The sequence below is a fragment of the Pongo pygmaeus genome, chromosome 1, assembly GCF_028885625.2.
Source record: "Pongo pygmaeus isolate AG05252 chromosome 1, NHGRI_mPonPyg2-v2.0_pri, whole genome shotgun sequence".
Lineage (NCBI taxonomy): Eukaryota > Metazoa > Chordata > Mammalia > Primates > Hominidae > Pongo > Pongo pygmaeus.
In genome coordinates this window covers 166,991,110-167,063,198 of record NC_072373.2, presented here as the reverse complement: position 1 = coordinate 167,063,198, position 72,089 = coordinate 166,991,110, and the positions used below count along the sequence as shown (strand labels likewise).

Here is a 72,089-nt window from a genome sequence, read left to right as displayed (position 1 = left end):
CAATTTGAGCCCCACACATACATAAGCCTGAGATTTCAATTCTCTGGGCAGATGGCAATGCCCCCAGACAGATGGCAAACTTCTTTACCACATATCTGGGACAGAGGAAGAGGAAGAGTTTTTCTAACCTGTGAGTGTAAGAACCTCTAAGTTCTAGGCTGTATACAGGGGCAATAATTCCAGGTTCTGTACCTTGCATAGACTTATTAGCCAAATCTCTTATCTCTGTGTGGGCATTAAGAAACCAACATCCAGCTGGATGTGGTGACTCACACCTGTAATACCAGCACTTTGGGAGGCCAAGGCGGGTGGATCATCTGAAGTCAGGAGTTGAAGACCAGCCTGGCCAACATGGCGAAACCCCATCTCTACTAAAAATGCAAAAATTAGCCAGGCGTGGTCGTATGCACCTGTAATCGTAGCTACCGAGGAGGCTGAGGCAGAAGAATTGCTGGAACCTGGAAGGCAGAGGCTACAGTGAGCCGAGATTGTGCCACTGCACTCCAGCCTGGGCGACAGAGCAACACTCCGTCTCAAACAAAAAAAAAGAAAGAAAGAAAGAAAGAAAGAAAGAAATCAACATCCTTCTCCTAGGTCCTATAATTCTCCCCAAGTCAACTTTTCTCCATACAGGCAAGTGGTCCAGCAGTGCAGCTGGTGCACAGTTACTGAAACCTCATTCACTGCCTTTTCATCTACACAATCACCTATATGATTTTATTTGAAAGCTTCAGAGCAGGAACTTACCCCAAAACATCTTCCCCAATCAGGGGTCTTAAATCCTATCACAAAAGATTAATTTCTATGGGATAATCATTGCTTTCTTCTCTTTACATAGACAACATTCTAAACAGACTTGTCTTGGTGACAGTACCTCTGGGAACATTTTTCGGAATGATGTTGGCACACATCTACTCAAATATATTGTCCCCATCTGGACTTATTTGTTTGGAGAGATCAATAAATTCACATATCAGTGTAAATGACAAGGTGGGGAAAGTCAGCAGGAAGAAGAATGAAAATGAGGTGTTTTATAAATTATCAAGACATGATCACAGAAAAACATTTTTTAATTAAAATAAGCATTGTCTGGCCAGGTGCAGTGGCTCAAGCTTGTAGTCCTAGCACTTTGGGAGGCTGAGGCAGGGGAATCACATGAGGTCAGGTTAGTGTATAGAAATGCGACTGATTTTTATGTGTTGATTTTGTATCCTGCAACTTTGCCGAATTCATTTATCAGTTATACTTTTTTAAAGTTTTGTTGTCCAGACTAGCCTGGACAACATGGCAAAACCCCATCTCCACTAAAAATACAAAAATTAGTCAGGCATGGTGGTGCATGCCTGTAGTCCCAGCTACTCAGGAGGCTAAGGCAGGAGAATCGCTTTAACCTGGGAGGCGGAGTTTGCAGTGAGCCAAGATCGTGCCACTGCACTCCAGCCTGGGCACAGAGCAAGACTCTGTCTCAAAATTAAAAAAAAAAAAAAATCGAGTCATTGGACCAGGAGAGGCAGACCCACCCTCAGTCTGGGTGGGCACCATCTAATCAGCTGCCAGTGCAGCTAGAATAAAGCAGGCAGGATAAAATGGAGGAGCAGACTTGCTGAGTCTTCAGGCCTTTATCTTTCTCCTGTGCTGCATGCTTCCTGCCCTCAAACATCAGACTCTAAGTTCTTCAGCTTTTGGACTCTTGGACTTACACCAGTGGTTTGCCAGAGGCCTTTGAGCCTTTGGCCACAGACTGAAGGCTGCACTGGGCTTCCCTACTTTTGAGGTTTTGGGACTCAGACTGATCCATCACTGGCTTCCTTGCTCCTCAGCTTGCAAACGGCCTACTGTGGGGCTTTACTGTGTAATCGTGTGAGTCAGTTCTCCTTAATAAACTCTCTTTTGGCCGGGTGCAGTGGCTCACACCTGTAATCTCAGCACTTTGGGAGGCCGAGGCGAGTGGATCTCCTGAAGTCAGGAGTTCGAGACTAGCCTGGCCAACATGGGGAAACCCCGTCTCTACTAAAAATACAAAAATTAGTCAGGCATGGTGGCACAAGCCTGTAATCCCAGATACTAGGGAGGCTGATGCAGGAAAATTGCTTGAACCAGGGAGGCAGAGGTTGCAGTGAGCCGAGATTGTGCCATTGCACTCCAGCCTGGGCAACAAGAGTGAAACTCTGTCTCAAATAAATAAATAAATAAATAAATAAATAAATAAATAGAAAAAAAAACTCTCTTTCATATATGCATATATCCTATTAGTTCTAACCCTCTAGAGACCCCTGACTAATACACATTGAAACTAGGAGTAAAGGGTGGATGTGAACACAAATTAGCTTGCTAGGGGTCTGAGAAAGTTGCATTTGCCATAAATACTGTAGTGTATTGATTTATCAAACTGTCTTTCTGATCTCCACGAAGGCAAGGACTTTATAAATATGGTGTGTGGTCTTTCAAAAGGGAGAAGGCATCAGGGGGCCAGGGAGTGAGGGTCGCAGAAAGAATCCCAGAGTTGTGGACAATGAACTTTGTCAACTTCACAGTTTAGCTGGGGCCCACTCTCAATAAGAAGAAATCCAGGAAGGAAAGCCAGGCCAAGAAAACTTTAAAACTATTCAAACTGACAGACTGACACAGCACATGAGAATGAAGTTTGTCAAGTAAATGGACCCTTGGGATGCAATGGGGAGGGTGCCATAAACAAAGACAAGTCCTACCAACAGCCAGACAGCTGGTAACAAAGGCTGGGCTGTAAAAAGGTCTTTCTGGCTGCCCTTTTATACAGAAGTAGGAAAATCACACATTTCTTCTGGGTGTGAGAGTGATCTGGCTACAACATCTGTCACCCTATCGATTGCCAGGCCGGCTTCATTAGTTCTGGCTGGCTAGGCTGGGGTCTCCTTCATCCTTACCTTCCCATGTACATCTTTTCTTCAGCGGCATGCTGTCAAGAAGAATATAGTTCTTAGCAGGGAATGACCCCACTTGACTCAAGAACCCCCTAAATAATCTCTTAGTTCTGACATATTTGTTCGCCCTAAAGAATTATCTCTACTGTCAACGGCACCCAAAGTTGCTGAAGCCTCACAGGAAAAGAGGTTCTATCTCTGGAATTAAGGATTCAACAAGGGGAGTCCAAAGACTTTCAGACGTTCATTGAAGATTAAAAAGTCCAAAATATTAAGAGGAACATGGTCCAAACCCCTGCTATGAGGACGTTGTAGGGTGTCACGAATGTTTGTCCTTCCTTTTCTTGTTTGTTGAGGAGGCAGTGCGGCTTTGTGGGCTTTAAAATCATTACTGTCTGCCCCAGGGCCTCTTGTCTTCATATTTTTGTGACTTAGTTACCATCTATGCACTGCTGATTCCCTGTCCAGAACTCATTCTAGTACTCCTGACCCTCCTATCAATCTGCCTACAAGACTCTTCTACTTTAGTATTCCATAGACGAAAAATATTTATTTGACATCTACTATGTACCAAGTAGCATCCTAATCTGAACTTATGATCTTCATTCTCCACAAAAGAAAACTGGTTGAAATCTTGAGACTACACCAAGGTTTCCAATTGAACTCATGTTGGGAGTATGTATAAAGTGCCAGGTGCTGTCCCAGCCACTTCCACCTACAGATCTCATATAACCTTCACGCTGATCCAATGAAGTAAGAATCAATACCCTCCATTTAACCGGTGAGAAAACAGATATATAAAAGTAATAGGTGCTTCCAAGAGTTTAGGATTTCAAGGATATTTCAAAAGAGATTTGGGGACGTCACATGGGATTGCTGTTTATCTTAGCAAATAGAAACACTAAAAAATAGTATAATTTCATAAAAGATAGGCTGTATTAAAAACAAGAAGTAAAAAGGAGAAAAAATATAAACATTCATTTAAGTTTAATAAATTTTGGTTTATGGAAAATTTATATTGTCCTTAGTTTTTTCATTTTGCTGTCAACCTGTGAAAACCTAGCCACAGGTCTTAAATTTGGGGACTACTAACTTGAGTTACTTGTTTGGGGCTCCTAGATTGACTGACTGATAAGTAGCTAGCTATCAGGGTTTCCTGATATTTGCATAAAGAACCAGGTTACATCTCTCTTTTTCAGCCATATTTCTTGGCAAATTCTAGGCAAATTAAATTATGTTGCCTTGCCTTAAAAGATGTGAAACAGAGAACAGCTCGAGCTCTACCTTAAGGGAGCTGTAGCTCATTCAGTGGGGTTGCTTTATATTTAGAAAATAAAAGAATTATTATCTTTGGCCTTTCTGGAAAAAAAAACTTTGGGGACGTTACATTTTCTTCAGAGATAGAATAATAAATTTCTGGAGAAAACATCATTTTTGTCATAACTGTATTTTGCAAAGATTATAAGATTATTCCAGAGTATTATCAGAATAAATCAGAAATGAGTGTAACAGGGCTTGAAATTCTAGTTTTCAGGGTAAACACAGTAATAATTTCCAAATTATAAACTAATGAAGTCTTCCAAATTGTCAGAAACAATGAAAATCAGTTTTAGGTATACATTCTAATAGTGAAATAAATTGATTTTTTTAAACTGTAACTAAATTTGGAAATTAAATACTACCCACTATACCCTGATGCTTAAAACTCCTTAAAGAAGTCAAATAATACTGCTTGCTAGACCTAGCCTATTGGACTCTAGGCTCATTAACATTAAAAAATATATAATTTAGTATTTAGAGTGACAGGTATATTACTCAATTAATTTTTTGGTAATAAAATACCATTCGGTGAAGAAAGCAAGGCAAATATCAGTAATCAAGGTGAAATAGAAAGAAAGGTAGAAAGAAAACTATAAACAGTAATGTAATTAACATATTTGCAGTTGTGATTATTTTGGTAACTTTATCACATTTTCGGTCAAGTTAAAACACCTTAGCAAAAATTATTAGGTTGAATTGTCTACAATTTTTATTTTTCTGTAGGTCAAAAAAATGATCAAATGTCAGCTATTTCGAATAGTTCGAACTGCTGGCCACAGTGGCTCACATCTTTGGTCCTAGCTACTCAGGAAGCTAAAGTGGGAGGATCACTTGAGCACAGGCATATGAGGCTGCAGTAAGCTATGAAGGTGCCACTCCAACCTGGGTGACAGAGCAAGACCCTGTCTGTAAAAAATAATAATAATAAATAATAAATAAGCTTTCTTTCGGCCTTAGCACCATCCTCTTGGAAACCTCCGCTCCATGAGAGCCAAGTAGAGGAAGAAGCAAATGTGCAGGCTGAAGCTCAAAAGATGAGGCACAGGTGTCCAAGTAAACCGCTAGCTTGTGCACCCATAGAGGCCCCAGGAGCAGAAACATGGAGTGCCAGAGGCTGGGGATGTCGGTATAAGTTGTTGGACAACATGCTACTGTCTAGAATTTGTCTCTCAAAGGACCTAGAAGTTCCATCACCATCTGATCACCAAGACCACCTCTGAGAGACCCACCTTGCTCATACCAAAACAGTCCCTGTTGGTCATTTACCCTGGACCTGTAACATTCTGGGCTCATTTCTGTGTTCATTTGTGGCCAAGTGTAACAAGCATACAGTAAATCACCTCTTCTGCTGTCTTAGTTGAAGAATCAAAAAAATAAAAAAATAAAAAATAAAAATAAATTGTTAAGGAATAAATAGTTCAAACGAGTATCTTATAATCCTCAGTACATTTTAACTAGGTAAATTAAAACACTGTATTCATTTTTATACAGGAAAATGGGTAGATCCTGCGACTGCTTTATGCCAGATTATCATGGGAGAATCAACAACAGAACTAGAAGTATGGACCATTAGAATAACAGGATTATTAGTTACATTAATTCATCAAGTGCCTACCATGGGCCAGGAAAAATTGGAGTGAGGGAGCAGTGTCACATACTTTACAGAGAGTCGGACATTTAAAGTTTGCCGAGGAGAGTTTAACCTTGGAAAGGCACAAGGAAAAGAAATAAGGCTACCTTTATTTTATTTTTTTTTAATTTTTGCTTTTACTTCGATTGTCAAAGTGAAGTATTTGTTTTCTATTAAACAGAAACTGGTTTAATAAATATGTGTTGACTTAATAAGTTATATATGAATTCCCCAGCAAAGCCAGGCTTAGGCAGTAGTTTCATATGCTAATATGAACAACCAAAGCACTTTCTGTCAGGGACTTAAGACTGAGTGAAGTTTAATGAATTGACATTGCGGCAAACTATTCACTTTAATAACAAGTCTGATCATTCTTCTTCCTTGCCTGTCTTGTTCAACAGTACAACCCAGTCTTAGTCCATTCATGCTGCTATAACAAAATATCTTAGATTGGGTAATTAGTAAACAACAGAAATTTATTCCTCAAATTTCTGGAGGCTAGGAAATCGAAATCAAAGATCAAGGCCCCAGCAGATATGATGTCTGGTGAAGGCTTGTTCTCTGCCTCATAACAGAGCGTTGCTGCTGCGTCCTCACAGAGCAGAAAGCAGAGGGCACAAGAAATGAACACTGTGTCCTCACATGGCTGATGAGATGGAAGTGCCTAGCAGCCTGAAGCCTTTTTCATAAGGGCATTAATCCCCTTCACAAGGGAGGAGCCCTCGTGACTTAATCACTTCCCAAAGGCCTCACCTCTTAATACCATCATCTTGGGGTTTAAGTTCCAACATATGAATTTTGGAGGGACACATATATTCAAACCTTAGCCATCCCTATTCTGGCAAATAATAAGCCCTCAATAAATATTTGTTGTATGAACAAATTAGCTGGTGCTTGGTCCTCAAATATAGTATAATAATTTCTGCCAAAAAAATAAGTTCACAATGTTTATTACTACTTATAAACTTTTCAACAAACAGTAAAAATCACCATAAATTCATTAATTCTGACATCTTCCCCTGCCAAATAGTACCATTATCTCTCAATTGGATTTTTAAATTTAATTTTTTTATTTTTATTTTTTTATTTTTTTTTTCCTTAATTTATTAATTTTGAGACAGAGTCTCACTGTATTATCCAGGCTGGAGTCAGTGGTATGATCTCGGCTCACTGCAACCTCTGCCTCCCAGCTTCAAGCGATTCTCCTGCCTCAGCCTCCCAAGTAGCTGGGATTACAGGCATGCACCACCACACCTGGCTAATTTTTGTACTTTTAGTAGAGATGGGGTTTCACCATGTTGTCCACACTGGTCTTGAACTCCTGGCCTCAAGTGATCTACCTGCCTCAGTCTCCCAAAGTGCTGGGATTACAGGCATGAGCCACCATGCCCAGCCTTTTTTTCTTTTTTTAAAGATGGGGTTTCACCATGTTGCCCAGGCTAGTCAAGAACTCCTGGCCTCCCAAAGTGCTACCACGAGCCAAACAAAATCTATATAAAGTGTCAACTAACAAAATATTTTAAGCATTTAAATATTTTGTTGAAACATTTTAATTCTTATGTAATTTATATGTACACCTTTTATACTAGAAATGTAATCAGAACTGCATGTATATAAAAACTCTGTTTCCTTTTTTGCCTATAATATAGTACTGTATCGCTAGTTCAAAAAGTTGCTATAAGAATTAATGAATTATGAAAGAAAGAAATTTTAAGTATAAAAGAGCCTATTCTAAGTGAAAACATTATTATAACAATCCTAACTCCTTATCTAATTATAATGCAAAGAACCATTTTACAAGGCAACTTGTAAGCTTCAAAATAGTCTGATTAAAAAAATGTTTTAGACTATATATTAGGCAAAAGAGAAAATCTAATTTTAGTGTTATTAAATGATTGAAAATAAAAGCACTCTCAATACAAGTATTCCAACTGCCAGAGTTCTATAGGCCAGATAATAATTTTAAATAATAGTTACATTGTTAATTGTTGAAATAATATGTAATAGTCTTTTTTCTCCTCAATCATTAAAATCTTATATAATATTCTAATAATAATTTGTCACTAAGACAGGTATTTTTCTAAGTAATGTATCACCAAACCACATTTTGTTTCTAGTGTCATCTGCTGAAATCAATCCATGTTATAAAATGACACATTGGCTAAAAACTTGATAAACTTTGGAATGAAGTTCACTGACATGCTACTAAAAATAGACCCATCTTAATTTTTTCAACAAATTTAATAGGAACATGGTGATAGAAGTACATTAGGATAATAGAAATTCACCCTACATTAGTTTTTAATGAATCTTAGATATCACAATTCTTTCATATTCCAAAATTTAATTAGTCTTCAAAAATAATAACTACCATTTCTTGAGCTCTTACAACATGCAAGATACTGTGCTAATAACTTTACATACTTCACAGAGTCTTCCAAACAACCTTATGCAATGCTGTACATAATAATTAGTGTCCCCATTGTACAGAAATGGAAACTGAGACTCAGAAGGTTAAGAAATTTGTTGTAAATATTAGATAAATAATAGAAGAGCTGGGATTTGAATACATCAGGTGTATCTGATTCCAAAACCTGTGCTGTTAACCAATATGACGTATTACCCATGTAATTTTAAGAAAACAAAGTCCCGGTCTGGTGCAGTGGCTCATGCCTGTAATTCCAGCACTTTGGAAGGCCTAGGTGGGAGAATTACTTGAGGTCAGGAGTTTGAAACCAGCCTGGACAACATGGGGAAACCCCGTCTCTACTGAAAATACAAAAAAAATTAGCCAGGCGTGCTGGTGCGCACCTGTAGTCCCAGCTAGTAGGGAGGCTAAGGCAGGAAGATCACTTGAACCCGGGAGGCAGAGGTTGCAGTGAGCCGAGATCGTGCCACTACATGCCAGCCTGAGCGATAGTGTGAGACACTGTTTCAAAAAAATAACAGACAAAAGATAGGAAAAAGAAAACAAAGTCCTAAATATAGGGGAATGGAAAGTCAACAAAGTAGAAATATAAAATTAGGTAAGATACGGAAAAAAAAGAAAAAGATGTTGTTAATTGTTAAAGAGAGAAGGAAATATAAACCATGGTAAGATTCTCAAAAGTATATTTACAAAATAAGATAAATGAATTTTCATTTTTAATAAATCATTTTCTTTTGGCAATATTTGAAGATGATTGCAGAGAATGATTCTTTTCAGAGTTTGTTGATTAACACATTTTTCATTCTAGATTAAAAATTCAAGGTTTTTTAATCATCTTGTTTATTTACACCTGTGTAGTGGTTTCACTAAATAATGTACATACTTTTTAATAAGCATTTGATAACAAGAATCAAATATTTGTGAGGAAATGAAGTATACTTATTTAAGCTTCACATCATCATTTCTCCTCCATGGGAAATTAAGTTATTTTCACATGACCGAAAAAAATTCATGACACACAATCAAAAAACAACAAACAAGAGTCACATTTTATAAGGCAGCAATTATGTTCATGTGGTATCAGTATAATTGAAAGACAGAAGACATTTCATTCGTTAGTAACACAGAATTTCTTCTAGTGGGTTTCCTGGAGCTCATTAGATATTCCCTGGCTGATTCTCCTAAGTAATTAGATTTTAACAGGATTTTCAACAGATCAGAGCAATCTCTGTGGGTGCCAATAGAAGAGTCCCCCTCTGGCCTTACCAGCAGGGCAGAGCAGATAATATCCAGACTGGGAGTTAACAGGACAATTACTGGCCTCTTTTAAATGAGTTACATTAATGCACTTAAGCTAAATGGCTCTGCATATGATTAAATAGTAACATTTGCAAAATATGAAATCACAATATGCAATCAAGTTTTGTTGTTTTAATTTCCTCAAAGAAGGATTTCAATTGTTTACATAAATACCTTTAAATATTGTATATTAAACATTTTTAGGATATACTAATAGAAAGTTGGAAACCATTCCTCTCACTTAGGAGCCCTAAAATATACTGACCTTCAGGATGCCATTTCTGGCTGAGATGGAGTAACTAAAAAAATCAGATAAATATATGAAATAATATTTTTCAGACATTAGATAACAGCCCATACAGGATAATGATCTCTGAGAGGAAAGGAAAGAAATGAGATGGTTTTCCTGAGTTGAGAGAAAAAGTGGAGAAGTTAGGCAAGCCAAGGTGGCTGGAATTCACCAGACAAATAGGAGACAGTATCAAAGCACCAAAGGAAAAGAACCGGAAGATCTGTGGAGGGTCCCCCTTAAGTCTTAAGCTTGGTGTTGATCAGCACATGCATGTGAGGCAACCACTCAAAGGTGGAAAAAGAACCACTTTTCCAGGAGCAGGTCAAATAATTTTCAGAGCTCACAGAGGCCTGGGAATAGTTCACATTCTCAACAGCCAGAGTTAAAAATGAACACCTCAGAATATATAAGGCAATAGGCAGATATTGTCTCAGTAGTTGGGGCAAATTAGTCCTAAACTAAAAGTTGCTCTGGTCCTACCTAACAAAACCTAAGACAAACGTCAAAAGTATGAACCTATTTTTAAATTATTTGAATACTCTAACATAAAGCTCAAAAATATTTAGGAATACAAAAGAATCCACCACCAAACAATGTAAATTTCACAATGTCTAGCCCCAAATTCACAAAATCATGAAAGTAGCCAGAAAATATGACTTAAAATCATTAGAAAAAAATCAATCAATAGAAGCAGACCAAGAAATTGCCAAGATTAGAAATTAGGAAAAAGGAACATTAAAACAATGATTATAAATATATTTCATATTATAAAAAAGAGAGGAAAGCATAAGCATGGTAAAAAGAGACATGGTAGATATAAAAATAACCTAAGTCAAACTTCTGAAGATGAAAAATATAATGTCTTAGGTAAAGAAAAAAAAACCATGTAGAATTAAAAATAGTTTAATACTGCAGACAAAAAAAAAATGTACAGAACATCATTGAGCTGTGTGACAATTTTAAGCAGCCTAATATATGAGTAATTGAAGTCCCAAAAGGAGAAGAGAGAGTGGAAGGGAAGAGAAAAGCAGTTTGAAGAAACAATGACCCCAAAATTTTTAATTTTGATTAAAACAACACAACCATGAAACATGAAAAAAGCTGTACAAAGGCATATCAGTAATTAAATAGCCTAAAATACACTGAATTTAAGTGAATTTTGAAAATATTTTAAATGTCTCCAGCAAAAAACAAAATACAGTTGGTCCTCAAACAATGTGAGTTTGAACTGAGTGGATCCACTTATCACAATAATTTTTGCAATAAGTATAGTCAGCCCTCCATACCAGCCAGTTCCAAATTCACAACCAAACACAGATTGAAAATACAGTATTGGAGGGATGCAAATCCCACATGTAAAGAGGGCCAACTTTGCATATCCACGAGTTCTGCAGGACCGATGGCTGGACTGGAGTATGAGCAGATTTTGGTATCCACAAGTGGTCCTGGAACCAATTCCCCACAGATACTACGGAACGACTAAACGGCCTAGACCTGATCCAAAGTCAGTTTTGTGCTTTGTTCCTATGACGTTGTCCCATAATATTTTCTTTTCTTTTCTTTTCTTTTTTTTTTTTTTTTGGAGACAGTTTCACTCTTGTTGCCAAGGCTGAAGTGCAATGGCACCAACTCAGCTCACCGCAACCTCCGCCTCCTGGGTTCAAGCGATTCTCCTGCCTCAGCCTTCCGAGTAGCTGGGATTACAGGCATGCACCACCATGTCCAGCTAATTTTTTGTATTTTCAGTAGATGTGGGGCTTCTCCATGGTGGTCAGGCTGGTCTTGAACTCCTGACCTCAGGTGATCCACCTGCCTCGGCCTCCCAAAGGCATAAGCCACCATGCCCGGCCAGCCCATAATATTTTCTAGTAAGAATTTTCAACCTAATACACTTAATTTTGCCACTGAGTATAAGAGATTTCAGAAATTTTTAATGAATTATACCCTTTATTTATAGACCTTATAAAATGATGTTTCCTGTTCTTCTTATAATAGTAGTACTTAGCCTCAGACGTCAAAACATTACTATAAAATATCAAATTAGGCCCCTGTCTGTGCAGAGGCAGAAGCCTGAACCGGACAAATAAGTACTGTGAGCATTACCTCTATGCCTTAATTGGCTCTTATTCACTTGGACATAGGGAATAAGATGAGTAACAGAATCTTCCTACTTATTAGGCCCTCATAAAATCATTATAACTAGTTCAGGTATTCATGATCCAGAAAGAAATGGAATCTGTGCATATAGGGTCTTACAAAGAGGTGGTAACCAGCTGCAACTTTTCTTTCATGAGACTCAAACTAGAGGCTTAGATTCAGTCATAAGAAAAAGCTTCCTGACATTGGAATGGATTAAAGACAAAAATAGTGGAATTTTCTGAAAATTTCAAATTCTGTTTCTGGTTGGTTGGTTTGTGAGACAGGGTCTCACTCTGTCACCCAGACTGAAATGCAGTGGCACAATACAGGGCTCATGCAGCCTCGACCTCCTGGGCTCAAGTGATCCTCCCGCCTCAGTCTCCTGTGTTGCTGTGACTACAGGTGCCTGCCACATGGCTGGTTAATTTTTTTTTTTAAATTTTTTATAGAGATAAGGTCTCTCTATAAAAGAGACCTTTTATGTGTTGCCTAGGTGGGTCTCAAACTGCTGGGCTCATGTAGTTCTCCTACCTCGGCCTCCCAAAGTGCTGGGTTCACAGGTGTAAGTCACCACGCCCAGCCCAGTTTCTGTTTTGACTTGATGGTTTGGATATAATCCTAGTAAAATCGGATGTACACCCAACCTGCCTTTTCTACAAGTGTGAACATTTGATTGGTTGAAATGATACCTAAATGTCTTAGGTTGAGCCACAACAAGCTCCACTAATTTTCAACAGTAAAGCTTAGGCATGTCTGTAGCCCAAAAAAATGTGAGAATATTCAGATCACCTTTCTGTGTTGAATTTCATCTCCTCATTTCTATTTGTTCGTCTACAAGTTTATTTCTGTAATTCTATTTTTCCTTATGGAGATTTCAAATGTCTATATCTTGCTTTATTTAATTGAAGTATTCCAGACACCTTAGGTTGGAACAGAACTTTTTCTATCTAATTATACTTCAGGGGCATTTAGGGAACTTGTTATTTAAAAGAAATCATTTTCTGATTTTTTTTTTTTTTGGAAACAGGGTTTTACTTCTGTTTCCCAGGCTGGAGTACAGTGGGACGGGTCTGCATGCCACAGTTCACTGTGGCCTTAACTTTCAGGACTCAGGTGATTCTCCCATCTCAGCCTCCTGAATAGCTGTGACTACAGGCGTATGCCACCAAGCCTCACTAATTTTTTGTATTTCTTTGTAGAGGTGTTGCCCAGGCTGGTCTCGAACTCCTGGGCTCAAGCAACCTACCCACTTTGGCCTCCCAAAGGGCTGAAATGACAGGCGTGAGCCACCCTGCCTGGCCTATTTTCTGAATTTTTTGGTCTAAATCTGATTTTTAGATATCAAATTTGCTTAATACAAGGTACACGACCAGGCACGGTGGCTCACGCCTGTAATCCCAGCACTTTAAGAGGCCAATGCAGGCAAATCACTTGAGGTCAGCAGTTTGAGACCAGCCTGGCTAACATGGTAAAACCCCATTTCTACTAAAAATACAAAAATTAGCCGGGCGTGGTGGCACACCCTTGTAATCCCAGCTACTTGGGAGGCTGAGGTGCAAGGATCACTTGAACCCCGGGAGGTAGAAGTTGCAGTGAGCCAAGATCGTGCCACTGCACTCCAGCCTGGGCAACGGAGTGAAACTCCATCTCAAAACAAAACAAAACAAAAAAAACAAGGTACACAAAACCAAATTGTTAAAGTATATTTGCAGACCTGGATGAAAGATGATACTTTTGTATAATTTGCTAAGTACTACCCATGGACAATGGAAATTGTAGTATCACAAAATACATAGAGATAACGAAGCAAACAATGAGTTTTAGAAAATGAGTTGAGATAACCTGGCCAAGTAGATTATATAAATCACACTGAGACCCACATGAAATCAGCATTTGCAAAGCACCTCAAGGATGTCAAACAACTGGCCTGAATTAGACTCTAATTCCCCTTTCATTGTCCCTCTTTGAGAGTTTTCAGGCCTGTTTTACACAATGAACTTGAAAGACATTGGTAACAGGCATATTTATAGATTTGATTGGTCCAGTGGGCATTTGAGTATGTCCTTCTAAAACATAAAGCATTGAAAGAAAGGAAAGACAAGAGTAATACACACGAAAGAGGGTAAAGGATAATATACTCCCATGGTTAATTGTGTGCTTTTTGAATTACCAGAAAGTAGAATTAAAACCTAAGAGTTGTAGCCACAGGAGGACAAAGTTAGGCCCAATATAAGACTAAACTTTCTAATAGTCTAAGCCAAACAAAAATCAAAGGCCAAGTTTCTCATCACTCTAAGTGTGTAAACATAGACTGACCATTTGGCAGGGATTTTGTAGATTAGATTCAAATGTTGTATTGGTGATTGAATTAGAAAACATTTAAAAACCTAATCTTGGCCGGGCACGGTGGCTCATGCCTGTAATCCCAGCGCTTTGGGAGGCCGAGGCAGGCAGATCACTTGAGCTCAGGAGTTCAAGACCAGCCTGGCCAAGATGGTGAAACCCATCTCTACTAAAAATACAAAAATTAGCTGGGCATGGTGGTGCGTGACAGTAGTCCAAGCTACTCGGGAGGCTGAGGAAGGAGAATTGCTTAAACCCAGGAGGTGGAAGTTGCAGTGAGCCGAGATGTGCCACTGCACTCCAGTCTGGGAGACAGGACAAGACTCCATCTCAAAAAAACAAAAACAAAAACATAATCTTAAAGCAGGCACAGTGGTGCATTCCTGTAGTCCCAGTTGCTCAGGAGGTTGAGGAAGAAAGATTGCTTGGGCCAGGAGTTTGAGGTTGCAGTACACTATAATCGAACCTGTGAATAGCCACCACACTCCAGCCTGGGCAACATAATGAGACCTCATCTCTGAAAAAAACAAAACAAAAACCTTAATCTTTAAGTCTTTCTAAATGTTCAGATAATCCAACTCTATGATCCTAAATGCCCTGGTGGTCAGAGAAGGGGCTTCCTTTGCCTCAACTTTCTCCATAGGAAAAATATCTACCCCCTTCTTGCATATAGAAAATATTGGACTGTAAGGAGGAAACCTAGGGTAGTTCTGGCTCCATCACTAATTTGTTGGGTGACTTTGAACAAGTCACTTAATATTTCTTGGTTTTGTTACCTGCAAGTGTGGCCTGGGGACTCTAAAGACATGTCACAAGAGTTATGCTATTTTATAGACTTTGCTTCTTCAAGACTCCAACTCTTAGCTGTATGTCCGCCCAACACCTTGCTAGAACAACCAACCAAGATTCTGTTTGTGACATTCAGAAAAATGCAAACTCTCTAGCATTATAATTTCATGTTGCTGATGTGGGAAATCTTATGGTCATAACTGACTTCTATCTGTTAGCTCCACCCATATTTATTCATGGTGGCCAATCACAGAGAAAGGTCCTGAACACTACTCTGTTTATCAATGACCTTCACAGACCAGCTCAAACATTTCATTTTCAGATTGTTTTACCAAACAGTTTCACATTCCTGATAAGAGTCATATTGCCCCTGTTCTGAAGAAAAGCTTCATGCTATAATCATTTAAAAAGAGCAAGCAAATAGATAAGCTCCAAGTTCTTCAAGTTTTTAGAACTTACTTGCTATTACAATATTCTAAAATATTAGTTGTATCATTTACTGCTGCTTCCAAAATAAATATAGAGAGAATATTACCGAGAGACATGTTAACTGAATCACTCTGAAGAAAATGCTAAATATGGCACAGAAAAATGAGTAAAACTAATTCTTTTCTTGCAGCAACTCATCAAAATTGACTGTCCAGTCATTTGCCTATACCTAACCCTAAGTTGCTAAGTTCAGAAGCAATCTCACTAAAATGAGAAAACACTTCCACTGGCTTAATTTTCTCTGTCCAATGTTCACATTATGATATTCCTTTGCAGTACAATTGGAGATGGACTATTGCAGATTTCTTCTCTTAAACTTTCATGCATTTGATTTAAAAAAAAAAAAAATTGGCCAGGCATGGTGGCTTACACCTGTAATCCCAGCACTTTGGGAGAACAAGGCAGGAGGAACCCTTGAGCCCAGGAGTTCAAGACCAGCCTGGGCAACATAGTGAGACCTTGGTCTCTATAAAAAAATTTTAAAATTTGTAAAATTAGCTGGGAGTGGTGTTGTGTGCCTGTAGTCTCAGCTACTTGGGAGGCTGAGGTGGAAGGATTGCCTGAGCCCAGGAGGTTGAGGATGCAATGAGCTGAGATCATGTCACTGCACTCCAGCCTGGGTGACAGAGTTAGACCCTGTCTCAAAAAAAAAAAACAAAAACAAAAAACTCTACTACAAAAAAAAATCATCAAAATAAACTAAACTCTAATTTCTTACCAGAGGATCGGTCTGTTGCGAAATCTAGTAGCTAAATGTTTTAAGTCATTTTGGGAAAATCAGCATTCCTTGTTGTGCAATGTCTACTTCATGCTGTCCTCTGCCTCCAGAAAATTTTTCTTAAGGGAGTGAGACCATAATCAAGCATTACCCAACTTCCTATCTGCCACTGAGAAATGCTCAGGTAAGAGAAAAAGAACTAAGAGTGGCTAAATAGTAAGAAAAGCCTGCCCTCAGTAACTATTAGATTCAAAAGTGAATAAAAATAATGCCATAGGTATGGCACTTTAAACATTTCAATGTGTTAATGTCCATGATTTCACTCGATATACTAGTAACCTTATCAGGTGGCATAAAGTATGGGCCCTCATTTATAGAAAGGGCAAATGAGACAAAGCACTTGCCTTGTCACACAATGAGCTTGCCATGGGCTGAATTTTGTTCCCCAACTCCATACCCAAATTCATATTTTGAAGCCTTAACCTCCAATGTGACTGTATTTGGAGATAGGGCCTCCAAGGAGGTAATTCAGGTTAAATGAGGTCATAAAGCTGGGGTCCTGATACCATACAATTAGTGTCCTTATCAGAAGAGATGCCCTCTCTGTCTCTCTGCATCACACACACAGAAGAGGCCATGTGAGCATACAGTGAGATGGTGGCCACCTAGAAGGCAGAAAGGGAGGCCTCGCGAGAAACTCACCGTGCTGGCACCTTGATCTTGGACTTCCAGCCACCAGATCTTTGAGGAAATAAATGTCTGTTGTTTAAAGCTACCCAGGCTATGGTATTTTGTTATAGCAACCTAAGTTGAGTGAAACAGAGCTAATGATCATAAAATTTCTAAAACCCAAGCCTCTTGACTCTTTGTCTTCATTTACATCAGTGTAATGTAATGGCCAGCACTGAACTCCTGAGAATGATCACATAAACTTCATGTAATTTTTTCTGAACCTATCATTGTGGCTGCCCCAAAAGCTGTTGTTTTTTCATCTTCCATCAAGTAACAGAAGGACTGCTGTCATAAAGATACCCTTCCAAGGGGAGAAATGGAAGCATCATCATAAATGTGTAACATATCTGGTGTATTTCTCTGTAGTGATGAACTTTTGAATGAATTCATTTCTTAAAATATTCCACTTGTTATTGGGAAATGATTTTTTAACTTGTGTCTAATATTTTCTTCATATGAGGAGATAGGTCTCTCTCTACCCACTTTACTCATTCAAACCTAACTAGTAACTTTTGTAAAGAATAACTGAGAATGCTCCACTTGGCTCAACTGTTCTTTCTCCTGAGATGAGCTTGTCCACAGAAAACATAAATTCTTTGCTTTTCCATGTTATAAATCCTACTGGGCTGGCCTTCCACGTATGCAAGTTGGGACCTTGTAGGTTAGTGTATCTAACGCCAGGTTTCTGTTAGAAAGCCCATTTGGCTCCCACACAAAGCCAACTCAGCCTGTATCCATAACAAAGGTGGTATTTTGGCCTCAGTATTTACTTTTTTTTAAAAAAATTTCTTGAATTATTCAGAAAGAAGAAAAGCAGGGAATTATTTAATGCAGATCCCTTTAGAGACCACCAGTGTAACTGCAGGACAAACCTCTCTATTCTATTATCTCTACCATTTGAGAGGCCAGGAGAAAACATGAACCTTAATGGAGATGGAATTATCCTTGCAATGACTGCAGTAAATGTTTGTTGAAGGGGGAAAAAATGGAAAGAGAAGATATACCATATATACCTAGTTTTAATGGAAAGCCTATTTCTGCCATATACATTAGAGAAATTGTTTAAGAACAGTTCATCCATGTGAAAATATTAGCACTGTAATTCTGTCAAGGTCAGTAAGACCTAGTGATTTGCTGAGATATCACCTTCATTTCACCAGGTAAATAAAGGCTCCTTTTTTCAATGTGTCCTATCCAAGAAGGCACTCCACAGCAACAGTTAAATTATGAATACAGCACATATGTTCCATACCATATCATTTACAGCACAATTTAGCATAGACATAATGCTTTGTAACAAACTACAATACCATTCACAAAATGCATTTAAATAGCATAATTTAGTTCATTAAATTCAGTCATTTACAGTAAATCAAAATCATCATCGGAATTGAAGAGAGTACACAGTTGTTTGTTTGAATAGTTAAGCTAGGTAAGTCAATTTCTTTTTGAAGGTCAAGGACAGAGTTGTTTCCATTTTCTGTTATAAAAAAGATACAGCTGGTGTCAAAAGATAATTTACTGTCATTTCAAAACGATCAACCCTCTTTTTTTCCCTCCCCAGTCTCTCTCTCCTGGTTGCATATCAGATCACTGTCACTCCTAAAATAGATTCAACTCCCTGAAAATATCTTATATGCCACCTAACTAGAATGTATGTACAAATTTTACAAAATCTCAACTGTACAATTTCTTTACATTTTTAATCAAGATGTGTACATTTGGTCCCAGGAAAGCTTCAAATGTTAGATCACAGTGTCTGTAATCAACTGCATATCTGTCTATTTTTCATACCATATGGGAAGCCCCTTGTGGGTAGGAGCCTTGTCAACCATATTTAGATCCCTACAACCCAGCACAGTGTCTGTTGACTGAATTCCTTGAAAGCAAGGAATGGTTCTTTTTTCAGTAATTTTTATTCCTCATGGCCCCAACCACACGCCTCACACATACTCAGTAAATATTTGTTGATTTAAAAATCTTGTTGGAGGGGCTTACCTTGGGATATATTTCATAAGCACACAAAAAGAATGTGTGTTTTGAATTGTCTTAGTAAACCAGTGCCTGCAATAACATAGCAAAGTAAGAAAAGAGAAAACAGACTTTGGTATTGAGCGCAAAGCATTCAACCTGATCTCATAGTTTCACAGTCCAGTGTACTCTGCGCAGAACCATACTCCATGTGGACTAAACTACATTTTACACAGTTCTTTCTCTTAGCCTTTTCCTGGAGTGCTTTCACCACAAACCCAACAATAATCAACAGTACAAGGCTTTACGTGCTAGTTCAGCTGCTTTAAAGCCAACATAATCTAGGCAGCATTCTACACTCAGCCTTTATCCAGGCATTTGATAACCTGATGTGTGCCTGGTACTGGGCACTGAATAAACCACAGAGGAGATAGACTCTAGTAAGATCTGAAGTGTGTCCTCAAGCCGCTTAGAATCTAGAGTAACACACTGTCAATAATGCACTGTCGTGTGGTAAGCACAGCATCTGAGGAAAGAAAGCACAAGGTGCCCAAAGAGAGAGAACAGTATTTTGATCAAAAAAAGGTACCAGGCCAGATGCAGTGGCTCACACCTGTAATCCCAGCACTTTGGGAGGCCGAGGCGGGTGGATCACTTGAGGTCAGGAGTTCTAGACCAGCCTGGCCAACATGGTGAAACCCCATCTCTGCTAAAAATACAAAAATTAGCCTGGCGTGATGGCACATGCCTGTAGTCCTAGCTACTCAGGAGGCTGAGGCAGGAGAATTGCTTGAACCCAGGAGGTGTAGGTTGCTATGAGCTAAGATGCATCACTGCACTCCAGCCTGGGCAACAGAGTTAGATTTTGTCTCAAAAAAAAAAAAAAAAAAGGTACCACTTCTCTCTACTTGGCACAATCCCCTCCCCTGCATATGAAGAACTAGTTCCATTATCCGAACTTTTTTTTTTTTTTAGAGACAGGGTTTCACTCTGTCTTCCAACTAGAGTGCAGGGGTGCAATCACAGTTTACTGCAGCCTCAGACTCCTGGACAGCTCATTTTAGAGGGCCGTTGATACACTGGACGTGGTAAAGGAAAGCTGCCAGGAGAAAGGATTATCTTTTCCCTTCCTCAAAGAGAAGGGAAAATTGAGAAGAATGTAAGAATATTAGGGAAAATAAATTTTTTGAAAAGATTGAAAATAACTGTTCTTGAAAGTTTCTGAGTATTCCTGGGGTGGGTATTGATGGTTTAAAGAACCATGTCAAGTCTATTACCATGAACAGACTCTAATTGTGTTAAATCCCACATTGAGAGTGTCAATAACTCCACAGAGCCCAAGAAATAAAATACAAACTCTTTCTTAGGCTGTGTTAAAGACCTCTGTAATCTGGCTTCAGTCTTGTGTCTCTTTGTTACGGAGACTATATCCATTTCCCCTTCTTCTGTTAGTAATAAAAATTTTAGCTGGAAACATGGGTCTCCCAGAAAAAAGACTATGCTATCCAGTTCCCCTGAAGCTAGGTGAGGCGATATGACCATGCTGAGGCTAATGGGATGCAAGTGAAAAGGTCATGTGGCAGCTTCTGGGAACCTTGAGGTCATGGGTGCACACCTCAACCTGTTGATTGGGACAAGAATGTCATGACTGAAGTTCCATCCTGGACTATGATGACAAGGGCCACACCCTAGGGATGGCAAAGCAGAAAATGAGAAGGAACTGTGTCCCTGAGGACTTCATGGAACACAGCCACCATATCAGTCATGGATGGACTATCCCCAAATTTTGAACTGGAAGGCAAATTATTTTCTATCTTATTTCAGCCACTATATTTGGAGACTCTTTGCAAATTGAGACCACTCTCAAGCAATAGCCTCAGTATAACTACCTCCCTTTCCTCCAGATCCTCCCCTAGTGGCCTGCTATGACAGGCACTGTGCTAAACCCCTCAACAGCACATCTCATTTAATCCTCACAAATACCTGGTTAGGTAGCAAATATTATTAGCACCATTTCACAGATGAAGAAATTGCGACTTAGAAAGATGAATTTACTTGCTAACTAGAGGCAAAGCCAGTTTTTTTAGCCCCGGCAGTTTGTCCCCAGAGGCTATATCTGAATCTCTGTGCTCTGAATCTCTATGCTATATCATCTGCCTCACAGAGCTACTTTCCCCATTCCATGTCTTTACTCATGTTATTTCCTCGGCACCTAAAATGACTTTCTACCTTCCCCATGTCCTTTCCTTCCTAGATGCACCACCTTCTGCATAAAGGCCCTGATGCAGAATAGAAAGAAATCCCTCCTCAATGAGTCCATTGTACCTTAACTATGCCTCAGTTACGTCACTTTGCATATTCTGCCTTCCAATCTCGTTAGCTATCTTAATGTGTCAGTTTTCCTCAATATATTTTAAGTTCCTTGAGGGCAAGAAACATTTTATCTGTCCTTGTGTTTTCCATAGTGCCTAACAGTAAAATTCAATAAATCTTACTTGACTTGCTAAAAACTAAGTTCTTGGCCTGGTGTGGTGGCTCACACCTGTAATCCCAGCACTTTGGGAGGCTGAGGTGAGCAGATCTCTTGAGCCCAGGAGTTCAAGACCAGACTGGGCAACATGACAAAATCCTGTTTCTACAAAAAAATACAAAAATTAGCCGGGTGAGGTGGCGGCGCTCACCTGTAGTTCCAACTACTCAGGAGGCTGAGGTGGGAGGATCACTGAGCCCGGGTAGTTCGAGGCTGCAGTGAGCCGTGATTACACCACTGCACTCCATCCTGGGCAGCAGAATGAGACCCTGTCTCAAAAAAAGAAATAAAAGGTTCTGATTGGAAGATAGGAGTTTTTGACTATTTTATAAATGAAAGACAGGTAGTGAGTTGTAGTTCTAAATAACTGATGCACTATAATAGCACTGTCCAGTAGAACTTTCCACAGTGATGGAAACTTTCTGTACCCACACTGGCTAATACAGTAGCCACTAGTCACATGTGGCTACTGAGCATTTGAAGTAAGTCTAGTACAAAAAAGGAACTGAAATTTTAATTTAATTTAATTTTAATTAATTTACATTTAAATAGCCACATATAGATAATAGCTACCATATTGGATGTTACAACTCTAAAACTATGTTGAAGCTTTGGAAAACAGCACCAGCATGATTTGTATAGAGTAGATGGTCAGTAAATGTTTGCTATAGGACTTTGAATTGGATTGAAGGGAATCAGTAGACATCATCTATGTAGATTTAAAAGGAAAAACAACTAATTGAAAAAGATAGAAACTTCAAAAAATTCAGGAAAAACATAGAAAAAGATAAAGTTGAAGCAACAAAAACAATGACAAAAACACCAAGGATCATCATTTACAGCAGAAAAGAACCCTTAACAAACCCTTCCAACAAAGCCTGGAAGAGGTATGTCAAGACAGGCAATTATATGACATATAAGCCCAGTTTAATAAAGACTGGGCTGGCATCCATTTACAAAACCCTCCAGAGGACACTGAGGTTTCTCATGCTATATTTAAAGAAACTGTCTGTAAAAGGTTGGGATGGGTCTCACTAGGCTGGAAAGAATAAGTCCAGATCACTCTATTTAACAACTATTCATCATAAATTCAATATTTTATTCGGTAGGGGAATGACAGAAACTCACTCACTCCTACTTATGGTAATTCAAAGCAAAAAAACCTTCTAGTTATACTATCAGGCCAAAATCTAAATTTTAGTCCCCTTTGGAATTTTTCACTTCTGCTTATATGCCATTAAGGTGGCGCTTGAAGAAATGCAGTTAAGGACCTACACTGTTAAGTGAGCTCTTCCCAGCCTGGCCATTCTGGGGGTGACCTTTCCACCAGGTCCCTGGCATAAGACAGTGTGTCTCCTGGAGCAAAGCCAGAATGTAAGATGAAAAGCCACATGCAGAGGATGACGCAAGGGAAACAATCATGACTTTCATAATGAGAGCCAGAAAGAAATTTGAGGTCTTATGCTCACTAGTTCCTAAGCCTGGGTGTTGTAGTCAGCATAATAACTCCCTTAACGTTTTATTCTTCAGGATTTCTAGCCACAGAAGAGTGAGCTATACTAGCAATCAAACTTTGGGTGTATTTGTCCATGTTCCCCAGTCAGAGATCCATACAGCATGTTGTAATTTAAAGAGAAACTTTCACAATGTTTGGAGCCCTTGATGCCCTGAAGATGAAGGAGAATGTCCTCACATTCCTTCCAGCAGGAATCCACTTAGGTGGCACCGACCTTGACTTCCAAATGATACACTACAAAAGGAAAAGTGATGGCATCTACATGATAAATCTGAAGAGGACCTGCAAGAAGCTTTGGCTGGCAGCTTGTGCCATTGTTGCCATTTGGAAACTCAGCTGCTGTCAGTGTCACATCCTCCAGGAATGTCAGCCAGCAGGCTACGCTGAAGTTTGCTGCTGCCACTAGAGCCACTCTTATTTCTGGTTCCTTTACTAACCAGATCCAGGCAGCCTTGTGGGAGCCATGTCTTCTGATGGTTACTGATCACACGGCTGACCACCAACCTTTCACAGGGGTATTGTATGTTAAACTGACTACCATTGTTCTGTGTCACACTTATTCTCCTCTACACTATGTGATCATCACCATCTCATGCAATGACAAGGGGGCTCACTCAGTGGGTCCGATGTGGTGGATCTTGGCCTGGGAAGTTCTGCACATGCACGGCACCATCTCCTGTGAGCACCCATGGGAGGTCATGCCTGATGACTACTTCTGCAGACGAAGAACAGTAAAGAAAACAGGGTGGGCACAGTGGCTCAAGCCTGCAATCCCAGCAGTTTGGGAGACCAAGGCAGGAGGATCACTTGAGGCCAGGAGCTCGAGACCAGCCTGGCCAACATGGTGAAACCCTGACTCTACTAAAAATACAAAAATTAGCTGAGTATTGTGGCACATGCCTGTAGTCACAGCTACTTGGGAGGCTGAGGCATGAGAATCTCTTGAACCTGGGAGGTGGAGGTTGCAGTGAGCCGAGATGGCGCCACTGCACTCTAGACTCTATCCTGGGTGACAGAGTGAGACTCTGTCTCAAACAAAAACCAAAAAAAAAAAAAAAAAAAGAAAGAAAAGAAAAAGAAAAAGAAGTAATTACTCACAAACTGAAGTAATTACTACTAATAATAGCAATGATTTACTAGATGTCTACTACACTCAAGCATTTAGCATATTTTATCTATAATTTCCCAGTTACAATGTAAGGCAAATATTATTAATATGATTACCCCCACTTGAAAAATAAAGAAACTGAGGGTCAGGGAAATTAATTGAATTCACCAAAGCCATACAGCTACTAACATAACAGGTGCTCAATGAAACGGAATTCCTTTTTTTTTTCTTTTGAGACAGGGTCTCACTCTGTCACCCAGGCTGGAGTGCAGTGGCATGCTCACAGCTCACTGCAGACTTGATCTCCCAGGCTCAAGTAATCCTCCCACTTCCGCCTCCTGAGTAGCTGGGACCACAGGCACACACCACCATACTGGCTGATTTTTTTTTTTTTTTCATTTTTTGTAGAGATGGAGTCTCTCTATGTTGCTCAAACTGGTCTCAAACTCCTGGGCTCAAATGATCCTCCTGCCTTGGCCTCTCAAAGTGCTAGGATTATAGGAATGAGCCATCATGCCCGGCTAGACTGACTTTTTAAAGTAATGAAAGTAACAAGTACTCAGGTAAACAAATTAAAGCCCCACAGGATATAAAGTGAAAAGCAAATGTCTTCTTCTTGCCACTCCTAACTCCCTAGAATTTCTTCCCCAGCAATAAGCAGTGTTAAACACTTTTGGATATTCTTCCAGGTATTTTTTATTCATTTATACAAGCAGGGCCATATTTGCCTATTTTCTTGCAATTTGCTTTTTTTCTCTTAAATTATCATAGACTTCTTTCCATATTAGAACATATAGATCTACCTCATTAAAAATAATTGTGCAATATTCTCCTCTATAAATGTATCATAATTTAACAACTTCCATGTCAATGGACGGTGTTTTGCTGTTACAGTCAATGTTTCAGTGATCATCCTTTAAATAACATCTTTGTACACTGGTATGATTTATCTGTAGGATAAATTTCTTGATGTGAAATTGTGTAAGACAATGTGCACTTGAATTTTTGGTAGATATTCCCAAATAGCCCACTTGAAATAATATATAAGAATGTCTGTTTTCTTATCTGGCATTTTGATATTAGTTTGTTTAAAAAGAATTTTATTTTCCCTTCTAATAGATATTTGTCTGCTCCTTATTATTTCTGGGAGCTACTCAAATGTCCTTTGGAAAATCATCACTTTCCCATGTAGTTGCTAGGGCTTTACCAGGAAGAGACCATGTGCCTTAGTCCTTGCCAATCAGAGTATCAAATCCTCCTACTAACATTGTTGACTCAGGGGTTGACCTGTGACCTAAGTTGTTCCAATGCCCAAGACTCACATGGTAGTTGCCAAGAATCACTCTACTTTTTGCTGGGCTGAATCCTGGGAAGATACAGGCATGGGGTTGCTAAATGGCACGTTGCCTCCTTGTGGCATACCATTATGGAGGAGAGGTAAGCTGACAGATGGAGGCAGACATTGCCCCCTAGATCAAGTGTAAATGAAAGTCAGAAAAATTTACCTCTGAATTTTTCAGTTGTTTGAGCTAGTAGATTTCACCTTTTGCTCAATCTGGTTTGAGTTGGGTTTTTGGTTACTCACAACCTGAAGAGTCCTATTGGATATATACCTATTTTCCAGTGCTCCAATATACTACAAATTTTAAGTAATATTACTAATTCTTGACCAGATATGGTGGCTCATACCTGTAACTCCAACACTTTGGGAGGCCAAGGTGGGAGGATCTCCTGAGCCCAGGAATTCGAGACAAGCCTGGGCAACATAGCGAGACCCTGTCTCTACAAAAAAATTTTAAAAACATTGCCAGGTATGGTAGTGTGTGCCTATAGTACCAGCTGCTCAGGAAGCTGAGGCAGGAGGATTGCTTGAGTCCCAGAGGTCAAGACTTCAGTGAGCCATGATTGCACACTGCACTCCAGCCTGGGTGATAGAGTGAGACCCTGCCTCAAAAAAATAAAAAGCAATATAATGTTTTCTTGCTAATCTCACAAATTATCTGGGCTACTGAATCAACTTGGTTCATTTATTTACTTTGTTTATTGGTCAGACCAGCCCATCACAGGATTTTAACACTATAAATTGGCCCCTGGACTAACTCATGCAGGCGAGCAGCAACTCCATCAAACCCAATAATTAATTGGGCAGTCCTCCTCCGTATGTCACGGTGACTATTCATTAAAGCAATGCATATGGCTTGTACCTACCTGTGCTAGCTTTTTGCTCTTATTCATGGTTCAACAAATTTATTAACTTTAGATCCAGTGGAACAAAGAAAAATTAGTACAGAAGATATTATAATTAGGCTGATAGTTTAAAATTAGAAAAGAAAAACAAAAATTGAGAAGTGATATTGCCACTAACAATAGAATCTGTGACATAAATACATAGGAAACATCTCAAGTTACAGGCCTGGACTCTAGAAACATGAAGAGACACATATGATTATGTCCATGTCCAAAGTCTTACTTTTTGTTTGAGGAGATACCATATGTATTGAAAGAATAAGCAATGGCCTAAGGATATCACTTGTGAATGTCGCATATTTCTGATTATCAAGATTCCCATTCAAGAAGTACAAAGCATCTTAAGAGTCATGAGTGAGCCAGGCATGGTGGCTCACACCTGTGATCCCAACACTTTGGGAGGCCAAGGCAGGATGATCGCTTGAGCCCAGGAGCTTGAGACCAGCTGAGAAACACAGCAACACCCCAACTCTAAGAAAATTTTTTTTAAATTAGCCAGTTATGGTGGCACACACCTGTAGTCCCAGCCACTGAGGAGGCTGAAGTGGGAGGATCACTTTAGCTCAGGAGTTCGAGGCTGCAATGAGCTACAATTGCACTACTGCACTTTAGCCTGGGTGGCAGAACAAGACTCTGTCTTTAAAACAACAACAACAAAAAAGATTTATAAGGCCAGGTGCGGTGGCTCACGCCTATAATTCCAGCGCTTTGGGAAGCTGAGGCAGGCAGATCACTTAAGTCCAGGAGTTTAAGGCCAGGAGTTCAAGACCAGCCTGGCCAACATAGCGAAACCCTATCTTTACTAAAAATACAAAAAATTAGCTGGGCATGGTGGTGCACACCTGTGATCCCAGCTACTCGGGAGGCTGAGGCATGAGAATTGCTTGAACCCAAGAGGTAGAGGTTGCAATGAGCAGAGATCACGCCACTGTACTCCAGCCTGGGTGACAGAGTGAGACTCCATCTCAAAAAAAAAAATTCATGAGTGAGTGAAGTATATCATACTATATATATTATATATACTGTATAGGTGTTAACCATTTGCTAAAATAAGATTACCAAATTGAATTGACAATGCTTTAGTAACTTAGGTATGCAAAATGTAATTCCATATGATTTGTTGAACAATATACATAAGAAGCCAAAACACTGATTTAGAGGGGACTCTCAAATTGTCATGGTGAGTGACATAAGACATAATAATAGCAGCTAAGATTTATTCTAATATATCAAAAATATACATTTATATAATAAATGAATGCATATATTCATTTAATGCTCACAAATATTCTATGATGTTGTAACATTATTATTCCTACTTTACCGATGAGAAATCTGAGGCATGAGAGGTTAAGCAATTTCACTGGGCATAGTGGCTCACACCTGTAATCCCAGCACTTTGGGAGGCTGAGACAGGAGGATCACTTGAGCCCAGGAGTTCAAGACTAGTCTGGGCAATATAGCAAGACCTCATCTCTACAAATTAAAAAAAAAAAGAAATTAGCTGAGCATAGTAGGGTGCACCAGTATTCCCAGCTACTTGGGAGGCTGAGATGAGAGGATCTCTTGAGCCTGGGAGGCAGAGGTTGCAATGAGCAATGACTGCACCACTGCACTCCAGTTTGGGCGACAGAGCAAGACCCTGTCTCAAAAGAAGAAGAAGGAGGAGGAGGAGAAGGAGAAGGAGGAGGAGGAAGAGGAGGAGGAGGAAGAGGAGGAGGAGGAAGAGGAGGAGGAGGGGGAAGAGGAGGAGGAGGGGGAAGAGGAGGAGGAGAAGGAGAAGGAAAAGGAGAAGGAGGAGGAAGAGGAGGGGAAGGGGAAGAAGCAGAAGAAGGAGGAGGAGAAGAAGAAGGAGGAGGAGGTGGGAGTGGGAGCGGGGAGGGGGACAGGGAGAAGTAGTTAAGTGATTTGCCCAAGATAACTTCAGAGCCAGACTTCAAAACTAGATAGTCTGACTCCAGAGTCTATACCCAAAAAAACACTATTATGAGTGTATCATTCATATTCTGTAAATTATTGCTTTGTTCATATTTTTAAGGAGAAAATATGGGACAAAGAATAGTAAAGACACGACTTCTTCTATTCTGGAATTCTGTACTTTCTCTGTAGCCTCAAGCTGTGCCTTGCACATAATAGATGATCAATAAACTCCTGTTTTATGAATGTATCAAGGAATAATATTTGTGACCATATGCCCCATTTGTCTTTGCAACTCCTGACTACATTACTTTTTCCTAGAATTCTTGTAGAGAAGGTTGCTCTCTTACCAAAATTCCCTGCAAGAAGCAGAGAGTGTTTGAAGTAGAAAGTATATAACAGAGCAAAGCACTGGTCTGAGACTAAGCCCTGACACTGTTTAGTTATACACCCTTGAACAAGTCAGTTTACTCCTCTTGGAAATAAATGCTTATATATGTCAAATGAAAGAGTTGAAGTAGATAACTGATTTTCAGACTATGCTAATAATGATGGAGAAAGGAGGAAGCATTATGAACAGGTTCAAGCTCTTTGGCTTCAAGGAGAATAGCTCCCCTCAAATCTGTTTTACATATTAAGTATATAAGAGTTTGTAGGCCAGGCGCGGTGGCTCACGCCTGTAATCCTAGCACTTAGGGAGGCCGAGGTGGGCAGATCACTTGCGGTCGGGAGTTCGAGACCAGCTTCACCAACATGGAGAAAACTCATCTCTACTAAAAGTATAAAATTAGCCAGGCGTGGTGGTGCATGCCTGTAATCCCAGCTACTCGGGAGGCTGAGGCAGGAGAATCGCTCGAACCTGGGAGGCAGAGGTTGCGGTGAGCTAAGATTGTGCCATTGCACTCCAGCCTGGGCAACAAGAATGAAACTCTGTCTCAAAAAAAAAAAAAAAAAGTTTGTTTGCATAAAGTAACTCAAGGAGTTACAAAGTTTGAAGACAACTCAATTTGACCAAATTCTTAAGTACTGTCTCATTTCTAATATTCTATCCCTGGACTACCCAGCCACACTCCAATATGTCAGACCCTTTGCCTGTTTTGACCTGTTCAAGAGATATTTTAACGGAATCTTAGAATTCCTTCCATCATTACAATTCTAGATCTGTCCTTTCAAAAAAAAGAAATTGATTTTTTTCCTCCACTCACATTTATCAGTTCACTTTTTGGAGGCTCTCCTTGCCACATCCTTAAATAAGTAACTAGGATAACTGTGGTAAATTGCCTGACCTGCAAAGTGTACAGAACTTCAAGGTTAACGCTTCTGGCACAAGATTTTCGCTACAAACAGCAGAATTCCTCTAACCCTTTGCTGAGGCATTGGTTCAATAGTAAGAGAAAATCATGCCATGTATTGAATTACTCAAAAGAGAATTATCAGAGTTCCCTGATGGTCTACCTATGGCTAAACCGTATTCCAAAAAGAACTGTCTTAAATAACTCAGGAAAGACCCTCACCAGAGATACAGTAGAAGAGCCAAATATTTAACAAAACTAAAAACCAAAACCTATATATTCAAGAACTGGTATAGCCCTACCCCAAATATTGTGCTAATTCCTTATGTTTCATTTTATAATACTGAACTTCCTTTCACATGAATGAAAAGAACTGTTACTATTAAGCGTATCCATTCTCTGGAATTTCTTTAATCAGCTTTCATTAAGGACTGTCAAACACATACATCATTTAGGGACTTTTAAATCTAAATTTTATTGAAGATATATTACATATGGTTTAATATTTCAGCTCAGCAACGGCCATTAGCAATAAGCATTACTCCAAGAGTGGGATTAATTAAATATTCTAGCAAACACAGTGATCCAAATAGCAAAGAAAAATCCTGGGCACTGAGCCCAGATTTCCCATCCTCTCTTCTGGTGTGGCTCATCACTCTCTCTCAGATAAACTAGACACCAACAAATCTTTCATCATTACTAGTAAATGTGTAGATGGGCAATAAATGATCAAATCTCTCCATCAGGTCTCCTATTAGATTTTTTAAGCACAAAACATTGCACAAAATCAAATTGCCCCATAAAAGGGTATTTGTTAAACCAAAGAGAAATACAGTTTTCAGAAATAAAAGGTAATTCCCCACAGTTATCAGTAGTTCTACTCTAATTTGACTTTACCATTCCTCCAGTGACAAGTTGGGAGATGGTCCCATTCTACAACTATAATCCTGTCTTTGCTATGTTATGAAGTTTTAAATTATTTCAACTTTGTATATTATAGTGAATATAAATCTCAGCTCCACAGAAACCAAGAGATTCAGAGCAAACTCATGAACCTGGTCCTACCAAGATTCCTGGTTTTGCACTCATGAGTTAAGACTGATACTCCAACCTTAAATCTTAGCTTTAGATCTTGGCTTTTGTGATTTTAATCTAGACACTAATCTATTTTAATGGTGAGGGAATGGGAGGAGCTCCAAGCAGAATATTTACAAAGGGTCTTAATCATCAAACAGTCATAGTTCCTCTTCATTCCTTCTCTCAGCTAACAGCAGAGCTATTTGGTGACACAACAGATAAATCTAGCCGATTCAAAAATGACCTGGCAACAACCATTTCTTGTCATCGCCAAATCTGCCCTTCTGGGACACAATGTACCGTAAACCTTGTAGCAAAGCACCTTCTTCTTTCAATGGGAAGGCTGTTAATAAAGTAAAATCTTTGAAGCTGGATCATCTGACAAAAGGAACAAAAAGTGAAAGAGGAGCAGCAGCAGCACTACATTTATGTAGCCTAAACAGTTTTCAAAGCATGATCAAGTACATTACATAATTTTATCTTTCTAATAAATTTATAAGGTGGTTATAGCCTTAAGTAAGTAACTTATCTTCTGTGAACCTCAGAATCTTAACCTTTATTATTTTTATTTATTTATTTATTTATTTTTTTTTTTTTGGAGACAGTCTCACTGTCACCCAGGTTTGAGTGCAATGGCTGGATCTTGGCTCACTGCAACCTCTGCCTCCCAGGTTCAAGCGATTCTCCCGCCTCAGCCTCCCAAGTAGCTGGGACTATAGGCACCCGCCACCACACTCAGTTAATTTTTGTATATTTAGTAGAGCCGGGGTTTCACCATGTTGGCCAGGGTGATCTTGAACTCCGGGCCTCAGGTGATCCACCCACCTCACCTCCCAAAGTGTGGGGATTACAGGCATTAGCCACCACGCCCACCAACCAGAATCCTAGCCTTTATTTTATTTTATTTTTATTTATTTATTTATTTTTGAGATGGAGTCCCACTCTGTCACCCAGGCTGGAGTGCAGTGGTGCAATTTCAGCTCACTGCAACCTCCATCTGCTCGGTTCAAGCAGCAGTTGCTTGAACTCCTGCCTCAGTTTCCCGAGTAGCTGTGCCACAACGCCTGGCTAATTTTTGTATTTTTAGTAGAGATGGGGTTTCGCCATGTTGGCCAAGCTGGTCTCGAACCCCTGACCTTAGGTGATCCACCCGCCTTGGCCTCCCAAAGTGCTGGGATTACAGGCGTGAGCCACTGCGCTCAGCCAGAATCCTAACCTTTAAAATGAGAATAATATTTCACAGGATTGTTATTAGGCTGGGACAAAATAACATAGGTAAAGTACTTGGTGCAGCTTACTTCAATGGTAGCCAGGGTTTTGTTATTATTATTATTATTATTATTAGTCCTACAAATAGTGAAAACATTGCTCAGAGGAAGTAAGTAACCAGCCCAGGGGCATTCAATGTATACATTTTACTGAGTCCTGGCATAGGGCTATGGATATTAAAACGTATACGATCTGGCAGGGTGTGTTGGCTCACGCCTGTAATCCCAGCACTTTGGGAGGCCAAGGTAGGCAGATCACTTGAGCTCAGGAGTTTGAGACCAGCCTGGGCAACACAAAATATTAGCCGGGCGTGGTGGCACGCACCTATAGTCCCAGCTACTCGGGAGGCTGAGGCAGAAGAATCGCTTGAACGTAGGAGGCAGAGGTTGCAGTGAGCTGAGATCACGCCACTGCACTCCAGCCTGGGCAACAGAGCAAGACTCTATCTCAAAAAAAAAAAAAAATAGAAAAAAGAAAAAAAGTGTAAGATCTATCTAGGAACTCAGAGTCACCCTTAGTAAGAAAGAGAACAAGTTCTGGAACAAAATGTTCTTTTCACTCTATTCTGATTCAAATCTAGAAAGGAAAAGATAAATTATTTCTTAGATGAAAAACATTATTTCTATGCAGTAGATTTTGTTCACTGTGGTTAAGAGTACTCTAGCTCAATGTCTTTCCCCCAACCTCCCCAGCAACCTTGCCCCTGACCAATAAGGAAATCCTTAATAGTGGGATTTCATGCTTTGAATAGAGAATGCCTTGTTTTTGTGTAACACTGTACAGTTGACTAAGAACACTTTCAACTGCACTAAACTGATCTTCACCCACCTGCCTCTGAGCTTTGAATTAGAGAAGAGGAAATTGAGGCCCAGCTACCATTGTCATAATCCAGAGTAGAACTAGATCAGTAGCCTCATACTGATTAATAATTAATGCTAAATTAATAGTTTCATGTTGTCCAACAAACTACTGTGTACCTATATTAAAATATTTTTGCGGCCGGGCGCAGTGGCTCACGCCCGTAATCCCAGCACTTTGGGAGGCCGAGGTGGGTAGATCACGAGGTCAAGAGATTGAGACCATCCTGGCCAACATGGTGAAACCCCATCTCTACTAAAAATACAAAAATTAGCTGGGTGTGGTGGCGTGTGCCTGTAGTCCCAGCTACTCAGGAGGCTGAGGCAGGAGAATCACTTGAACCCGGGAGGCAGGGGGTGCAGTGAGCCAAGATCACGCCACTGTGCTCCAGCCTGACAACAGAGCGAGACACCATCTCAAAAAAAAAAAAAAAAAAAAAAAAACACAACATTTTTTGCACTCTCACCTAGATTTATTTTCTATTTTCTCTGAGTCTCTATGGCACACTCTAATTCTCCTAGGGGTTTAATACTGAACCTTGCATTTGAGGAATTCCCTCAGGCAATATGTTTATTCAATAACCCATGCAACATAATATAATATCAGTATTCCAAGTATGGCTATGACTCTTACATAGAGTAGATCCATAAAGAGAGATGGAGAATGATACTTTGCATTTGTTTAGCACTCTTTCTTTTTTTTTTTTTTTTTTTTAAGATTCTGAAAACCCTGTCACCTGCTTTATTTCTGGAGATGGGTAAAGGGAGAAGGAAAAATATTCACTTGAATTTGAGGGGCAGCTAAACTGGAAGCAACAATTGCAGGCCTCTAAGGTTTCTCTGATCCATAAGGGAATGCTGAAACTTCCTTGTTTGGAGATCCAAAGAGTTTAATTTTTCCCTACAGCAAGATCAACAATTTTCACTGGGTTAAAAGAATAAAGAACAAACTCAATAGCACCAAATGGGGTTTTAACACAGAAAACAGGGCCACTCCTTTTAAATGCAAATTTTTACATTAAAATATGTTTATAAATCATAGTAGATGTTTTCCCTCTTGATTCAACATTTCTCCCTCCCCTAACAGGAGCCCTAGAACCTGAAGAGCACTCTTTCAAAGTGCTTTCATATTATTCAGAGACGGAGAATGGAATTTGAATTTAAGAGTAGAAAGGATGTTAGAGATTCTCTAATTCAGCATTTCTTAACTTTCTTGGGATCACTTGCCTATTTGAGAATCTGACGAAAGCTATGGACCTCATACCCAGAAAGATGAACAGATGAATGTATATTAAAAAAAATGCATTGTTTCAAGGGGATTCATGAACTACTCTCACTTTAAGAACTGCTCTAATTTGAAAACTTTCACTTTACAAATGAGGAAGCTACTATTTATCATGATAGCATCCCCACGAAGAGGCAGAGCAAGGATTATGATCCACATTTTCCAGATCTGGAACTAAGGTTCAGAGAGGTTTCAAGATGCCCAAAGTCTTATAGCTAGTTAGGAGCAGTAGCAGAACCCAGGACTCTGGATAGTCTAGTTCATATTCTTCCAGATCACATCACCCACCCAACACACCATGCTAGAATTCTTTCACTGTAAGAATAACTCCTATAGGTGATAGTTTGTTTTGCCTTCTGTAACATACATAATTCTTACTCTCCAGTAAAGAAGTTCCAAATACGAAAATTGTCCTATTCACAATAGTAACTCATTTCTTACAGAGTTCCAGTAGGCTTCAATTATTGCTGACACATTAAATACTGAAATCCAGAAATTATCATTGTAAACAACTCCATAACTTCTAAATTGGTAGTTAAGTATCAAGCTGGCCAGTCTCTCTATCCTTCTCTCTCTCTCTCTCTTTTTTTCTTTGGTAGGGACAGATTCTGTCTATGTCCCCCAAGCTGGTCTCAAACTCCTGGGATCAAGCAATTCTCCTGCCTCAGTCTCCCAAAGTGCTAGGATTACAGGCTTGCACTGCTGGCCAATTTCTCCTTTTAGCAGCAAATGAATCCAAGCAAAGAAGGCAAAAATGCTAATGTTTCTCTTGAAAGGATGTGGAAAACTAGTTTTAGCACATTAGACTTATACCTAACACACAGAAGTGCTCAGTAAATATTTGCTAAATGAATACACAAATTTACCAATTAATACCAGTGAGTTTTTCATGTATTTTATTTCCACTTTCAGAAGTTAAACTAAGCAGCCTGGATGACATAGCAAGACCCTGTCTGTATTTTTAAAAAATTAGCCAGGCATGGTGGCACCTGCTTGTAGTCTTAGTTACTTAGGAGGCTGAGGTGAGAGGATCACCTAAGCCCAGGAGTTCCAGGCTGCAATGAGCTGTGATCACACCACTGCACTCCAACCTGGGCAGCAGAGTGAGACCTTGTGTCTTAAAAACAAAACAAAACAAAACAAACAACAACAAAAAACTACACACAAAAGCAAACAAACAAGAAGTTAAAGTAAGAATACTGTACTTTTCACTTAAGGTCTAAGTCAGACCAGCAACAGCATCATATTCAATACTAAAATATATATAATGACAAATAAGTTTTTTAATATGTTCACTCACACTTTCTCAAAACAGTCTAGGTCATTAAGATAGTGGTTCTGATGAATTTTATTACAATTTATACATTCTTCCCGTAGCAATAAATATATGTAAAATATTTATGGGAAGAAAATATCTTAGATATGTATAAAATATTTAGATATGCCAAGATTACTATAACGTTTATGATGAATGTTAGATTTTTCCAAGAAAATGGCTATTATTAACATTTAATTTAGCTTCACTTAATAACAGGCTATCTTACTATAGTGAAGATTTCCATACCTCACAAAGTCTTTATTTGTAAGCCAAAAGCTTCCAGAATATATTCCAGGGTGCTGAGCATTTTGGTATTTAGAAATAATCAAAGATGCTGTGTTTTAGCTTTGATTACTCCTGCTGGCTTTAGTAGACTTCAAGTCTGAATTTTAATGTTTCATTATCACAGTTTTTCTGTGATAGTCTGGATAGATTAAGAATATTCTACAAAACAAATGCTTAATAAGGCAATAAACCTGTTGAAGGAATAAATTAGCAGGCAGGTTATGCTTTTAGGATATCTACACTACAGAAAAGGTATTGTACCCACTCTACCTAGTGATTAGGTTTATATTGCAATGTGACTCATAAGACTCCCTGTACTGAATAAAATTTAGGCAATTAATGATCTTATTTCTTAGGAAGAACTGCTTGCTATTGGATATTAACACAGATCTTGCTCAATTAAAATTGCTCACAGTCAGCAAAAATAATTTCTGCACTGTAATGAAATAATGAAATAATTATATGCAAGGGAGGACTTGTGATCTTTTTAATTATTCTATTCTTCATTTTTAAAAGGGCTATTTGAAAACGTACTCTTATAATTGATTGCTATAAATCAGTCAAACTCATTCTAAGGATCATAAATATTCTAACTTTTAAAAGACAAAGAAATGCTAAATATTCAATGGGATACTTCAATATTCAGAAAATTTAATCTGGGGGGAAAGGATAGACTGCTCTTTGGAAAATAAAAAAGTAAATTTGTTGTCCCGTGAAAAATGAAATATCTTGAATGTCAGTAACAGAGATGGAATTAACAAGAGATCTTTTTATTGTTTTTTAAGGTCATTAGGCTGTGAATTCTGTAATTATGGAAATTGTCAGTCCAGTTCTGTAAGAATGTTTGCTCCCATCCATAAGGTAGTGGAATGTTCAATCAGTCTCTCTCGTGGGAAAGTTAGGTCATAACTGTAAGTGTACCAGCAAAATTGAATTAAGCAAAGAGATTTCATTAGTATTTATAGCCAGAAGGCATCTGTAAAAGTACAGGGCAAAGAAGTTATGTGGAAGTCAAAGGAGAAAAAAAAAATGGGTTTCTAGTGACAAAGGCGAATCTGAAAGAGATATAAGTGTATAATGAATAAGAGCTATTGAATGCTAGTGCAAAGAGGGAGTTGCAAAGATGTCAAATATTGATTTTCTTGTGTATGCCTTTGGACTACATATGTAATTGTTTAGATTTGCTGTCTTCATGGTACAACAATATTTGTTGTCGAAGTTTAAAAAGCATGATGTGAAATAAACTAAAACCGGAGAAACATGTTGGAGAATCATAATTCTCCACTCAGAATCTCATTAAGAGGTTTCTGTATTTTCTTGCAAAAGAACATTTTTAATGAAGAAAAATGGCATATATATATATATATTTCAAATAGAACACAAGATCCAAATACTAGTTAATTATGTTACTGAAAATTATTTGATTAACTTTCAGCATCATTTTAAATTAAACTAGTTTCTCTACTTTTTTACTTTATTGAATATTCTTAAACCATATATCTAATTTTGAAAGTACAGTTAAACTATACTTTATTTTTCCAGTATGATTACAAGGAATTCTATTAACACTAAACTGATAATAAAAATCTGATGTTACCCCTTTACAAGAAATATTTCCTGTGATATTTTCCTCTTCACTACTAAAACTCCAGAAGGAAAACTCCTGTGCTTTAAGGTCTATGTAAGCATATATGTTGAATAACAAACTGCAAACTCAAGTAATCAAATTAATAATCAATCTGGGACAGTAAGTAAACAAAATACTTTTTTCTAATGTTTTTAGGGGTTAGTTTCCCTTTAAATACTCAAGTCTTAACAGAATGTTAACTATCATAATGTTCTTTTTAAATAACAGACTCATTTGTTTCATTTATCTGACTTTTTTATTATTTATTATAAACTTGAATCATACCTATTAATATTACTGTATTCTCTTTCCCACCTCAGAACATTTAAAAATAACAGCCAAACCGTTAAATTCTCCAGGTGGAATTTACTACACTTAAAGCCATAATGACCACAAACGAAAAAAACAACGTTTAAAAAGAAGTATGAGCTGTTTTAAGTATCAGCAGGAGACAGGGGTACAAATAAGAAACAGCGTAATATATGGCAGAAGCAAATCATTTTACCAGTACAGAAAACACTAGATAGGAAAACTGCAGAGAAGACAATGTCTCCAGCACAAATAAGTTTCAAATTTTATTTTCAATGTCTCACTTTTAATGTTATTAAACATTTAATAGCAATGTAAAACAGAGTGACAACATTTTGAGTGTATGTGCAAACCAAGGCATTTCTTTCCCCGGGGTTTTGAAAGCATGTGGGACACGAAGGAGATAGTCCAGTAGAAACAGCAGCTTCTCTTCGAGGTAAATACTCGTCAAGAACAAAACATAATTCAATTGCACTCTTGTTTTCTGAAAAGGCTGCTTGTGGAATACCCATCATAAAGTCATTTCTATTTCTTAAGAGCTATTAGTGCCTGGCCCCTTGGCTTCATTAAGGCCCTTTTTTTCAATATGTTATTTTATTTTAGACTGCATCCCACTTCTCAGCTACACAGTGCACACTGCAATTTATTGGCTCCCGAAGGAGACGTCCACAATGCCCCTCAGTGACGGACATACAAGGACAACGTAGCAATGGAGAGAAAGGCGGATTTGTTGGCACTAAGTCGGAAACATTTTTTAAACCCTAGAAATTAAAAGAGAGTTTGGCCAAGCCTCTGAGACGGAGTGCCGTATCATTTAACTGACACTAACATCACCATGCTCCCCACTAGGAGGGGATCAGTCTCCCAGCCCGTTAATCGCACCCGATGTTCTGGTGGAGCTAAAGAAGCTAGAAGTTTTGAGAGTCCCTGCTGCCAGACTTCAGTGTTGCCTAAGCAAGCATTAAGAGACTATGGTAGTAATAGGTGTGCTTACACCAAATAAAAGGTTTCATTAATCAAGCCATATTGAGATAAACCTGTCACTGGACAGAGGGGACCAGAAATCAAATACTGTGAAAATTCTGACAGATTGTTAAATAGAAACCCTTTAAAATAGAATTTAATTTACTGTGATATTATAGATATTTATGCATCAATAGGCAAGTGCAGATTGAGTTCAGAGGTCGGCTCTGGTATTTGAAAAATAAAAGCACAGGATGAAACAAAAGGTGACGGTTACCTTTGTCTGAAATTAGGGTTCATTAGACTAAATGGGAAGGTTTTAACTGATTCATGTAGGGAACTGAAGCACAGCATGTGATGTGGTGTGCAATATTGGATAACAGGCAAATCCAATTAAGGGATCTTTATCCTGTTAAAGACTTGTCTACAAACTTAAAAAAAATCCAGGGGCCAGCCACAGAAGAGCCCAGCCAGTCATCGTCAGTGGTAGGTATCTCTCAGATCCTAATAGGTGAACATGTTTCCTCTGTGGCATTGTAGTGAGGAGTGCTAGATTTTGAAGGCAGACAGACCTGGGTTCAAAGTCCAGCTTTGCTACTTATTAGCTGTATGACTTTTGACAAATTACCTTCTTTTAGCTTCAATATCCTAATCAGTAAAACAAAAGTACTGCCACTACTACCTCATACGGCTGCTGTGAGGACTGAGATCAAGTTTGCAAAGTACTTAGCATGGTGGCTGGTGGTGCTCAACAAGCAATAGTTATTAGTGCTTCCTTTTTCTTCTCCTTTCCTTCTCTCCCTCTTTTCTTTTTCCAGTTCCCTCTTTTTGCCTTTTGTCTCCTCTTCCTTGTTTCTTTTTTCCCTCTGCCTACCACACAGGAGCAACCACTGGCACTGCAGCACCTCCAGGCATTTTGCAGCCTCTTTGAATTGAAGGGCCTGCTGACCTTTGATTTGTGGGCAGAGTTCAAAATGAAGTTATAAAAGGCCTCTTCATTCAGATTGCCTCATTCATGGAAGACTGTTGGAAGTTCCTTGGCTCTATAATGTCTGAAACTTGCTTGTTCAAACTGATAGGAGTAAGTTCTAGATTCTACCAAATTGATCCATGGGTATAATCTTTCCTTAAAGCCAAACCAGCACATTGCCACAAATTTCTTATTGACTAGTAGCTAGAAATATGTGATGAAGCTTTAAGAAGAATTGTTTAATACTTTTTTTTAAGAATCCCACACCCCAAATGTTTTATTCTTACAGTTTGGCCTTATGTATTTCAGCCTCCTGACTCGTTTCCAACACTTCTATACTTCCTGGGTTTTGTTTTGTATTTTAATGTTTCTGTTTCTTAGTCTTTCTGTCCCATTCTACTTATCCTGGTTGACAGACAAAGTCATTTTAAAAAAAAGTTTGAGCCAGGTGCAGTGGCTCACACCTTTCTCATCCCAGCACTTTGGGAGGCCAAAGTGGGAGAATTGCTTGAGCCCAGTAGTTCAATACCAGCGTGGGCAACATAAGGAGACTCCATCTCTATAAAGAAAAAAGAAAAAGTAGTTTGGATAATATCTCAGTGAATAGTGAGGTCACAGAATGGAGTCTCTATAAAGAAACATAGACAGTACCTTACCCATACGTGAAAGGGAATAGGAAGGCAACATACAATCCTGTTACTACCACTCCCAGGTCTCTAGAAAACAGCCAAGACAGATTCAAGATGCCACACACAGCTGTGTGTCTTTGAGAGAATAATTTGTCCTCCCCGAGCTCCCTCTCTCGGTTAGATGTACCTCCTCTATACTCTACCTGTACCCTATAAATACCTGTATCATTATTGAAATTATCAGCCCCACCACCAACCTATAAACATTTTAGCACAGATGTTATTATCTCATTTATTTTTGTATCCCCTGGCCAGTGGTGGTGCTCTTTACAAGTGTCGGTTGAATTGATCAAAAATATTCATATCTAGGCCTATCTTAAATGATCTCTTGAACCCCCTCCACATTTATTAACTGAAAGTGGCATAACTGACCTGTGTGTAAGGATAAAATGACTCAGACCACTTGAAATGATTTAATACTAAAACAGTAGCTCTCAGAAAACTTACCCTTAAACAAAATTTGCGCAAACCATAACTCTTTTGAATTTGCTGGTGTCATTTTGGATTTCATCTTTACTTCTATCTGTTTGAATAGAGCCATACTTTAAAAAGAAGTGGAAAAAGAATAGAAGTGTATTTCAATTCTCAGCAACTACCAGCTCCTCCAAAAAATAAGCCACTTAACTTTCCTCTTCTTCAGTTTTCTTTTTAATCAAATTAAAATACTGAATACAGGCCAAATAAATATAGTGTGATTGCTTATAAGGGTCAAATCTCACAATTAAAATCTCCATTTATTATTATTATTTCTTTTAAATCAAGAATGCTAGGCCGGGCACAGTGGCTCATGCCTGTAATCCCAGGACTTTGGGAGGCCAAGGCGGGCGGATCACGAGGTCAGGAGATCGAGCCCATCCTGGCTAACAAGGTGAAACCCTGTCTCTACTAAAAATACAAAAAATTAGCTGGGCTTGGTGGCAGGCGCCTGTAGTCCCAGCTACTTGGAGGCAGGAGAATGGCGTGAACCCAGAAGGCGGAGCTTGCAGTGAGCCGAGATCGGACCACTGTACTCTATCTAGCCTGGGCGACAGAGCGAGACTCCGTATCAAAAAAAAAAAAAAAAAAAAAAAAAAAGAATGCTAGAGACTGGGCACAGTGGCTCACGTCTGTAATCCCAGCACTTTGGGAGGCTGAGGCAGGTGGATCATGAGGTCAGGAGTTCGAGACCAGCCTGACCAATATGGTGAAACCCCATTTCTACCAAAAATACCAAAATTAGCCGGACATGGTGGCGGATGCCTGTAATCCCAGCTACTTGGGAGGCTGATGCAGGAGAATTGCTTGAACCCAGGAAAAAGAAGCTGCAGTGAGCTGAGATCATGCCATTGTACTCCAGCCTGGGCAACAGAACAAGACTCCATCTCAAAAAAAAAAAAAAATGCTAGCGAGACAGGCACAGTGGTGTGTGCATCTGTAATCCCAGCTACTAGGGAGGCTGAGATGGGAAGATTGCTTGAGCCCAGGAGTTCAAGACCAGCCTGGGCAATATAGCAAAACCCCATCTCATAAAATCAATTAATTAACTAAGGATATTTAACTTTTATCTTCTCAACTATATTAATTACCTATTGCTGCAAATTATCCTCAAAATGTAACAGCTTAAAACAACAAGCATCTATTATCTCATACAGTTTCTGGGGTCAAGCATCTGAGAGTGGCTAAGCTGATGGTTCTGGCTCAGGGTCTCTCATGAGGTTACATTCAAGCAACCTCAGGTGCTGCAGTCACTTGAAGGTTTGACCAGAGTCGGCAGATCTATTTCCAAGATGGTTCACTCACATGGCTATTGACAGAAGACTACAAATTCTCATTGGTCATTGGTAGAAGGCCTCAGTTCCTTGCTACGTGGAGAGCTGTCTCAGTACCTTCATAACCTGGCAGCTTGCCTCCCCCAGAGTAAAGGATCCGAGAAAGTACAAGGCAGAAGCCACAATGTGTTCCACGAGCTAGCCTCAGAAGTGACATACCATTATTTTGCCATATTCTATTGCTCACACAGAAAAAAACTCACTATAATGTGGGAAAAGACCCTACAAGCCATGATTACTAGGAGGCAAGGAATCATTGGGGAACATTTTGGGGCCTGGCTGCCACACCAATGAAAATAAATATCCACACCAATGGAGCAGAGAAGTAATAATTTTTTTGGCTTTTCAGGGGGTAGAAAGCCAGAGATCAAATGATTTCCCAAGAAGAGAGATTAACTCTGTACTAAGCCACCTCATATAATACGTTAATTAAATAAGTAGATAAGTTTCTGACTCCTTATTCAAGTTTTTTTTTTTCAAGTTTAAACTCTCTATCCTGTGGTTTTTATATCCAGAACACTTCAATGTATTACTTATCCCCTGAATTCACCAAAAACAAATGCACCTTCCCCAACTTTACCTATAACTGCAGCACTTGGGGTTAGGGGAAAAACATTTTCCCCCTAAGCAATAACTAACATCAATAACCAAGATATAAAATAAACTCACACCTATGGATATACTAACGATGCAGACCATATATTCGGTAGGTAGCAGTTAATTTTATCTTACCAGTTCTTTTCAACACCTTAGCTGGTTGCACAAGGATCATATGAAACTAGATTCTTTAATTCCAAGGTGAAGACCATAAAAGTCTGAATCGCTGAGGTTCTAACAAATCAATCTCTATCAAAAGATAATTACTTCTATATCCTACCTTCTATATCCTGCTTGGTGAAAAAGGAAACTGGCAACTGAGACCTGGGTTCTAGCCCCAGCTCTGTCATTAACTTGCTGTGTGACATCTGGCAAGTAACTTGACATCTCTGATCCTCAACTTTAAAGATCCAAGGTTAGATCAAAATAACTCTTCCAGGACTAAAATAAATTTGACAATTCTGATTAATCTGTGCTTTCAGGTGAACCCAGCTTGCTTATCCTTACCTACTTTTAGTTGTGACTCTACACCAATTTTCTGTTTTTCTTTTTTTTTTTTTTTTACTACACAGCGTCAGAAAACAATAGGACAATGGCCATTTCTGAATTTATATTAGGCTTTCTTCCCTAACCTTTCCCTATCTCACCAAATAGTGCTGGAAAAATACTCGGCACTATTCATGGTGGGAAGCTCAACAGAAATGAAAATACTCAGCCAGTAATGTGATCAATGAAACCAAATTGGAAATAAATTTAGGTACACGAATATAAAACCAATGTTTAAAAACTGGTTTCAACCAAAAAATGATTGCTCATAGACAGAGACAGGAAGATGTCTTTCCCCAAAGGATTCACTCTTCACAGAGTTTGGCAGCATGATGAAAGGCAGAGGAGTGTGACTCCATGGCAGTAGAAGAAATGATACTCTCATCAGCTGGCAACCAATTTCCCTCAGAGGAGGTACAGACATAGCTAAATCAGGCCAAAAGTTATGAATGTCCATGAATTCCAATGGGAAAAGAGTGTAGTGCAAAGAAAGAAGTTTTATCTATTGGGCCTAGACGAGCTTGAAGAAGACAGGGAAGTCCCTTAGCAATTTTCCGACAAAGAGAGAAAGCAAGAGAAATAAGGAAATGAGGGAAAGAAAGAAAGGTAAAGAAGAGAAAAGTTAGAGAAAGAAAGTGGCAGAGAAGCGTAAGAATGAAAGAAGAGGGGAAAAATTATCCAGCACTAGAGACTCATCAAGAGAGCCCTGATTGTCTTAGTCAATAAGGTATCCCAACCACCTACCACAGTGCCTGTACAGAACAGGAGTTCAGCATATGTTGAATGAATGAAAGAATGCAGATAAAGAAACAAAAATCAGTTTGGAAAAAGGCAGGATATTCATTTTCTTACAGCTATGCACTAACTCTAGCTAAAAATTTCACGACCTAAAAAATGTATACGAGGAAGGTTAGAAAATGTAGCTGAATCAGTACAAATCTGTAACCCCTTTGGGGGAAAAAAAGAATAAAAATACATGTGCTGCTGTTAAATATTTTGTCACTTTCTTATTTCCTTTTGTATATTAATAATCTCTCAATTAAGCACCTCATAAATATTTTAGGATATCATGTTAAGAAAGAAATGACATCCTTATTTTTATGCCAGTTCAAAATAATCTGATGGTTCTAAAAAAAAAAAAAACCTACTTTATTTAGCATAGAAACCACATAGTCATCTATGTCATTTCTTAGAGCTCTGTCAATATTTCAGTATTAAAATAAAATTGTCAAGAAAAAGCAACTGAGTAAAGAAGCATTTCAAAGTTTTCTAGGACTTTTATCCTTCCAAGAATAAGTTGTCTGCATATTTGTTTCTTTTGGTTAAATACTGACACAAGCTCAAACTATTACAGTTTGAAACTGCAGTTCATTCGCCTTTTACAGATTGTTTTAGATCTTGGTCTAACACAACTATCCCTTTAGGACCAGTCAGATTGCCATAGTAATTTTTCAGTGACCACAGTTGTTGCAACTTTGACACAGGAATGACCACAGTTCTAGGTCAGCTTTCATTTTACCCAGAAATGAAGACACATTAACAAAAGTAGGACTACACACACATAGACAGAATCACAAATATAATATCTGTTATAGAGAGGAAATAGAATAGTATCCATTTTGATATCACATAAAGACTGATTTTCAATCAGATTGAAAATACTATTTTTTTCTCCATCATTCTTCTAAGAACATGAAAAACATTACTTCCACACAGCATTTTAATCAGATATGCTTTGTTTAAATTAATTATATTCTTCACCTGGGCGCGGTGGCACACACCTGTAATCCCAGCACTTTGGGAGGCCAAGGCGGGCAGATCACGAGGTCAGGAGATCGAGACCATCCTGGCTAACATGGTGAAACCCCGTCTCTACTAAAAACACAAAAAATTAGCCGGGCGTGATGGTGGGTGCCTGTAGTCCCAGCTACTTGGGAGGCTGAGGCAGGAGAATGGCATGAACCTGGAGGCGGAGCTTGCAGTGAGCCAAGATGGCGCCACTGCACTCCAGCCTGGGCGACAGAGCAAGACTCCGTCTCAAAAAACAAATAAACAAACAAAAAACAAATAAGCCCAATAAATATCACAAATATAATGTATAATGTAGAGGAAGGAAAAAGCAAGTTGCTGCTGGGCGCAGTGGCTCATGCCTGTAATCCCAACATTTTGGGAGGCCGAGGCAGGCAGAACATGAGGTCAGGAGTTTGAGACCAGCCTGGCCAACATGGTGAAACCCTGTCTCTACTAAAAATACAAAAATTAGCTGGGCGTGGTGGTGCATGCCTGTAATCCCAGCTACTCAGGAGGCTGAGGCAGTAGAATTGCTTGAACCTGGGAGGCGGAGGTTGCAGTGAGCCGAGATCACCCCAATACACTCCAGCCTGGGCAACAGAGCGAAACTCCATCTCAAAAAAAAAAAAAAAAAAAGCAAAGAGAAAGCAAGTTGCGAAAGAAGATATACAGTATGATTTCACTTAAGTTCAAAAATCTGTAAAGTGTGTGTATTTGTGAGTGTGTGTGTGTGCATGAGACATACATAATAAAAGTATAAAGAAAATCAAAGAAAATAGGTCGGGCACAGTGGCTCATGCCTGTAATTCCAACACTTTGGGAAGCCAAGGCGGGTGGATCACCTGAGGTCAGGAGTTTGAGACCAGCCTGGCCAGAATGGTGAAAACCTGTCTACTGAAATAAAAAAAAAATTAGCTGGGTGTGGTGGCAGGCTCCTGTAATCCCAGCTACTAGAGAGGCTGAGGCAGGAGAATCACTTGAACCCGGGAAATGGAGGTTGCAGTGAGCTGAGATCACTCCACTGCACTCCAGCCTGGATGACAGAGAGAGACTCTGTCTCAAAAAAAAAAAAAAGAACAAAAATTTCAGAATTAGAATTATCTCTAGCAAGAATGGTTAAATGGCAAATTGAAGGTTTCAATCAAATTATTAAAGTTCTATTTTTTTAAGCTATAGGTTGGTTACGCAGCTGTTCATTTTATTATTCTTTTTTTTTTTTTTTTTTTGAGACGGAGTCTCACTCTGTCACCCAGGCTGGAATGCAGTGGCGTGATCTCGGCTCACTGCAAGCTCCGCCTCCCGGGTTCATGCCATTCTCCTGCCTCAGCCTCCCAAGTAGCTGTGACTACAGGTGCCCACCACCATGCCCAGCTAATTTTTTAAATATTTTTTAGTAGAGACGGGGTTTCACCATGTTAGCCAGGATGGTCTTGATCTCCTGACCTTGTGATCCGCCTGCCTCAGCCTCCCAAAGTGCTGGGATTACAGGCATGAGCCACTGCGCCCGGCCTCATTTTATTTTTCTTAATAACTTACATGTACATAATACGTATTCTTTTGTATGTATAAAATATTTTATAGTACAAATCTCAGTAACATATATAGGTATAGGTAATCACTAAAAGAATAGAATAGAGGCTGGGTGCGAAGACTCACATCTGTAATCCCAGCACTTTGGGAGGCCAAGGTGGGCAGATCACTTGAGGCCAGGAGTTCAAGACCAGCCTGGCCAACATGGTGAAACCTCGTCTCTACTAAAAATACAAAAATTAGCCCAGCATGGTGGCACACACCTATAATCCCAACTACTTGGGAGGCTGAAAGGAGAATTGCTGGAACCCGGAAGGCAGGGGTTGCAGTAAGCTGAGATCACACCACTGCACTCCAGCTTCAGTGACGGAGTGAAACTGTCTTAAAAAAGAATTGTAAATTAAGGTGACAGTAATAAAACCTGCAAGATCAATCATAAAAAAAAATAGAACAAAATGTATAACTTCTTTTTTTTGAGACAGAGTCTCACTCTGTCGCGCAGGCTAGAGTACAGTGGCGCAATCTCGGATCACTGCAAGCTCCACCTCCTGGATTCCTTCCATTCTCCTGCCTCAGCCTCCCGAGTAGCTGGGACTACAAGCTCCTGCCACCACGCCCAGCTAGTTTTTTGTATTTTTAGTAGAGACAGGGTTTCACCGTATTAGCTAGGATGGTCTCAATCTCTTAACCTCGTGATCCGCCCGCCTCAGCCTCCCAAAGTGCTGGGATTATAGGCGTGAGCCACCACTCCTGGCCATAAAATGTATAACCACTAAAGCAACAAAGAGGAGTGACATTAGCAAGATGTCAGAATAGAATTTTCTAGAGCTCATCCCATTCATGAAGCCTGGGGAAACATTAATTTGTATCTGTACACCAAAGTAGCATCACAAAAATCAGGTGAGAGATTATATCACGTAAGTATATCACAGAATTAAGACACACTGAAGACAGCATAGGGAGGACAGTTTCACATTACCCACGTTACCTCACCCCCAACCACAAGCAGCACAGCATGGAGAGAGATACTATTAGGAGAAGGAAGTGAGCACTGGACATTGCCTCAGACCACAATACCAGGCCCACTTAAGTAAAACCCAGCATCAGACAGGTCTCCACTGCCCCACACTTCAGGCCCACCCCAGCACCAAGCCAGTCCTCCCAACTCCAGACCTTAGGCCTATCCCCCAGATTCAGACACCAGCTGGAGACTGTAGGCATGCCCCACTACTAGGCTTATCCCATAGGTCCCAGCTTCCAGACCACTCCCAGCACTAGGCTAGCCCCCATGGCCCCAGCCTCCAGGCCAGCCTCTATAGACCCATCCTCCAGGGCAGTACCTACAGATTGCAACATCAGGTTGACTGTGTAGTCCCAGAACCCAGGCCTGCCTCCACAGACTCAGCCTCTGACCCAGCTTCCAGGCCTATCCCAGTGCCAGGCTAGCCCCTGCTGGCCTGGCCTCCAGGCCTATCCCAGCACCAAGCCAGCCCTCATAGCCCTAGACTCCAGGCCAGTACCCACAGACCCAGCCTCTAGCCCCACTGCTACACCAGGTTGGCAACCACAGACCCTGGATCAGGGCTAGTCCCTGCAGATACAGGCTCCAGACCTGCCAAGTGCCAGGCCAGGCTCCATGAGCTAAGGATCAAGACCTTCCCCAGGCCCCAGACTGGCCCAGCACCACGCCAGCCTACACAGCCCCAGGCTTCAGGCCCACCCCAGCACCAGGTTGGTATTTGCAGACCCAGTAGATCAAAGCCCACCCCTATGGCCTCAACAACCAAGTCAGTACCCTCACACTCCACCTCCAGGCCTGCCCCAGAGGATACAGGTTCCAAATTCACCCTACCATGCCAGCCCTTGAGTCCCAGCTCCATGCCAGTCCCCAAGGACTCAAGCTTCGGGCCTGCCCTACACTCCAGATCAGCCCAATGCCAGGCTGACCCCCATGAACACAGGCTCCAGGCCATTCCTTGTGGGCCCACACTTCAGCAGACCCAGAGCCCAGGCCCAGTAGACAATAGCACTAGGAAGGTACCTATAGACCCATTCTCCAGAATCATTTCTGAGTCCCAGTTTCCAGGCTGGCCCCAGTGGCCCCAGGTAGACTCTCACAGACCCAGCCTCCAAGCCAACCTAGAGCTAAGCCATCCCTCAAAGCACCAGGCACCAGGCCAGACATCATGGACCTAGCCTTCCAGCCAGTACCCAAACCGCCAGCCTCCAGTGTGTTCCCCATGGACCCAGAGACCAGGACCATTCCCATGAATCCAGGCTCTGGGCCAGTCCCCAGGCCCTCAGGTTCTAATGAACCCAGGGTCCAGGCCCACCATATTAGACACTAGAAACAGCTTGGCCTCTGTGAATTGAGGCTCCAGGACTATACCTGCAAACCAGGCTGGTCCAGGCCAGCTCCTGTAGACCCAGGCTCCAGGCCCACCCTTGTAGACCCAGGCTCCAGGCCTATACCTATGGACTGATGCCAGGGCTGTCCCAGTTTCTGGCCAGCCCCTGCAGACTCAGGCTCAAGACCTGTCTCAGTGGCAGATTGGCCCCAGTGGGCTCAGGATTCAGGAAAGCCCCCATGGACACAGGCTCTGCATCTGCCCTCACAGACACAATATCTAAGCCTGTCGCAACAGACTCAGTCAACAGGTCCACCCCAGTGGACCCGGGTGCCAGACCAGCCCCCACAGACCCAGAATCCAGGATCATTCCATCAGACCCAAGCTCTAGGCCTGCCCTAGTGGACTGAGACACAAGGCCCAACTCTGTGGACCCAGATGTGAGGTCCTCCACCTGTTGACCCCGGCACCAGACAATACTACCCAAGGGCTCCAGCAGTAAGCCCTCTTACAAGCAACACCAGCTAGCCTGCCCAGAATCTCTGGGCAGGCTGACTGGTAAAGGGTTTTCCCTGCCAAAGCCAGTCTGCAAAAACTGGAATAAATCCCTACCTCTTTAAATGCACAGGCATCAACACATGGCCACAAGTATCACAAACAATCAGGAAAACATGACACCACCAAAGAAAGAAAATAAAACACCAGTAACCAGATCTAACAGAAAAGGAGATTTATAAACTGACTAAAAAATAATTCAAACAATTGTCTTTAAAAAGCTCTGTGAGCTACAAGAGAATACAAATAGACAACTAAATGAAATTATAAAAACAATACATGAACAAAATGAGAAGTTCAACAAAGATAAAGAAATTATGAAAAAAAAAAAGATGACTGAACTCTGAACTGATGGTTTCCATAAAGAGCCTTCAACAGTAGGCTCAATCAATAAGAAGAAAGAATCAGGTAGCTTGAAGACAAGTCATTTGAAATTATGCAGTTAGAGGAACAAAAGAAACAAAGAAAAATAATAAAGAAAGCCTACAGAAATTACACAACACTATCAAGTAAACCAATGTAGACACATTATGGGTGTCCTAAAGGAGCAGAGAAAGAGAAAGGGGCATCTATTACTCTGTTCTTGCATTGCTGTAAAGAACTGCCTGAGACTGGGTAATTTGTAATGAAGAGGTTTAATTGACTCACAGTTCCACAGGCTGTACAGGAAGCATGGCTGGAGAGGCCTCAGGAAACTTACAATAATGGTGGAAGGCGAAGGGAAAGCAGACATGTCTTACATGGCCAGAAAAGGAGGAAGAGAGAGAGAATGGGGAGGTGCTACACACTTTCAAACAACTAGATCTCATGAGAACTCACTCACTAATCATGAGAACAGCAAGGGGGATGTAAACCCCTATGGTCTAATAACCTCCCACCAGGCCTGTCCTCCAACACTGGGGATTACAATTCAACATGAGATTTGGGTGGAGACACAAATCCAAACCATAACAGGGCAAAAAAGCTTATTTAAAAAAATAATGATGGAAAATTTTTCAAATTTGGAAAGAGAAATAAACAACCAGATTCATAAAGCCCAAAGAGTCTGGGTGCAGTGGCTCATGCCTATAATCTTAGCACTTTGGGAGGCCAAGGCGGGAGGAACACTTGAGGTCAGGAGTTCAAGACCAGCCTGGCCAACATGGTGAAACCCCGTCTTTACTAAAAATACAAAAATTAGTCGGGAATGGTGGTGCACACCTGTAATCCCAGCTACTCGAGAAGCTGAGGCAGGAGAATTGTTTGAACCTGGGAGATGGAGGTTGCAGTGAACCGAGATTGTGCCACTGCACTCCAGCTTGGGTGACAGAGCAAGACTCCACCTCAAAAAAAGGAAAGAAAAGAAAAGAAAAAATTAGCTGGGTGTGGTGGTGCACACCTGCAGTCCCAGCTACTCTGGAGGCTGGAGCAGGAGAATTACTTGAACCCAGGAGGCAGAGGTTGCAGTGAACTGAGATTGCGCCACTGCATTCCAGCCTGGACAACAGAGCGAGACTTCATCTCAAAAAACACACAAAAAAACAAAAAATATAAAGCCCAAAGAACCCCAAATAGATTAAATATAAAAAGATCTTAATGTGTCAGCAAGACACATTATCATCAAACTCTCCAAAGTAAAAGAGAGAATTTTGAAAGAAACAAGAGAAAAGCAACTCATCATATACAATGGAACCTCCAGATTTCTCAACAGAAACCTTGCAGGCCAGAAGACAGTGGGATGATATAGTCAAAGTAATGAAAGAATAAAACTGCCAACCAAGAATACTATGCCCAACAAGGCTGTCCTTCAGAACTGAAGTACAGATAAGGACCTTCCTGGATAGACAAGTTGTAGGAGTTCATCACCACTAGACCTGCCTTACAAAAAATTCTAAAGATAGCTCTTCAAATTACAAAAAAAGACAATAATAACAAGAAAACATACAAAAGTATAAAACTCCTTAGTAAAAGTAAGTATATAATCAAATCTAGAAAATTTTAATACTGCAATGGTGGTGTGTAAATCATGTATACCTTTAGTATGAAGGTTAAAAGACAAAACTATTAAAAATAATAATAGCTGTAATAATTTGTTAAGGGATGCCCAACATAAAAAGATGTAAATTAGAGCATCAAAAAAATGTGGGGGAGGGGTATAAATGTGTAGAGACTTTTATGCAACTGAAGTTAAGTTGTTCTCAGCTTATAATAGCTGTTATAATTATAAAATGGTTTATGTAAGCTTCATAGTAACTGTAGTAACTACAAAGCAAAAATCTATAGTAGACACACAAAAAATGAAAAGTAAGGAATCAAAGCATACCACTAAGGAAAATCATCTAATCACAAAAGAAGACAGCAAGAGAGTAAGAAAAGAAAAAAGGATCTAAAACAACTAGGAAACAATTACCAAAATGGCAGTAATAACTTCCTACCTATTGATAAAATTCCCCAATCAGAAGACATAGAGTGGCTTAAAAACAAAACAAACAAAGATACCAAACTATATGCTGCCTACAAGAGACTTATTTCACCTTCAATGACACAAATACACTGAAAGTAAAGCGTTGGAAAAAGATATTCCACACAAATGGAAACCAAGAGAGCAAGTATAGCTATACTTATATCAGAAAACATAGACTTAAAGTAGAAAACTGTAACAAGAGGCCAGGTGCAGTGGCTCATGCCTGTAATCCCAGCACTTTGGGAGACCAAGGCAGGCAAATCACCTGAGGTCAGGAGTTCAAGACCAGTCTGGCCAACATGGTGAAACCCATCTCTATCAAAACACAAAAAATTAGCCAGGCACAGTGGCATGTGCCTGTAGTCCCAGCTACTTGGGAGGCTGAGGCAGGAGAATTGCTTGAACCTGGGAGGTGGAGGTTGCAGCGAGCCAAAATCACGCCACTGCACTCTAGCCTGGGTGACACAGCAAGACTCTGTCTCAAAAATAAATAAATAAATAAATAAATAAATATTCTCAGCAAATTAAGTATCGAGGGAATGTGCCTCAACACAATAAAGGCCACATATGACAAACCCACAGCTAGCAATAAACCCAACAGTGAGAAGTTGAAGGCATTTCCTCTAAGATCAGGTACAAAAAGGATGCCCATTCTTACCATTTCTATTCAGCATAGTACTGGAAGTCTTAGCCAGAGCAACTAGGTAAGAGAAAGAAACAAAAGATATCCACAATGGAAAGGAAGAGTTAAATTGTCTGTTTGCAAATGACATGATCTTATGTATAGAGAACTCTAAAGCCTCCCCCACAAAAAAACTGTTAGAACTAATAAACAAATTCAGTAAAGTTGCAGGACACAAAATGAACATATAAAAATCAGTAGCATCTGTATACACTAACAACAAACTATCCCAAAAAGAAATTGAGAAAATAATTTCATTTACAAAAGCTACAAAAAATAAAATACTTAGGAATTAATTTAACCAGGAAGTGAAATATCTATATGCTGAAAACTGAAAAAAAAATTGACAAAAGAAGTTGAAAACACAAATAAATGGAAAGATATCTCATGTTCATGGATTGAAAGAATTAATATTGTTAAAATGTCCATAAATCTATAGATTTAATGCAATCCCTACCAAAATTCCAAGACACTTTTCACAGACATAGAAAAATAATCTTAAAATTCATATCAAACTATGAAAGACCTCAAATAGCCAAAACAATCTTGAGCAAAAAGAATAAAGCGGGAGACATCATATTATCTGATTTGAAAATATACTACAGACCTAATCAAAAGCACAGAGTACTGGCATAAAAACAGACATGATTAGTGAGTACATGGTTAACTCCAAGATGTCTAATAACCACTATATTATACCATCTCTATTAAAATTTTAATCAAAAATTTTAAATTTGTATGCCTCATAATATAGTACAGTTATTCCTTCTATGTTATCTCTGACATCAACTTTCTGTGTAGAAATTTCTAGTAATAGAGCATTCTACTTTTCTAGGAAGCTGTCATTTGAAATGTAGGTAATTTTAATGGACTATGTAAGCATCTAGACAGAGACCACATAGATTTTAAAAAAGTGGGGGTGGGCAGAGAAGCAGGATTATGGATAGGTAGACTGAGGCCACATCAGTAACACTTTATTCATTTAACAGAGGTGGGATATTGAAGGTTATTGGGGAAGTAACAATCCGAGGTATGTTTTAGAAAGACAAATTGAATTGCTATAAGGAATATGGATCCTTTCAAAGTACTGCTCAAGATCTACATCACTGTATCTAAATTATCTTTCATTTGTTTTTAAGATGTTCGTCTCAAGAACCAGCATACTAGTACTCAGTTTGTTATATATCACATATTACATTGATCAAAGTATTTCTTTTGGCTGGATCCTAGATTTAGCCTCAGAATTTTCCTCAACACAAGCCAGCCACAGTGGCTCATGCCTGTAATCCCATCACTTTGGGAGGCTGGATCACTTGAGGTCAGGAGTTTGATACCAACCTGGCCAACATGGTGAAACCCCATCTCTACAAAAAATACAAAAATTAGCTAAATTAGCTGAGCATGGTGGTGCACACCTGTAGTCCCAGCTACTTGGGAGGCTGAGGTGGGAGAATCGCTTGAACCCACAGGCAGAGGTTGCAGTGAGCTAATATTGCATCACTGCACTCCAGCCTGGGTGACAGAGTGAGACTCCATCGCAAAAAAAAAAAAAAAGAATTTTACTCAACACAATTCTTCTATTCTCCTAGCAGCAATGATCAACTGAAGAAACTTTTTTGCAGGCCCGGGCACTGTAAAAAAGAACAGGATTTGGCCGGGCGCGGTGGCTCACGCCCGTAATCCCAGCACTTTGGGAGGCCGAGGCAGGTGGATCATGAGGTCAGGAAACCGAGATGACCAACATGGTGAAACTCCGTCTCTACTAAAAATTCAAAAATTAGCAGGGCATGTTGGCGTGTGCCTCTAGTCCCAGCTACTCAGGAGGCTGAAGCAGGAGAATCGCTTGAATGCAGGAGGCAGAGGTTGCAGTGAGCCGAGATCGTGCCACTGCACTCCAGCCTGGGCCACACAGCAAGACTGTCTCAAAAAAAAAAAAAAAAAAGGCCGGGCGCGGTGGCTCACGCCTGTAATCCCAACACTTTGGGAGGCCAAAGTGGGCAGATCATGAGGTCAGGAGATCGAGACCATCCTGGCTAACACAGTGAAACCCCGTCTTTACTAAAAAAATACAAAAAATTAGCCGGGCGTGGTGGCGGGCGCCTGTAGTCCCAGCTACTCGGGAGGTTGAGGCAGGAGAATGGCGGGAACCCAGGAGGCAGAGCTTGCAGTGAGCTGAGATCGTGCCATGCACTCCAGCCTGGGCAACAAAGCGAGACTCCATCTTAAAAAAACAAAACAAAACAGGATTTGGAATTAGATGTCCAGCATCAGCTCTACAACCTACGTATCTGTGTGACCTTAAACAAGGTACTGTGCACCCACAAGCCTTGGTTATAAAATGGATTGGTAATACTTATCTTACAGAATTATACAACAGAATGTATGTAAAGACCCTAATGAGTACCTGCCCCATCACGGCTATTTAATAAATATTAATCTACCTTTCCTCTATATAGCTATTCAAACTAGTACATACTATGGACCCAGCACTTTCATAATACTATTTTCAGTAACTATAAATCCCAATTTAAAGATATACATGTATCTTAGGATGATAGTATACCAAATATACACTTCCCTTAAAATCTTTGCTCAAATGTCACCTTTAAGGCCTACCTTAACAACCATATTTAAAAATTGTGGCTGCGCCTGTAGTCCCAGCACTTTGGGAGGCTGAGGCAGGCAAATCACTTGGGTCCAGGAGTTTGAGACCAGCCTGGGCAACATAGTGAGACTCCATCTCTAAAAAAAACACAAAGCTTAGCTGGACATGGTGGCACACGCCTGTAGTATCAACTACTCAGGAGGCTGAGGTAGGAGATTGCTTGAGCCCAGGAGTTTGAGGCTGAAGTGAGCCATAATGTTTGCAATTCACTCCAGCCTGGGTGGCAGCAGGAGACCCTGTCTCAATAAATAAATACATAAAATTACAACAGTCTCATTCCTAGTACTCTTAACCCTTTTATCCTCTTCTTTTTTCCTTAGCACTTACCACCTTCTGAGATAATGTATAAATGTTGTTATCTCTTATTATCTTGGTAGAAAGTGAGCTCCACTAGAGCAGGAATCCCGTCTATTTCACTGATGTACCCCAAGCACCTACAACAGTGCCTGACCTATAAAGATTTGTTGGCCAGGCACAGTGGCTCACGCCTGTAATCTCAGCACTTTGGAAGGCCAAAGCAGGTGGATCACGAGGTCAGGAGTTCAAGACCAGACTGGCCAACATGGTGAAACCCTGTCTCTACTAAAAATACAAAAATTAGCTGGACTTGGTGGCAGGCGCCTGTAATCCCAGCTATTCAGGAGGCTGAGGCAGGAGAATTGCTTGAAGCCGGGAGGCGGAGGTTGCAGTAAGCCGAGATCCTGCCACTGCACTCCAGCCTGGGTAACCGAGCAAGTCTCCATCTCAAAAAAAAAAAAAAAAAAAAAGTGTTGAATTAGTTATCTGAAAGTATAATATACTTAGGATTAAGTTTATCAATAATAGTGAAGATAAATCCGTATTTCAAAAATTCTTGATAATTTTGAGTTTTTGTCCAATTTCTTGACAGATCTAATGAGATCACCATTGCATTGTCTTTATCTTGTAATATGTTAGAAAAGAGCTCTAATTAGATCACCGTTATTTTCATCTGGTAATTGTGGCTGAGGAAGAACTCTATTAAAAGGAAAAAGAGTTGGCTTTGCCATTTTATCATTAGTACCATCTGCAAAACAAAATTTCTCTGCAAGAATCTTTTCAAGCTTAAATTATAGGTACAATTTTAAGGGTTACTTTAACTACATATTATAATCTATAAATTTACTTAACCCAACAAATGCTAACTGCAACTACCGCTCAGTAAGCTGAAAGCAAGCAAAAGAATGAAAGATCCCTGAAACCCTCTCTGTGTTGTGCAATTCCTACTCTTCTCTCAAAACACTGCATTTATCTTATTTATACTTACCACTACTTAGGAGATTACTACTTTAAGTAACCAATGCAAAATAAAACACAAATTATATAATTTGTCCTTAGCGTTAAGGAAAATGGCAAATCCGGGTACCTTCCCAATTCATGTCACAGACTATTATTAGGTTTTTTCTGCCAGAGTAAAGGCTAATTGCATGAATATCCTGTTTAGTCCTGGTAAGGGAGGGGGTGGGTTGCATTCCTGAAATAGGTGTGCAAACTAAATCTGTATATGTGTAGTTGTTTAGCATAGCCCCTGTGGAGATGCTTTTGTAAGTCAGCATTGTTCCCTTCAAATCCCCTGAAGTCACTGCATCCCTTAGGTAACAGTCACCTCGTGCTACCATTCCTACAATTATCGGTCAATCCTCCAAGACTTCAGTAATGTTTATTATGCCCTTCATAATGTCAAAGAGCTCTACCAGTGTTTAAAGTGCTTCTGGCTGTTCCTGACTCCTTTTCCTCTACCCTTCACTTAAAGACACCTCAAGCTGCCTTGAAAATGCATTTTAACACCCAGTATGATGCCCTTCCTTTGTTACTTTGTAACAAAGTACTATTCATGTATGTCTTTTGTCAGCTATTACACGTTTGCTAGAGCACAGGATAAATGACAGGGAGAGGCTACAATAGAGTAGATCCATTGCCTAACACACTCAACTCAGGACTGCAAGATAAAGAGCTCTGAGAATTGAGAGCGGATGGCCAGAGTTCAGATGTCCTGAAAGTTCAAAGACCAAGAGTATACAACAGCTCAGAGAACATGATGGGTGTGGTGTGTATGTGTCAGTGGGGGCGTGGTGTGGGGATGGAGACACACACACATATATACACACACACGTCAGTAACATACATTATGTTTATATGGGAATATTTCAGATACAGAGATATAGAAAAATCAGTGTTGTTTAAAGCTGTTTTTCTTGTCCTGATGAGTGTTGTCTTTCTGAAACAACATTTTGGAAGGTTATAAACTTATTTTCAAATCCTCAAAACATTTTCAGAATTCTGTGTGGAAAGACCTTTGCAGACTAGAGCATATTCTTTTGGTCATCCTTAAGGATGAGAAATTGTCATTATTTGATGCTGGCTCTAATTCTAGACAACAGCCTCTAAAAGTGAGTTGTAGAAAAGTGGATAATTGGCCGGGCACAGTGGCTTACGACTGTAATTCCAGCACTTTGGGAGGCCGAGGCGGGGCGGATCATGAGGTCAGGAAATCAAGACCATACTTGTTCACACGGTGAAAACCTGTTTCTACTAAAACTACAAAAAGTTAGCTGGGTGTGGTGGGACATGCCTGTAGTCCCAGCTACTTGGGAGGCTGAGGCAGGAGAATCGCTTGAACCCGGGAGGCAGAGGTTGCAATGAGCCAAGAGTGCACCACTGCACTCCAGCCTGGGCAAAGAGCAAGACTCCATCTCAAAAAAAAAAGAGAAAAAAAGGGCTGGGCTTGATGGCTCACATCTGTAATCCCAGCACTTTGGGAGGCTGAGGCAGGCGGCTCACCTGAGGTCAGGAGTTCGAGACCAGCCTGGCCAACCTGGTGAAACTCCGTCTCTACTAAAAATCCAAAAAATTAGCTGGGCATGGTGGCACGTACCTGTAATCTCAACTACTCGGGAGGCTAAGGAGGAGAATCGCTTGAACCTGGGAGGCAGAGGTTGCAGTGAGCAGAGATTGCACCATTGCACTCCAGCCTTGGCCACAAGACTGAAACACTGTCTCAAACAACAACAACAACAAGTGGATAATTGAGCTAGTACTATTTAGGGAATCAAAAGTTGCATGTCACTATAAAGTAATTAGACAGATTTTCTTATGATTATTTATAACATCTCATGAATTTTATAATACCTCATAATAATTTTGGAGTACTTTAGAAAAGAGAACTCAGAAATGACACGCAGTACCACAAAGAAAAGATAGTGGAGAAGGAAAAAATGCATTTAAATTATAATATTCATTATTTATGATGATCAAAAACCATTAGTAATAGGTCATTATTTTCAGCTATTGAACCAGTTTTATGGATCTATTTGTTTGGTCCAAAATAATGTGAGATTTAAAACATGTTATATACACGTTTATATATACATATATATAGGATAATGAAAGTTTTGTTTTATCTTAGAAAAATATAAAGTTGAGAAAACATTTGTATAATTAGTATCATTAATGTTCTGTCCTTTTTTTTTTTTTTTTGTAGATGGAGTCTCACTCTGTCGCCCAGGCTGGAGTGCAGTGGTGCCATCTTGACTCACTGCAAGCTCCGCCTCCCGGGTTCACGCCGTTCTCCTGCCTCAGCCTCCAGAGTAGCTGGGACTACAGGCGCCCGCCACCATGCCTGGCTAATTTTTTTTTTTTTTTTTTTTTTTTTTTTTTAGTAGAGACAGGGTTTCACCGTGTTAGCCAGGATGGCCTCGATCTCCTGACCTCGTGATCCGCCCGCCTTGGCCTCCCAAAAGTGCTGGGATTACAGGCGTGAGCCACCACGCCCGGCCAATGTTCTGTCTTATAGTTGGCCTTAAGTACTCACATCTATAATTTTGTTATGTATAAGACTTACCCTCTTCTTAGGATGCCATCTCCAAGAAAGCTTACTTTCCCATTCCCATGAGACCATCTGTACCCAAACTTGTTTGATATTGGTAAATGCTAAAACTTTGAAATAAAAGACAAAAATGTTTTCCATATATGTTTTTAAAACCTTAAAACGTTTTTTAAAAATATCATGTGCATTAGAATGTAACTGCTAGGAACCCTGGTTTGGTATTAGGGTTTATCAACATTATTATTTTTTTATTTTGTTACTTACCCATAGGGCTTACTAACATTTTAAGTGTCTTAACTCTACTTGTAGTCTGCAAGTTCATTAGGTTAGGCTCCATTTTTAAGCCACTTAGTGTAAGACTTCAGTAAATTATTTCTGAATGCCAACCAATGTATTATAGAGATAGTGTGGGAATAAAACACTGGACATTTTCTTTTTTCTTTTTAATAAAAATTGTATATATTTAAAATGTATATGGCTATAGACATAAGAGTTCAAAATAAAATAAAATGTACAATGTGTTTTGATATACATATACATTAGTTTGACTACAGTCAAGCTAATTAATATGTCTATCTCCTCATATAGTTATTGTGTGGTGGGTGGTGGGGGCAGCGAGCCGGATATTTTCAAAAGAGAAATTACCAAAGAAAATGCATGCACTCTTGAAAAGGTGTTAGAATGCTAGATAATAGTAAAGGGAAACAGAGTAGTTTGATTAGAATATTGACATTTCATTTGATACAATAGGTTTACCAAGTATTCTAATTAAGAATTTCTCTGCTCCATCTCAAAAAAAAAAAAGAAGAATTTATCTGGCCGGGGGTGGTGGCTCACGCCTGTAATCCCAGCACTTTGGGAGGCCGAGGCAGGTGGATCACGAGGTCAGGAGATCAAGACCATCCTGGCTAACATGGTGAAACCCCGTCTCTACTGAAAATACAAAAAATTAGCCGGGCATGGTGGTGGGCACCTGTAGTCCCAGCTACTTGAGAGGCTGAGGCAGGAGAATGGCATGAACCAAGGAGGCAGAGCTTGCAGTGAGCCGAGATGGTGCCACTGCACTCCAGCCTGGGTGACAGAGCGAGACTCTGTCTCAAATAATAAAAAAAAAAGAAATTCTCAGGTGGGGTGTGGTGGCTCAAAAGGCCCAGCGCGGTGGCTCATGCCTGTAATCCCAGCACTTTGGGAGGCCAAGGCAGGCGGATCACCTGAAGTCAGGAGTATAAGAACAGCCTGGCCAACGTGGTGAAATCCCGTCTCTAAAAAAATATAAAAATTAGCCAGGAGTGTTGGTGCATGCCTGTAATCCCAGCTACTTGGGAGGCTGAGGCACAAGAATCACTTGAACCCGAGAGGTGGAGATTGCAGTGAGCCAAGATCGCACCACTGCACTCCAGCCTGGGCGACAGAGTGAGATTCTGTCTCAAAAACTATATATAATTAAATTAAAATATATATATATATATACACACACACATGCATGTATAAAATCTATACTGAACATGTATAGATTTTTCTCTTGTCATTATTCCCTAAACAATATACAATATAGTATAATAACTATTTACATAGCATTTACATTCTATTATGTATCATAAGGAATCCAGAGATGATCTAAAGTGTATGGGAGAATGTGTGTAGGTTATATGCAAATACCACACCATTTTATTTAAGGGACTTGAGTATTCATGGATTTCGTTATGGTGGGAGGGCCCTGAAACTAATCCACTGTGGATACTATATTTTCTATCATAACACTTTTCCCGTTTACTACTTTTTTTTTGGAGGTGTTGTTTTTTGGAGATGGAGTCTCGCTCTGTCACCCAAGCTGGAGGGCAGTGGTGCAGTCTCTGCTTACTGCAACCTCCCAGATTTAAGTAATTCTCCTGCCTCAGCTTCCCGAGTAGCTGGGATTACAGACATAAGCCCCCACGCCCTGCTAATTTTTGTGTTTTTAGTAGAGGCAGGACTTCACCATGTTGGCCAGGCTGGTCTCAAACTCCTGACCTCAGGTGATCCACCCACCTCAGCCTTCCAAAGTGCTGGGATTATAGGCATGAGCCGCCATGCCTGGCCTCTTTATCACATTTTGTACTTTGTTATTTCTTGTCTTTTATCTGTCTGCTCCATCAGACCCTATGGTGGAGAGAGCGTGACCATGTCTGTTTGGTTACCACTACATATCTAATACCTGGTGTTTTATAGGTTCTCTATTCATTTGCCTAAATGAATGAAAAAAAAAAGCCAAATACATGGATTTCAAACTGTAATGTATAAGCTGACTTCAGGATCTTTTTTTGCTTATTTTGGGTTTTTTGTGTTTTTTTGTATTTTTAGTAGAAATGGGGTTTCTCCATGTTGGCCAGTCTGGTCTTAAACTCCTGACCTCAGGTGATCCGCCCGCCTTGGCCTCCCAAAGTGCTGGGATTACAGGCGTGAGCCACCACGTCCGGTCTGACTTCAGGATCTTAATGAGCTTTAACCTCAAGTACTATTATGTTTAAAATACTGGACCTGGGTTCAAATTCCAGTTTAATTACTTACTAGCTATGTAATTTTGAGCTATTTACTTAAGTCCTCCAAATCTCAAATTCTCCCAAAAAGAGCTAAAAATAGTATCTGCTTTTCAGAGTTGTGAGAACTGAATGATAATATTCCTCCCTCCCTGTGAAGCTATTAAGCACTCAATAAATGGTTGATATTATTATTCATATTAGAATTTCTTTTGTCTCCCACTGGTTATTTGTTCTTCTTTTCTCTGCATCAATTGCTTCACTTAAAGCACCAATTCTAATTTAATGAGGTTATTTTAAATGTGATCTTGGCTCAAAGGTCTTCTAGACAATATGATAAGGAATGCTGACTTTATCACAGCAACACTGGGTATAACCTTCCACACCATATGAATATAGGAGTGTCTCTGTTTGGGAAACCTGTAGGAAACTCTATGTATAGATTCACTGAACACATATTTAATGAGTACCAGGTATGTGTCAGGTAGTATTCTAGGAGTCAGGGATATACCAGTGAATAAAATACACAAACATCTCTGCCTTTTTGGAGTTGACCTTCTAGTATTATTTGCTATAATGCAAAAGAATTTGTGAATTTTAGAAATTTTGTGAATTTTTTAAAAGGGGATTCCTTTAAATAGCTATAAACTATACTTAAAATGTAGCCGGGTTGGCGGGCCATGGTGGCTCATGCCTGTAATTCCAGCACTTTGGGAGGCTGAGGTGGGTGGATCATGAGGTCAGGAGTTCAAGACCAGCCTGGCCAATATGGTGAAATCCCGCCTCTACTAAAAATATAAAAATTAGCCGGGCATGGTGGCACGTGCCTGTAATCCCAGCTAATTGGGAGGCTGAGACAGGAGAATTGCTTGAACCCGTGAGGCAGAGGTTGCAGTGAGCCGAGATCATGCCACTGCATTCCAGCCTGGGTGACAGAGCAAGACTCCATCTCAAAAAAATAAAATAAACTAAAAGTAGCCTGGCATAGTGGCTCATGCCTGTAATCCCAGGACTTTGGGGGTCCAAGGCGGGCAGATCACCTGAGGTCGGGAGTTCAAGACCAGCCTGACCAACATGGAGAAACCCCATCTCTACTAAAAATACAAAATTAGCCAGGCGTGGTGGCGCATGCCTGTAATCCCAGCTACTCGGGAGGCTGAGGCAGGAGAATCGCTTGAACCTGGGAGGCGAAGGTTGCAGTGAGCTGAGATTGCCAGTGAGCTGAGATTGCACCAAGTGTACTCCAGCCTGGGCAACAAGAATGAAACTCTGTCTCAAAACAAAACAAAAAGTAAGGCCATTCAGAAACATTAAATGTATCCTAATAAACATTTTATAAATATATTCTCATTAATGTATTTAGATAAGCGTTCTAAAGACTCATCTATCACATAAAATAAGTATAGCTACAATAAAAGACTACCTCTACAGCCGGGTGCAGTGGCTCATGTCTGTAATCCCAGCAGTTTGGGAGGCCAGGGCGGGCGGATCACGAGGTCAGGAGATTGAGACCATCCTAGCTAATACTGCAAAACCCCGTCTCTACTAAAAATACAAAAAATTAGCCGGGCATGGTGGCACACGCCTGTAGTCCCAGCTACTCAGAAGGCTGAGGCAGGAGAATTGTTTGAACCCGGGAAGCAGAAGTTGCAGTGAGCCAAGATCACGCCACTGCACTCCAGCCTGAGCGACAGAGCGAGACTCTGTCTCAAAAAATAAAAAATAAAATAAAAGACTACCTCTGCAATCAGTTTTTTTGTTTTTTGTTTGTTTTTGAGATGGAGTTTCACTCTAGTTGCCCAGGCTGTAGTGCAATGGCACGATCTCAACTCATTGCAACCTCTGCCTCCTGGGTTCAAGAGATTCTCCTGCCTCAGCCTCCCCAGTAGCTGGGATTACAGGCATGCACCACCACGCCCGTCTAATTTTGTATTTTTAGTAGAGGCGGAGTTTCTCCATGTTGGTCAGGCTGGTCTCGAACTCCCAACGTCAGGTGATCTGCCCGCCTCGGCCTCCCAAAGTGCTGGGATTACAGGCATGAGCCACTGCGCCCGGCCTCTACAATAGGTTTAAAGCGTATCCAAGGCAGAGGTTGCAGTGAGCTGAGATTGTGCCACTGCACTCCAGCCTGGGCGACAGAACAAGACTCTGTCTTGGAAAAAGTTTAAAAAAATTTAAAAAAATAAAGTGTATCCGGCAAGAATCTGATAATCATACTCATGTTATGGCTGTTTCATTCATTAACAGATCATTTATTCTATAAGACACTTCCTGGCTGCAACTTCCTCTCCTCCTGAAGCTAGCCCTAATAAAAATTTCCTTTCTAGGCAACTATGGAGACAGCAAAAAGATCAGTAGTTACTAGGTTTTAGGGAGAGGATGAATATAGGTGGCATACAGAGAATTGTTAGAGCAGTGAAAATACCTTGTATGACACTATAATGATGAAGATATGTCATTATACATTTATCCAAACCCATAGAATGTACAACACCAAAAGTGAACCCTAAAGTAAGCTATGGAGTTTGGGTGGTAATGATTTGTCAATGTACAGTAGCTCCTCCTTATCAGAGGAAGATACATTCCAAGATCCTCAGTGCATGCCTGAAACCACAGATAGTATCTAACTCTCTTTATATTCTTCACAATTTCACAGACAGAAGAGTTGTTCTTACCACAGATCCTAGCAACATCAGCATGAGATTTTTTTTCTTTTTTATTAATTAGAGAACTTTCTCCTTTTCACTGAAAGGTAGTACTTTATGGCTTCTCTTTGGCATATCCAAATTGCCAGCATCACTACCCTTGCACTTTGGGGCCTTTTTACTTTTTTTTTTTTTTGAAATAGGGTTTTTCTCTGTTGCCCAGGCCGGAGTGCAGTTGCACCATCATAGCTCACTGCTGCCTCAAACTCCTGGGCTCAAAGGATCCTCATGTCTTGGCCTCCCAAAGTGCTGGATTACCTGTGTGAGCCACCACACCTAGCCTGGGGCCATTATTAAGTAAAATAAGTGTTATTTGAGCACAAGCCCTGATATACTGTCACAATATCTCAGCATAATCTGGTAACCGAGACTAATAGGTGGGGAGTGTATACAGCAGGGATACACTGGACAAATGGATGATTCACATCCCAGTCAGGATGGAACAGGACGGCACAAGGTTTCAACATGCTACTCAATGGCACACAATTTAAACTTATCAATTGTTTATTTTGGAAATATTCCATTTAGTATTTTCAAACAGCAATTGACCATGGATAACTGAAACTGAGGATAAGATGGGATTTCTGTAGGTTCGTCAGTTGTAACACATGCCCCACTTTGATGTGACATGGTGATAATGGAAGAGGCTACGCATGTGTGCAGGCAGTGGGTATACAGGAAATCTCTGTATCTTCCTCTCAATTTTGCTGTGAACCTAAGACTGCTCTAAAAAATAAAGTTCTTTTTTTAAATTGTCTTTCCATCTTTCTTTCTTTTCTTTCTTTCTTTCTTTCTTTTTAGACAGAGTCTTGCTCTGTCGCCCAGGCTGGAGGGCAGTCGTATGACCCTGGCTCACTTCAGCCTCCGCCTCCCGGGTCCAAACAATTCTCCTGCCTCAGCCTCCCAAGTAGCTGGGACTGCAGGCACATACCACCAGGTCCAGGTAATTTTTGTATTTTAGTAGAGACGGGGGTTTCACCATGTTGGCCAGGCTGGCCTCGAACTCCTGACCTCAGGTGATCCACCCACTTTGGCCCCCCAATGCTGGGATTACAGGCATGAGCCACCTCACCTGGCCGCCTTTCCATCTTTCAATCTGTAAAATCCCAGATCTGAGTATGACATGTGAAGAAAATAAGTAGTTAGGTAAAAATGTGGAGAGCAACATAAAGGAAGGGAGGTTTTATTTCGCTTTGGCATTCCCCAAAGTGAATAAGAATATGCTTGTTTAATTCTATTACTTCTTAAAATCTTTTTTTTTTTTTTTTTTTTTTAGGCGGAGTCTCCCTCTGTTGCCCAGGCTGGAGTGCAGTGGCGTGATCTTGGCTCACTGCAAGCTCCGCCTCCCAGGTTCACGCCATTCTCCTGCCTCGGCCTCCCATGTAGCTGGGACTACAGGCGCACGCCCGGCAATTTTTTTGTATTTTTAGTAGAGTCGTGGTTTCACCGTGTTATCCAGGATGGATCTCCTGACCTGGTGATCTGCCCACCTCAGCCTCCCAAAGTGCTGGGATTACAGGCATGAGCCACCGTGCCCGGCCTTAAAATCTTGATAGTGTTTTATCACACTGTTAGTCCCAATTCATTAGTGGGCCATGAAATCAATTTTGTGGGTCTGACTAGCATTCTTTTTTTTACTAGACTAGAAAAAAATGTGGTATTACACAGTGTGAATTTTGTCCTGTGAAACTTGTGTTTCATGTATGTATATACATAGTTACATGTATTTTATATATACTGGGTCATGATATAAAATGTATTTCTCATCATGAGTCATGGTCAAAGTTCAAAATATCACAGAAGCTTCATGTGTTGGGGAGGAGGAAGAAGGGGTCACTCCTAGATGCAAGAATGAGAGAATAAGCTGAGTTTTATGAATCAAAGTTCAATATTAAAACTTCTCCAAAATGGTAATCAGTTTATAGATTTCTGTTTTAACTTTTTTTTTTTTCTTTTTTTGAGACGGAGTTTCGCTCTTGTTGCCCAGGCTGGAGTGCAATGGCCCGATCTCAACTCACTGCAACCTCCACCTCCCAGGTTCAAGCGATTCTCCTGCCTCAGCCTCCTGAGTAGCTGGGATTATAGGCATGCACCACCACACCCGGCTAATTTTGTATTTTTTTTTTTTTTAGTAGAGACGGGGTTTCTCCATGTTGGTTAGGTTGGTCTCGAACTCCCAACCTCAGGTGATCCACCCACCTCAGCCTCCCAAAGTGCTGGGATTACAGGCGTGAGCCACCGCGCCTGGTCATGTTTTAACTCTTTTAGAGGAGAGCAGGAAACATCATGACCAGATGCATTCACTTTTAATTCAGAAAATCGGTGCTAATTTAAAACAAACTTTTTTTTAACCTCTTTATATAAGGCAGAAAATGTTTCATTCAGAAACAAAAGAAATATGGTTATGTTGAGTTCATTTTCAAAGTGCTGTGATTGCCACTAAGATCTAGCAATCCAAGATTCTCTGGGGTTCTCCTTAAGCCTGTCCTCTCCCTGGAAGAGTTGATCCTTCCTTCCTTTGTAAAATAACATGTGAATACCTAGGGCAAGGATAAGCCTCTTGGAAAAACAAAACAAGACAAAGATGTTCCTACCTTAATAGGTGGTAAATTCATGCTTCCCAACTGCAGGTTTCTTCATTCTAGGCTGAAAATTATTTGCAGTGCCTTATAAATATTACTTGAAATAGGAGCCCTTAGACCAGGAAAGTCATTTTCTTAGGATATTAATTTACATCCTTTGAATGTTATTTATTTACAGGGCTTTAAAAGCAATTAAGACATTTAGGGAACACATTAAACCACAGATTAATGTGAATTTTTCTGTTGGACTATCTATCATTCAAAGGCTTACCCCTACCCTTTTCCACCCAGGGAGATAAATGTTTGAGAACCAAAGAGGCATATTTCCTTTCTGTCTGGTTTCTTAGAATTCATTTAAACATGCTTATTGAAATCTCCTGTCATGCAATATTTTAGCAAGATTCCCTAAATATACACTGCTTGCAGACTGTAAATATTGCATGACAAGATTGTTACCATGTTTTCTTCCTTAGGCAAACAATACCACAGTCAAAATCCCCTATATAAACAATTCCAGTCGGTATGTACATTAATTTACATAATAAAAAGTAGGTATAGCTGTTTTCCTCTAAGGCTTTTAAATAAGTAGAAGTGAATATTCAAAAACTGTAAATGCCTTGGGACAAGAGGACTGCCTACCTCCAAACTAAATTTCACTTTCTCTAAACAACACCCAAATCAGATCACAAAGAAAACATTTTCCTCTTTAAGGCACTGTCTTCAAAAAAACTTGAATTCTTAAGGAGTTCCAATGGGTTATAGACTGATAAGATCACCAGAAACAGAAGACTCCATGAGCATTTTTGAGACCAATTTCCTATTTCTAAAAAGGAAAGATACTTGTCAAAACTAAATATGACTCCCATTAAACAACCGCATAATCAGGACACTAATAAACAAAGATTCATCCCCTTAGGTCTCTTGGCCATGGCATGGTGTAAAGTATTCTAGGAAAAAAGAGAAATATCAGAGGTGGTTGCCACCCTTTTAACAGTTCATTATAGGTGGGGGTGGGTGAGAGGATCTGGGACTGAAATTTTACTCATCTAGCTAACTAAACTGTGGCAAAATAATCAGGTCTGTACGGAGGCAAACAACCAGTTAGAGAAATTAGAATCTTGATCTTGTTTTAAACTTTTGGGTTTCCATTTCCTTCGTTTTAAAGGAAAATAAACATTTAAAATTTGATTTTTTTAAAGCTACAATGTTGACTCCCACACGAGTTACATCTTTGACCCTAGTTTTCTGTTTATATCCACCAGTTAGATATATGAACTTAACCAGTTTAACACGGACAGCTAGCAAATTGTCCGTCTTGTGGAAGAGTTCCTTTCACTCCTGCATAATGGTTAAAGCACAGACTTTGGAATCATATAGGCTTGAGCTAGATGCCTAGTGGCCACTTTTTAGCTGCATAATTATGAGCAAGTTGCTTAATCTCTCAACTAAATACTGAGAATATTATCTGTACCTATTAGACAGGGTCTTTATGAGAACTGAATAAGGCAATGCATGCAAATAAATGGTAGCTCAGAGACTGAGAATAAGGAAGAGAAGGAGGAAGGGGAAGGGAATATAGAATGAGGAAAACTGAAGGGGAAGAAGACAGGAGAGAGGAGTAGGGGCACAGGGAAGAGGTGGGGATAGTGGAAAGGGGTGAGGGGGGAGAGGAAAGAGGAAAGAAATACCACAATTATAATCCCTGCTTTGTGAAGGACACCCACTGTACTTGGCAAACACTTAATCACACAACCTTGCTTGTACCTCATTATCCACTTTCTCCATCTTCACCTGAGCAGTTGGCTCATATTCCCCCCAAAAAGCAACCATACAGCCATACTGACTAGGTTTCACTTGAAATTCATGTCCACAATTAGCAACTGATTTTTTTGTTTGTTTGTTTGTTTGTTTGTTTGTTTTTGAGATGGAGTTTCGCTCTTGTTGCCCAGGCTGGAGTGAAACGGCGCCATCTCAGCTCACTGCAACCTCCGCCTCCTGGGTTCAAGTGATTCTCCTGCCTCAGCCTCCCGCAACTGATTTTAAAATAAAGAAAATTTGGTTTTCCAGCATTGATTAATTCAGTCGCACAATTATATAATGAAGAACCTAAGTGCTTTCCATCTTTTTCTTCTGCCAGACTCAAAACCATGAAATGACAACTATGTTATGCAGGCATACCAATGTCTAGTAGAAGAGAGATGCTTTCTTCCCTGGAGATCCTTTTGTCAGAAAAGAAAACCTTTCACAGTAACCCCTAAACAATCTTCCCCTTCTGTCTCACTGGCCAGATGGCATCACTTGACCAAGTCTTAATCCTTGGCAAGGTGAATGAAACTATCATGTTTGGACTAAATCAGCAAATTTCAACCTCTGGAACTGGAATGGGGCTCATTTCCAACAATATACATGGCCATGAGGAAGACAGGAGATATCTGGAGAATTATATTAGCAGAAGAGAATTACAGTGGCAGAAACACTTACCAGCTTGGACTGAAAGTGACATAGACAGTACAAAATGAAAAGGGGCCTCTGGCCCACCTTGCAAACTTCTACCAGCAGAAAGCAGGTTAAAAAAAAACTACTTGGTTGCAAAAACATGTTATCTTTCATGAAAAAAGAAGGATGACTCAGAGGGTGGAAACAAGAGCCAAGAAGGTAGAAAATTATTGTCAGGCTTTGAGACCTAATCAAGGAAAAGCCAATCAGTGCTTAACTGAATTTCAGAATTGCTAAGGACCAGTTACTCTTGTGTGACTTCCCTATTCCCCTTTTCTGAATAGGAGTGTCTGTGTAGCAGTTAACTTATGCCTGTCCTACCATTTTATGTTGAGTATGCATGCAGGAAGCTAACTTGTTTCTTTAGTTCACAGGTCTTCAGATCAAGAGAAACTGTACTCAGGGAGCTGTGCTTATGAAACTAAACCTGAGAAGTCTCATTTACACCTGAACCTGATTTATACAATGAAATTCTAAACTTTGAAGTGATGCTGCAATTAAATGGGACTTTTGAGAATCTTGGGGGGAATGTGAGTACATTTTGCATGTGGGAGCAATGTTAATATAGGGTTAGATTGTGGAAGCTAGCCTCTAAGATGGCCCCCAGTGATCCTTCTGGTATTCACATCGTTATATAGTACACTCCCACATTGCATCACGGTTGGCTTGTGTGACCAACAGATACTACAGAAGTGACAGTACATGATGAAACTAGGTCATAAAAAACTTTGTGATTGCCGGGCGCAGTGGCTCACACCTGTAATCCCAGCACTTTGGGAGGCTGAGGCAGGGAGATCACCTGAGGTCAAGAGTTCAAGACCAGCCTGGCCAACATGGAGAAACCCTGTCTCTACTGAAAATACAAAAATTAGCCGGGCATGTTGGCACATGCCCAAGGCTGAGACAGGAGAATTGCTTGACCTCAAGAGGCGGAGGTTGCAGTGAGCTGAGATCTTGCCATTGCATTCTAACCTGGGCAACAAGAGTGAAACTCCATCTCAAAAAAAAATGCGATTTCTTTTTTCTTTTTTTTGAGACGGAGTCTCACTCTGTCTCCCAGGCTGGAGTGCAGTGGCGCGATCTCGGCTCACTGCAACCTCCGCCTCCCAGGTTCAAGCAATTCTCCTGCCTCAGCCTCGCATGTAGCTGGGACTAAAGGTACTGGCCACCACGCAAGGTTAATTTTTGTATTTTTAGTAGAGACAGGGTTTCACCTTATTGGTCAGGCTGGTCTCGAACTCCCGACCTCAGGTGATCTGCCTGCCTCAGCCTCCCAAAGTGCTGGGATTACAGGCGTGAGCCACCATGCCTGGCTAAAAAACTTCGTGATTTCTTTCTTGCTCTTTCTCTTGTATCACTTGCTCTGGCAAGTCAGCTTCCATGTCATAAGGGCTCCTAAGCAGTCTTATGGAAAGATCTATGTGACAATAAACTCAGGCCACCTCCAAACAGCCAAGTAAGTGAGCCCCAGTCAAGGCTTCAGATGACCACAGCCCCAATCAACAGCTTGCCTGTAACCTCATGAAAGATGCTGAGCAAGAACTGCCAAGATATGCCCCTTCTGAATTCCTGATCCACAGAAACTACAGGAAAATAAGTGTTTGTTATTTTAAGCTGCTATATTTTGGGTAATGTAGTAATAGATCATAATTATAAGTAGTTACTAAAAATTCTGTATTCATTTTTTCCCCCTAAAAACTGTTCTGAGAAAGCTCTCAAAATGAGTTATCAAAAAATTACTATGAGGCTGGGTGCAGTGGCTCACGCATGTAATCTCAGCACTTTGGGAGGCTGAGGAAGGCAGATCATGAGGTCAGGAGTTTGAGACCAGCTGACCAACATGGTGAACCCCCGTCTCTACTAAAAATGCAAAAATTAGCCAGGCGTGGTGGCACGCACCTGTAATCCCAGCTACTCGGGAGGCTGAGGCAGGAGAATCACTTGAACCTGGGAGGCAGAGGTTGCAGTGAGTCAAGATCACACCACTGCACTCCTGCCTGGGTGATAGAATGAGACTGTCTCAAAAAAAAATTACTATGGCCCCTTTAAAAGAAAAACAAAATCACTGACACATCTTCATCTCATAAAAAAGCAAAATATCAAATTCTGCAATAATGACTAGATAATAAAGATCTCTTGTTGTTCTTTGTATATCATCTTCCATAATTCAAATAATTAATACTAAAATTATAAAAACAAACAATATTCCCCCATTGAAAGGTTTAATTCAGTTATAGTTGCCAGTGAGAAAGCTACTGGAGATGAGAAAGGGAAGGAAGGGGCATTTGAAAAGCAAGATGATATTACACGGCAGTACAAAGTCGTGGTGAAGAGCATAGGCTCTGAAGCCAAACTGCGTTGGTCCAGATCCTGTGTGATGACCTTCCTCATTTGTAAAATGAGAATAATTAGCACTCCTCCCTCATAAGATTGTTGTAAGTAGTAAATAAATACATGTAAGTTGCATAGGAGATCATCTGGCACACAACAAGTGCATCATAAATCATTTTAATCATCTTCATCATCCTCGTGGTGTGGATAGGGTGGGGATATATAGATGTATTTGGGGTCACAAAGAAGATTCAGTCACAGTCTTATTTGGCAGATCTTGCTGATTTAATTTCCCTTCAGAAAACCTCAAGAGAGTGAAAAGAGAAGCCCTGACCTAGCTG

The 72,089-nt window shown here is 40.1% G+C and overlaps 1 pseudogene; it reads left to right on the top strand.

The window, feature by feature from the left end:
- Positions 1 to 23,226: 23,226 nt before the first annotated feature.
- On the top strand, positions 23,227 to 71,845 carry LOC129044249 (small ribosomal subunit protein uS2B-like; annotated as a pseudogene).
- The last annotated feature ends 244 nt before the right edge of the window (positions 71,846 to 72,089 follow it).